The 54,028-nt window shown below is 39.0% G+C and overlaps 3 protein-coding genes and 1 pseudogene across 5 annotated transcripts; 2 read left to right on the top strand and 2 right to left on the bottom strand.

Moving 5' to 3' along the window:
* Positions 1–9,334: 9,334 nt before the first annotated feature.
* LOC114289048 (putative non-specific lipid-transfer protein 14) lies at positions 9,335–9,700 on the bottom strand. The gene has a single exon (XM_028232683.1). The coding sequence runs from the start codon at positions 9,698–9,700 to the stop codon at positions 9,335–9,337; it is 366 nt and encodes a 121-aa protein (XP_028088484.1).
* Positions 9,701–14,030: 4,330 nt separating this feature from the next.
* Positions 14,031–15,914, top strand: LOC114270581 (NADP-dependent malic enzyme-like; annotated as a pseudogene). The gene is made up of 7 exons (XR_014328357.1): positions 14,031–14,278; positions 14,382–14,487; positions 14,805–14,870; positions 15,109–15,204; positions 15,306–15,377; positions 15,471–15,554; positions 15,640–15,914. The product of XR_014328357.1 is annotated as an NADP-dependent malic enzyme-like (transcript).
* An 11,809-nt stretch (positions 15,915–27,723) lies between these two features.
* LOC114289039 (homeobox-leucine zipper protein HDG1) lies at positions 27,724–50,466 on the top strand. Of its 2 annotated transcripts, none has more exons than XM_028232672.2 (9): positions 27,724–28,299; positions 28,424–28,611; positions 28,717–28,834; positions 28,922–29,617; positions 29,929–30,030; positions 30,116–30,328; positions 48,476–48,650; positions 48,733–49,097; positions 49,628–50,466. In XM_028232672.2, exons 1-9 carry the CDS (start codon positions 28,120–28,122, stop codon positions 50,000–50,002), a joined length of 2,412 nt encoding a protein of 803 aa, XP_028088473.2. In that variant the 5' UTR covers positions 27,724–28,119; the 3' UTR covers positions 50,003–50,466. The 2 variants fall into 2 exon arrangements, with proteins under 2 accessions (XP_028088473.2, XP_028088472.2); XM_028232671.2 differs by having other exon boundaries at positions 27,899–28,299; positions 49,625–50,466.
* LOC145790811 (uncharacterized) lies at positions 39,918–44,199 on the bottom strand. Its single transcript, XM_082869619.1, has 3 exons — positions 41,671–44,199; positions 41,001–41,583; positions 39,918–40,891 (listed from the first exon to the last, which is right to left on the bottom strand). The coding sequence occupies exons 1-3, from the start codon at positions 43,204–43,206 to the stop codon at positions 39,918–39,920; spliced, it is 3,093 nt and encodes a 1,030-aa protein (XP_082725745.1). The 5' UTR covers positions 43,207–44,199.
* Positions 50,467–54,028: the final 3,562 nt, after the last annotated feature.

Genomic DNA, 54,028 nt, shown 5'->3' with positions numbered 1-54,028 from the left:
TTGCATTTCATCTGTATCCCTTTGTTTTTTCGTCCATCTCTGAAATACAGTTTTCACCACACCAGAGCCTTCGTCTCCTCCGGACGATTCCAACGCCACCAAATTCAGTGCAATCCGACGTTACACGCGCTCTCACGCGCCACTTTTGTGACGGCGCGTCGCCTGCCTCCGCCTTCCGCCTCACACGCGCTCCACGCGTCCTCCACACTGTCCCGTGCTAACGTGCACCGCGCACTACCTTGCTAACGTGCGCCGCGTGTTTCTGACGTCAGCACACGTCAGCCTCTCTGCTACCGTGCACTGCCTGGCCTATTTTGCTAACGTGCGCCGCGCACTACCTTGCTAACGTGCGCCGCGTGTTTCTGACGTCAGCACACGTCAGCCTCTCTGCTACCGTGCACTGCCTGGCCTGTTTGCTAACGTGCGCCACGCCCTTTCTTGCTAACGTGCGCCGCGCCCTTTGCCTTTCATTTCTGTGCCTCTGTGGTCATATTTTGGGTCATTTTACTCCTTTTCCCACTAATTTCGGCCTTCTGAATTCACTGGTAACCTCGGTTTTTTCAGATTCTATCTCCATTTTGCTATTTTTTCTCATGGATCGCCAGGATTCCTCTAATCACCCTATTTCCGTTATTCTTGACGGGACTAATTATGTCCTTTGGGCACAAGCCATGTCTGGCTTCCTCAAAGGCAAGAAACTTTGGCGTATCATTACTGGGGATGTGTGCAAACCAGTCCCAGCTACCACGGAATCCGCTGCCACAGACTCCGCTGCCAAATATATCGACCGACTAGAAGATTGGGATAGTAAAAACTATCAGATCATCACCTGGCTTCGCAATACTTCTATTACATCCATCAGCCTTCAGTTTGGTAGGTTCCAACTTGAGTCTGCTTCCTCTCCAGCGAAGGCCATCTGGGATTTTTTGCAAGAACGCTATCAGACTACCGGTCTTGCTCACCAATATCAACTTCTGAGTCATCTTCACCGTATGCGCCAAGAAAGCACTCAGACCATTAATGATTTCCTCTCCCAACTGTATTATGTTTGGGATCAACTCGCTCTTTCTGAGCCTCCATGGCCTCATACTGAGGATGCTGCCTTGTTTACTACCTACCGTGACCAACAACGCTTGGTTCAGTTTCTCATGGCTCTCACTCCTCGTTTTGAGCCCGTTCGCGCATCTCTCCTACATCGCACTCCTTTACCCACTCTTGAGCAAGCCGTTTCTGAACTCCTGTCTGAGGAAACCAGGTTTGGTACTCTCCATCCACACCCTGTGGACTCTGTTCTTGCTACTCCCCAGATTCGGAGTTCTCCTTCACCACAGCGGTCCACTACCTGCAACTATTGTCACAACCGCAATCTTCCATCGACTCATCTTCTGGTTCATTGTCCCGTTCGTCTTTGTCGATTTTGCAACAAGACTGGCCCCGGTCATCTCCAACAAGATTGCTTCCGCAATCCTACCCGTGCCTCTCGCCATGGTCCTTCCACCGGGAATTTTTCCCGCAGCAACTCTCACCGTTCTGGGACTCCATTTAAGAACATGCCTGTTCCACGCACTGCTGCTGCCGCCTCCGAAGATTCACCTTCTTCTGTTCCTGTAGATCCTTCCACTCCGGTCTTCTCTCATACCGATGTTGAAGCCATGTTTCAACATTTTTGGCAGCATTCCGGTACTCCTCCATCTACTGCTTTGTCTACCACCGCAGGTAACACTTCCTGGTACTTTGACTCCGCTTGTTGTAATCACATGACCTTTGATCCTACTATTTTTACTCCTCTCTCTTCAACTCCTCATGTTCCTTCTATCCATACTGCTGATGGGTCTCTTCTGTCTGTAAGTCATGTTGGGTCTGTTTCCACCTCTCACTTATCTTTATCCCATGTATATCTTATGCCTGCTCTCACTTTAAATCTTATCTCCATTAGTCAATTATGTGAGTATGGTCTAACTGTTACCTTTTCCCATACTGGTTGTTTGGTGCAGGACCCTCGGACCAGGCAAACTCTTGGGATAGGCCGTAAGCAAGGACGTCTCTACGAAGTTATCCATCTTCATGTTCCGGATTCCTCTCAAATCACTGCTCCTACCACTACTACCACTACTACCACTGCTCCTCCTTTATCTCATTTTCAGCTTTGGCACTATCGTTTGGGCCATCTTTCTGTTGGTCGTTTGAAGTCTTTAATTTCTAGTGGTCATTTGGGTACTGTAAGTTCTGATGCTTTCAATTGTGTGTCCTGTCAACTTGCAAAACAACCTGCTTTGTCGTTTAATAAAAGTAATTCTGTTTCTCTTGCGCCCTTTGATCTCATTCATTCTGATATTTGGGGACCCTCTCCTACTCCTACTATGGGAGGCGCACGTTATTTTGTTGTTTTTATAGATGATTTTTCTCGTTTTACATGGTTGTTTCTTATGAAAAATCGCTCTGAACTCAAACAAATTTATTACAATTTTGCTGCAATGGTTAAAACCCAATTTTCTAAAACTATCAAGATTTTTCGCTCCGACAATGCCATGGAATATAAAGATTTTGACTTTCTTTCCTTCCTTAGGAGTCATGGTACTCAACCTCATCGTTCCTGTCCAGGTACGTCCCAACAAAATGGCCGTGCTGAACGAAAACATCGGCATCTACTTGACACTACTCGAGCCCTCCTTCTCTCTTCCTCTTGTCCAGAAAATTTTTGGGGAGAAGCCGCTCTCACTGCTGCTTACACTATCAATTGTATCCCTACACCGGTCATTCATAATCACACTCCATATGAGCGTTTACATGGCACCAGTCCCCCTTACGACACCCTTCGGGTTTTTGGCTCTGCCTGTTTTGTTCTTCTCCAGCCTCATGAACGTACCAAACTTGAACCTCGTTCTCGCCTTTGTTGCTTCTTGGGGTATGGTATTGAACATAAAGGGTATCGCTGTTGGGATCCTCTCTCCCAGCGTCTCCGTATCTCTCGTCATGTGGTCTTTTGGGAACATACAATGTTTTCCTCCCTCTCTCAATTCCGTTTATCCGTTCCCTCACCCTCTCTGTGTTTTACTAACCCTTCTGCAGATCTGTTTTCTGATGAGCTTCCTCCACTGCCCATGCCTGACTCTCTTGAGACTGCCTTGCCTACTGGTCTTTCTCAAGCACCTGCCAGCTCTGATGGTCCTGCTCTTGCTCCCTCAGACTCCTCACCCCCTGATGAGTCTCTTCCTCTGGCTCCTCCTCCTCCTGCTCGACCACACCGGGTAATCCAACCTTCTACTCGTCTTCGTGACTTTATTGTTGGCTCTACTGCTTTTTCTACTTATGAACCCACCTCCTATCGGGAGGCTCGTTCTAATCCTCTTTGGCAGCAAGCTATGACTGATGAATTACAGGCTTTAGACAAAACTCACACTTGGGACATTGTTGATCTTCCTCCTGGCAAGACTGTCATTGGCTGTAAATGGGTATACAAAATTAAAACCTGTTCTGATGGCTCTATTGAGCGCTATAAAGCTCGCCTTGTTGCTAAAGGCTTCAATCAAGAATATGGTATTGACTATGAGGAGACCTTTGCTCCTGTTGCTCGTCTCACCTCTGTTCGCAGCCTTATTGCAGTTGCTACTACCCGACACTGGGATCTTTATCAAATGGATGTGAAAAATGCCTTTCTTAATGGTGTTCTTCTTGAGGAGGTCTACATGCAACCTCCCCCTGGGTCTACTTATCCACCTCATAAAGTCTGCAAACTTCAACGTGCTTTATATGGTCTCAAACAAGCTCCCCGCGCTTGGTTTGCCAAGTTCAGCTCTACTATTCATGACTGTGGTTTCACCTCCAGCTCTTATGATACTGCACTTTTTATCCGCAAAACTGCTCATGGGACCACCTTGCTTCTTCTTTATGTGGATGATATGATTATCACCGGTGATGATGTCAATGGTATTCTTCATCTTAAACAATTTCTTAGCCATCATTTCGAGATGAAAGACCTTGGTCCTCTCAGCTATTTCTTGGGTCTTGAAATCTTCCATGATTCCACGGGTTCTTTTCTCTCTCAGGCTAAGTACACATCTGATCTTCTCACCCGTGCTGGTCTTACCGATTGCAAGACTGCCTCAACTCCCCTGGAACCTCAGAGTCGTCTTACACCTCTTGATGGCACTCTTCTCTCTGATGCTACTCTATATCGTCAGCTGGTTGGCAGTCTTGTCTATCTCACTGTTACTCGTCCTGATATTGCCTATGCCGTCCATATTGTCAGCCAGTTTATGTCAGCTCCTCGTACCACACATTATGCTGCATTACTTCGTATCATTCGCTATCTCAAAGGCACCATGTTTCATGGTCTTCATTATTCCGCCCGCTCCTCTCTTCAGCTTCGTGCTTTCTCTGATGCTGATTGGGCTGGCGATCCTACTGACCGCCGCTCTACTACTGGGTTTTGCTTTTTTCTGGGTGATTCTCTTATTTCTTGGCGCAGTAAGAAACAATCTCTTACTGCTCGTTCTAGTACCGAAGCCGAATACCGTGCCCTTGCTGATACTACTCAGGAGCTTCTCTGGCTTCGTTGGCTTCTTGCTGACATGGGTGTTACTCCCTCTGGCGCTACTGCCCTCTTTTGTGACAATCACAGTGCTCTTCAAATTGCTCACAATGATGTTTTTCATGATCGCACCAAGCACATTGAGATTGACTGCCATTTTATTCGGCAACATGTTACTCATGGTACTGTCCATCTCCATCCGATCTCTTCTGTTGATCAACCTGCTGATATCTTCACCAAAGCTCATTCTCCTGGCCGCTTCGTTGACCTTGTCTCCAAACTCAAGTTGGTTGATGTTTGTCCTCCTTGAGTTTGAGGGGGGCTGTTAATAATGTTAATATGTTATACTATGCCTATAAACTATACCTATAATTTAATACTATTGATCTGTAATTGATACTTGTTGCTAGTTGTTGCTAGCCTAGCAGATAGTTCTTTACACCTTCACACCTTCTTTACACCTTCTTTTCCTTTTGCTTTCATTTGTATATTTCCTTTGTTCATCATTTTGTCTTGTAAATCATCTCCTATATAATGGAGGTTCCATTTGGTTGCAAATATATCAAACACACAGAGCTAATATTTGCTCTCTCAATCTCTCTCAATTTCTTATACACTTTTCTTCATTTTCTTGTTCTTGTTCTTGTGTGTGTGTGTGTGCCCCTTTTTTAATCTTGATTGCAAAACAGTGGATTGATTGCATGAAGCAATGCACGCATCACCATGTTTGCGGTGTACAACATTTCAATTTCTCTTCATTTCTTCCTTGTGGGTTTGGCATTTCGCTGTTTGATGTACAATTCGCTTTTGTACGAGTCTTGTTCCATCTTGGGCAAATGATATTCCAAAGCTCATAATGTTGCTTCCACAGTAAATTTTGTACTTTTGTTTCCACGAACAAACAGATAAAAAGTTATGCAAATTTTCTTTTTTATGTAATGATATGGTTAAATTGGTGCCATTCATTTTAAATGAAAACACGCTATCCAAACCCCAATCTCTGTTTAGTGAATCTTACCCTATACTTGACCTTACCTGATATATCCCGCCCCGCTCCGCCCCCAATTCTACCCACCGGATTAGCTTTACAACTTTATTAACTTTATTTTTGTAATTGAATTTTAATGCTATTTTGGAAAGATGGTTATAATCAGTTTTTTGGTGAAAAGCTGCTTATAAGCAGTTTTTTGTGAGAGAGGAAATGAGTTATAATCTGGGAAGTGGATTATAACCCACTTCTCAAAGTAGGCCTTAATAATGTGATTTTATAACTTAGAATGGGAAATGATTTATAACAGTCAGTGTTGTTTGATATTAATCTTAGGAGGTATTTGAGATTATCTAAATGAGTATATTTTTTGACTTTTTACAAAAAAAATGTAAAATATGGATTGATTTTGAAGTGTCTTGATAGAAAAATGATGTTATCCAAATAAAATGATTATGACCTAAATAAGATAATGTGCTAAAATAGTATGTGTTATTTTAGTACATACCAAACACAACATGCTATTTTAGCACATACCAAACACCTCCTAGTGGGATTGTTGAGGGAAAGGGAAGTTAGAAAGAACACCAGAAAACATAAAAATTGAACACAAGAAATCTTTAAAATCATTTTGTATGACGAAACATATGTTAAAAAGTGAGACATTTTTTTAATAGTACACATAACTGGGTCAGGCATATTCTCCCCAGCACTTGACCCGAACGGTGTGCTTGTTTGGTTATCTCAGTTTTTATGAAAATTGAATTTTTTTATTTTATGTACTTTTTTATCTTTTGTGAATTGTTTTTAATATTTTACACAAATTTTATATTTTTAGATACATTTAATTTAGATATACTTAAAAAGTATAATATTTGTAATTTTTTTTAAAAAAAAATTCATTAAAATTCAACAAATACAAAAAGTACACCCAAAAAAATGAAAATTCAGTACATATTTTGTTGTGTTATTTTTAAAAAAAAAATTCGACAAATTTATACTTTTTAAGTATATCAAGATTAAGTATATCTAAAAGTAAAAAAATAAATAAAATTGATGACTCTTAATTCATGACTAAAAAAATTGTTTTTGAAATTTCAAACTAAACGTGATAGGTTTTATTCTGGCACCCAAAATTTGATCTTACTGTATTGAGAAACCCTCAAACCTATTTTATTCGGGTTGGAGACCTATTGGATTGGGGATTTTTGCCATCCCAACCCATGAAGATGACTCTTAAAATACTATCCTCACATCATTCTAGATGTATTTTTTTATGTAACTTTTATATAAATTAAAAGTACCACCAAAAAAAAAAAAAAAATACACACATTTTTGTGGTGCTAATGTTACCCATAACTAACGACATACAAAGGGAGAAAAAAATACGTAGATTTTGTATACAAAATAATATTATGGGACTTATTATTTTGAAATAGAATACTTATTAAAATAATACATTTAATTATTAATATATATATATATATATATATTTGTAAAAAAGGTATTTCTTCAACCTTACTAATAGTATTTTTCTCACTCACGCCTCCCCGATTTTGATCCTCTTCATTTTAAGAAATGAGATTTCCATTTTGTTTTATAAATATGCAATACGTTATCATAATTTAAAATCAATGGTTTATAACTATAACTATCACATTATTACAAGTTTTAAAATTTCCTTTTAACCACTTTTGAATTTCAAATACAGATTTATACTGTGTTTGGTTAGGAGATTTAGAGAGCGATTTGGAAAGGGAAATGGAAAAAGAAAAGGTAGGTGAAATGTGAATAAAACATGCCTATATTTTGCTTAGTTTCGCACACCTTTTTTCTTTCCCTTTCCAAATCTCTACTCAAATCCCCCAACCAAACACAGTATTAATGAAGTAAATTTTTCATAATTATTGATGGCAAAATGAAGACCTTTGACGCATCCATGAAACATAGTTGGCAATAAATGAAAATCAAACAAAGAATTTCCCAAAAGGGATACGCTCCCTTCCAGACCTCCATACTTATTTTATAGGCTTGAGATGATCAAGTATTGATTATACACAATTAAACTTGTATTTAATTAAGACAACAACTTTTATTGATCCATCTAATCTGTTTCATTTGCTGGAAATCTAAAACACTTCTCTCCTTTCCACTGCAAACTGAGGAGAAGCCCCTCTGCCTCTCTTATTTATTTCATTTGCTTCCGCATACACATATATATTTTTTACTGGAAAGGTCCCCTTCTCTCTCACAACTCCCAACTCATGTGATACTGCACCAAATAATAATAATGTTAAACTACATGAGAAACTCTGCAATAGAGACTAATCTTTTTCGCTGCACACTTTAAGATTGTATTTGTATATCTTGAATTTGTGCAGGAAAAATAAAAAGAAATAGGAAAAAGTGACACAAATAAAAGCTTATTCTTTTACTTTTTCTCATCTTTTTCATTTTATTCAAATTTAAAATTCAAATATAAAGTAATTCTATGTTCGGATTTTCAATTTATTATGTTAAATGAATTGTAATTATATATATAATTTTATGGATATTTAAAAATAATAAATTTTTTACCAACATATTTATATGTGTTCTTATCATTTTCTTAGCCCAACCAAAATGACAATAAAAATAATTTGTTCTAATTCATTTTCTTTTTTATCTTTTCTATTAACAAATCCAAAATTCAAAATATATTTTATGTATGGTGAGATAAAGCGATATAAATTATGATAAGATAACAGGAAAACATAGAGAGATACAGTATAGCAATGTTTTCATTTTTATTTTTACATTCATATCTAGAACTTTCATAAAATTTAAAATTTATTTATTTATTTTTGTTGGTGCCTGTGGGGGAGTTATGTTCACCCACCTTTAAAAATAAAGTGGATTGTCTTGATAACTTTTTGGATATTTTTTTTGAGTTCTAGTTCAGTGTGGATAAACCTTGGTCCAGGTTAAGTTTGCACGATATAGTAAAAAAATATATGCATTATTTCAAGTCTAACCATATCCGATATTGGAGCCTAATTTAGCCATTTCATTTCAAGTACATCTCTAAAAAAATTAAACATCTTATGTCTGTCCACTTAACCCAATAAATTTGAGCTATTATTTTATTATTTTTTTTTATTTGTGTTTTGAATAGTTATTAAATTATTTAGATCTTTTTATTTATTATTTGGATTAAAAACATTAACAAAATTCAATGGTAAAATGAATATGATTTTTGACAAATATTTTAATTGAATCTCTAAAAAGAAGTATATATACTTTTTTTTGTCTTTTATATTTTATTTTGTTTTATTTATGAAGAAAATATTATAAAATTATAATTAATATTTTATAAATGGGGTGAATCGGGCTGGGATGAACTAGAACTCTTGATCCCAAACCCAATCTGAATATTAAATGCGTATAAACTTTCAGTGTAGTTCGGCCCTATAGGTAAAATATTTTTTTCAAACCCTAAAAATATCAAATTAGGCTAGAAGGGCCATCGAGCCAATGGCCACCCCTAATTCTTAGTATTGTTATTATAGTTTATATTTTGTGATTTTTTTTATTTTTTGGTATAGTACATTGAAGGCCAAAGCCTGAAAAGGGTGAGTACTGCATGTGGCAATCCTAGTAATGTGAAAGTGTTCTAGTAATGTGAAGTTAAAATGTAAAAATAAAATGATTAAAATATTTAAAAAATTTACTAAAAAATATATTGACTAAAAACTCAAAAACTGTTCAAAGGGCTTGATCAATATCATCATAGTAGTCTTTGCATAAGAGAGAGATAGAGAGAGATTTGCTACTTACTAGTTGCAATCAGTGTTAGGATCAATGGTGAAGCCGAGAGAGACACCACAAAAACCAGGCAAGGTAGCAATAGCAGTAGCATTAGGGTTGTAAGTATTAATGAGGTCCATTAAGCATCTGCAAACGGACTGCCTGTTATCAATAGAATCCGCGAGGCTATTGAGGCCCACTACTGCATCACAGCATGGCGATCCCGGAAATGGGTCCGGTGATCCATAAGTCACGAAGGTAGAGCAAGCTGAGATGAATGCTGTCACGGTGGTGCAATCTATCACCGCTATTACTGACACTGCCTCCCATAATAGCAACACCAACACTACTACACCCCTCGTCGCCGCCACTTCTTTCTTCTGCCTTGTACCCATACTTACATCAAATTCAAATCCCTCACTAGTCTTGCAATAACCCTAAAACAAAATGCAGCATTTCATCTGTTATAGTGTTGATGAAATTGAGTTGGTGTGGAATGAGGAACGTGTGTGTGTGTGTGTATTTGTGGCTTAGTCATGTTGCATGACTTTCTATTCTACCTATGCAGGTGAATAGAAATAGAAATAGAAATATCAAAATTGCAAATTTTAGCACGGTAATAGGTTCAATTTCTAGTGAAAATAACAAGTACAATTCATTAGAATTCATTGCCACCATATCTACTGAAATGTACATTTTAGACAAGACATAGGAGTATACACCTTCTTCGTACGGTAAACATTAAAATTTTAAAGTAAATTAATCACTATTCGATTGATCCACACAAAAAATGTGTCCATGATCAATCAAAGTTAAGATGATCAAAATTTTTAAAAGGAACTTACTGATAAGTCTCATGTACTAAGTTCAAAACCCAGCTAATCCCAAAACAAAATACTTGCACCAATTAGTCCAATACATTTTTAATTGTTACCAAAAAATCCTTTTTTTTTTTAATTTACAGACACTGTTCACATTTTACTACCGTCGGACTTCCGTCAAACGGTCGCCGGAGACTCGTCGGAATGTTTAAAACATGTTATGAAACTGTAAAATTTTACAGTTCTAAAAAATGTTATAAAACTGCAAAATTTTACAGTTTTAAACCATGATTCATTCCAGCACCAAAAAAAAAATTGAAACTGCAAAATTTTACAGTTTTCACCGCCTATAACTAAAACTCGAAAATTACTTGTTCAGAATTCGAAAATTTTCTCATTACAAATCTGTGTGATATCTGTACAAATCTGAGTCATTACAGATCTGTTTCAATGATATTATAGATCTATTTCATCATCAACAACAACAACCATAGATCAACAACTATCCCAAAAAAATTTGTAAATAGAGAGAGAAAGAGAGAGAAATTGATAAAGATATATACACAAATCTGTTCAATCTAAGCACAGATCTGAGGATGAGCGTCTTCTTGTTCTTGTTTTTCATCGCCTTCTTGTTTGACTTCAGGACTGAGATTAGGGTTAGAGGAGGAGACGTAAAGAGGGAAGCAAGGAAAGGACTTTTGGGTGTACTCAAAAAGTTATGGAATTAAATGGTGTCCACATGTTCCACATGGGACCTATGGATAATTTTCCCAATTTTTAAAGATATGTGAACCCGATTAAAATTACATGGATTAACTCATTTTAAAATATGGGCCACACAGTCCATTTTGACAATAGGTTAAACCAAATATTCAAGTCCCATAATGACATATGTCAAAATCTCCAATAATTGCAAAGTATTCAAAATTTAAATTCGAAATCAAATTATTTTTATATAATAAGAGAAAATTTTCTCTTATTTTGAAATTAAATTTAAATTAATAAGTATTAATTTATGGAGTTCTAAAAATTAATATCTCCCTAGAGCTGATAAAGATAGGCCCCTTTCATAAAAGAGGGGACCTTTTTAAACGTCTACCACAGGCTCTGAAACATTCTCAAAACTCTAGTAAAATTCCTTTTCAAGATTTGACGACTGTAGCACAAGCTTGTAAAGCTACAAGTCTAATCTCTTCTCTCTCCAAGATATCATTTTGAATACTATTTGGGATAAAGTCATCGAAACCCTCGATCAAGTCTCTCTCTTCAACTGTCTTTGTGCAGATACTTGAAAAAATTCGTTAACTTCTTTGATTCAGCAATAAGTTTTTATAGTCATTGGATTGCAACTCGTTTTGGAGATCAAATTAGAGCAATTGTTCTTTTGTTATAGAACATACCATATACGATTGTACCCACTTTATTTTATTTAAAAAAATCAAATATTTGTGCTACTTTTTCATGTGTTTATTACATGACGCGATATTGGTGTGTACAAATTTCTGCCACACGGTTGCGACCTCTTTGCCTCTCATGTATTTCTCTAAAGTCAAGTTCTCGAAATCCCATTTGATCAAACACAAAGTGGCTTCCGAGAAACACTACAGGAAAATGAGGATTTAACGGTGTTTAATTAACGACGTTTAGTTAAACGTCACTTTTTTTGATAATTAACGGCGTTTTTTAAACGTCGCCTTTTTTGTTAGGTAAAACGACACCGTTTCGTAAATAGAAGACGTTCAAAAAACGCCTCCAAACCCTGCCTCTTTTCACACCCTCTTCTATCTCTCTTTTATTTTGTAAACCCTATTTTGAGCACTGCTGTCTCCTTCTCACTCACTCAAATCTCTCACTCACTCTTTGCTCTCTCTCTCATTCAAATCTCTCTCGATTCTACTTCGATTCTTCTTCAGTTCGGTGATTCATCTCGGGATTGCGATTTTGAAGTTCGATTTTGAGCATAGATCGGTGATTCATCTCCGTGGATTTGGAGCTCTTAGTCTTCTTCGATCAGAGGTTAGTTGCTCTCTCTTTCTCTCACTGAAATCTCTCTCGATTCTTCTTCAGTTCAGTGATTGTTCTTCGATTCTTCTTCAGTTCAGTGATTGATATAGTGTGTTATCGTAGATTTGGGCACAATGAGATGGATGAGCCGTCTTTCACACAGCCACATATGTACAAGGTTAGCCTTATTATATATTTAGTTTTCTAAACCTTACCGCTCTTGTTAGAATTGGGGTTGCAAGCTTAATTTTTGTTAGTTTCGGATTTGTTTCTGGTTATGACACTACATCTATTATTAACATCTATTTGAATTTAGTGAGTAATTTTTTTTATATTTGTGATGTGGAATGGGTGCTGATAGGTCATCCGGAATCACCCCTCAACACTTGAGATTTATGAAAAAAAAACTTTTAGAATCTGGTGAGCTGATGAAGGAAGACATGTCACCCTTTGAATCTGTGTGATGTGTCTGTGCATCCTCTATAATTGTTTTTTGTCACTCGAAAGTTAAGTTATTTTATGATGTTCTGGCAGTCCTGAAGTCAAGACTAATTTTACATTCTGTGTCTCCTCGTATTATGTTAAATTGCCAAAGATGAGTTCTCTTTGATTGCTAAATCCACAACGCATTGTTTGAAAGAGATAGTCATGATGCATTGTTCATCAGCAGAAGCTTTGTGCACTAAACGCGACCTTTTTATCTTTTTTATTTTTATAAACATGATGTGTAAAGGGAATGTTCAAATCTTTGGGAGCATGTGATACTGTTTTTGCTGAGAACATGGTTGTGCCCCTGTTTTTTCTGAGAACTTGATGCTGCATGCATTTTGTTGGATTGAACTGCATACATATATTGTTACATTGGGGTGTGCGCTTTTTCTTTCTTTTGCTTTTTTAGTTGGGACAAGGCTGAGCTTAGTTTACATTTTTTTTTCTTTTCTTTTCTTTTTGTGGTTGACCTGAAGTTGTAGTTCAATTACAACACATCCCAATGACAATAAAAAAAAATGAACTGTCAAATCAACAAAAAAAGACTAATTGAAGTTGTAGTTCAATTACAACACATCCCAATGACTAAACACTCAGCTTAGTCTACAAGCCCATTACAACACATCCCAATGACAACAAGGTCCATGTTTTGTCAAACGGAATTGTCAACACTCAACTTTACCTTACCTAAATCCTATAACATAGGTGTTTGTGTAGAACATTATTTTAGCTATTATATCAATTTGTCCTATAACATATATTACAGATCAGATTCATTCGAGTTGAGAGTGATTAGGAAAATGATGCTCTGCTCCTTATTCACTTCTTGTTTGTCAAATGAGCTCCAAAAAGCTGAGCCTGTGGTTGGTTGAATAATGGCAAGGTGAGCCTGAAGGAGGTTGGCAACCTCACTTTAGTTCAAATCATTCTTGTTGAAATTTTCTCATTTGACTTATCAGGAGAAGAAACTGATGGACAATATTCGCCAATATCAAGTTCCACTGCAAAAGTACATGGCCATGATGGACCTTGAGGTGCCTCTTTAGTCTACATCAATCCCCAGTTGTGAATTTGAAGCTGATTGGTGCATATGTGTTGTGTGCTTAGATGCTGCTTGGATATGAATTGATTTTGTTTTAATTAGCATCTGGAGGAGCATTTACTCTCATACTTATGCTAATTTTGATATTTCATTTACCCTTCAATCTTCATTTCCCATATCATTGTAATCTCTCTTGTTCTGTTCTTTTACCAATAGCTTTTTTTAAACTTTTTTTATACCCCTTTTCAGTGTGTGTTACAAACCGCTTTTTTAAAATTTCTACTTGAAAGAAGGGATTCTTGCTTTAAGATACTAGAGAAAACAAAAGCATGTAATTGCATTTAATGTAGCCTTTGAAAGTAATAAAAATGGATGTGGGAGATGGGAAATTTCTGTCCTTGTTGTTTATTTTATTTTATTTATTTTAAATCTTTTGTTCTTTCTAATTGCTTTGGTTTACAGGAGAGGAATGAAAGGCTATTTTACAAGCTTCTTATTGATAATGTTGAGGAACTTCTTCCTGTTGTCTACACTCCAACTGTTGGCGAGGCTTGCCAGAAGTATGGGAGCATTTTTGAGTGCCCTCAGGGTCTTTATATTAGCTTGAAAGAGAAGTATGACTTTCTTTCAGCTGTACATGTTGCCTTTTTCACCCCTCACGTTAGCAGAATCCTCATGCACTAGGTCATTTTTGTAAGTAGTATGTTACTTTTGCAGAGGAAAGATTCTCGAGGTATTGAAAAACTGGCCTGAAAAGAACATTCAAGTTATTGTCGTGACTGATGGTGAGCGAATTTTGGGACTTGGGGATCTTGGCTGCCAGGTGAATGTTCATTTTCCATTTTGTTTTAGTACATAGATAATTACCTTCCAAATGAATAATTATTTTTTTTGTTCATCAGCCAAATGCATAATTAATTGTAAAAACCAAAAGGTAGAGTATTTACATGACAGTTTTTTCAGTGGTTCCTTGTTCGCATTAGTTATGGTACTAATCTAATACATATTTATCTTCTTCCTATGTATTAATTGGAATGTGTCTCTGTCTATTAATAGGCAGGCATTTAATTCAGATGGCCTGTTGTGGCAAACGCCTGTTAAAATGCATTTGTAGCTAATAACAAGCTTAATTTTTATCAGGGGACGGGGATACCTGTTAGAAAACTGGCTCTGTATACAACACTTGGCGGAGTTAGACCTTCTTCGGTACGTGTCACCAGCTAATCATATACAGTTGTAGATGCTCATTTTAGTATATCTTATTTGAAACCTATACTTCAGTACCGATGAAACTGTGTTAATATGTGTGTTTAATTTTCAGTACTGTGTCAAGAAGTAAATGCCATGCTTTAGTTGTCAGCTTGACCATATAATATTGATTGGTTTTAGCGCTATCCTCTCCTTTTTACCATTTTAGTAACGATCTGTTTACTTGCCTGTGCAGTGCTTGCCCGTAACCATTGATGTGGGAACAAACAATGAGCAGTTGTTGAAAGATGAATTCTACATTGGACTCAGACAAAGGAGGGCAACTGGGAAGGTCCAATAGTTTTAGCATTTTATTGTGTTTAGTTACAAGCATTAAGATACATTATGTAATTCTCTTTAATACTGAGGCAGTTTTGTCAAATTGTATTCCAGGAATATTATGACCTTCTTCATGAATTCATGACTGCTGTCAAGCAGAACTATGGTGAAAAAGTACTCATACAGGTGGATTTGCATCCTTAATCTGAAAAAATTTCAGGGCCTGATCTTGTTCTTGCAGTTCTAATGTTGGTTTGATTTGCTACCAATGCTTTACAGTTTGAAGATTTTGCAAACCACAATGCTTTTGAGCTGCTAGCGAAATATAGTACTACTCATCTTGTCTTCAATGATGATATACAGGTATGTGATAATATGGTCGTCGTTCAAATAACCTTGAGGAATCCCATGTTCTTGTCTTAACTTTTTTTTTTCCCCACTTTTGCAGGGGACAGCAGCTGTGGTTCTTGTAGGGCTTGTTGTGGCACTGAAGTTACTTGGTGGATCCTTGGCCGAGTAGACATTTTTATTCCTTGGTGCTGGGGAAGTGAGACTCTAATCTGTCTTCCTTCTTTTACACTATAAACCTATTTTCCTCTAGGGGCCACTGGACAGAATTCCATCTCTTTACTCAAAAATGTCTCTCACTTCTAGTTTCTTCCAGTTGTTTTCAGCACTCCTGATTCTGATATAGTTTTGCATTCACTAAAAAACATGAAAAATAAGGAGAGAAACCGAAAGAAAAAAAGAAGAGTATTCTAGGGAAATGTGTGTATGTGTTCATTTCTTGCCTTTCTATTTCGTTCTTTACCATGTTTGTGTAGCAAAGCTACTCATCAATTATGTTCTTGAATGATGCTCAGGTAACCTTGATGCTATTATATATTAATCTTTGTCTGGCCAGTAAAGGTGCCATGAGAATGATGCACTTCTTTAGTAGTGTTTAGGAGATTGCTAAATCCACAACCGTTATGGCTGCATCCAGATTCCACAGCCTCATTTCTTATGTGGGGTCCACCTATGTGAGAGGGAACAATGTGGGTAAAGCCCAAAAGTTATGATTTTAGCAGTGGCATTGTTTTGTATTTTATCTGTTTGCATCTTGTCTTATCATATGACCAGATCAAAGTCTGGAGGTTAGAAGTATAAATTCATTGCCAACAATACATATAAATGAACAAATAGCACCACAGGAGGTTAGAAGTATGAAGAATCAGCTACTGTTTTCGTCTGATTCTGGTGGAAGAATGCTTTTAAAATCATATCCCAAGACAATTGCTTGTGAGGAGTCAATGGGGTTATATGCAAGTAAGGATTTTCTTATGTCGCAACAAACCTGTCATCAGAGAAAATATTTTGCTCCTCACTGGTCCGTTGAATCTGTTAATGAGGCATTAGAGGTCAGTCTGCCAATGTATTTCAATCAGTATTTGTTTTGATGCTGTTTATTATTGCACCGAATTATTGATCTTTTTAGACCATGTAAATACATCATAGAGAAGAAGAAGGTTGTTATCTTATTTAGTGTTTAATTCTATAGAAAGGCAATGTCTTTAAAGCGTTGTTTCATGTGAATGCTCACAACAGACTTGGGGTGCGTTATAATTTTTTCCCTATATTTCTGTTGCATCTCCTTGTTCTATTATGATGCAAATATTATGAACTGTTCTGTGTTGTTAAGCCTATTGCAAAATCGATGGAGTTCAAACAGATGTTCTCATCAGTGGAATTGCTGCTCAGAATAGAGCTGTAAGTCTGGGGTTGCTTTTTCTAGTGATGTTCTAAATGAAGTGCTGTTGACTTCAATTGTCTGCGTACTTTTTGTACATTGTGCATTTAATGGATATAAAGTGATAGGAAGTTAACTCACTAATCTTGATTTGTTTGCTTTCTGTTCCTTCATCAGCTGTATACTGTTAATCATTGGCAGTCCCATTTTTTCTTTAATTCATTACTGGATTTCGGTATGCTTTTATATTCAAGTACATTTATGGTTATTTGCATGCTTAAATTTTGTAGTTCCATCAACTTGTTTTGCTTACTTCTATGTGACTCGCTAACCAATTCCTTGTGTATGTCTTTTTCTTTATATCCAATTTGATGATCAGAAAGTAGTTACCATATTCAGGGAAGCAAGAATAGAATTATGTTGATTGGATGCACTTTAAACTATGTCAAGGGTGATGGAAAAATAGTTGTCCATGTACATTAATGATTTTTAACAGGCAATTTTTTCCACCCTTTCAAGTTTCATCATTGCTAGAGCTGTAGGGATTATGAGTGTGGAGTCCCATGTTAGCCCTCCGAGTGGTTGAAGCTGCTATTAGGATTGTGAGTGTGGGAAGTGGTTCTTCTTGCATCATTTGACTATTTGGGACAATAATCCTTTTTATACTGGGTATGGCCAATTGTGATTTGTGCGAGGGAGGTTTAAGTGTCATGCTAGGCACTGTGAGAGGCAGGTTTAACTTTGAGTTTGCATAGTCAATGTGTACATATGGGCTTGCTCTTTTATTTCTTAGAGCAGATTTGTTTTACAAAGACTGGACAAGAAGAAGAATTGTAATTCGTAACAGCTTTGTTTTTGTTTTCAGAAATGTACTTGTCAAAGGAGGTGACCTCGCTTCTTCATTGGATGCTGTTGATATTTTCTTTGATGGTATGCTTAATGTATTCATTGGGGTTTTTGAGTTGTAACTGTGTGTATCTCTAGGCGGTGTCTTTTGCTAATTTGATTTCTTGATTTGATCTTCTAGGAGATAATTTCTATGAGTTGTGTTCACCACGCATAAGAACTCGGAATACTCATGGAACTGGCTGCACTTTGGCTTCATGTATAGCAGCTGAGCTTGCAAAAGGTTCTTTAATGCTATCAGATGTTAAGGTAATCTATTATATGTTTGTATTTCTGGAACTTCTAACAGTTATGTGTGCATTGCACCAAAAAAATAAATAAGGCTGCAATTTTTGTTTTTGAATGTAATAATGGTGGTTTTGAGTTCAGTTTCACTGTTGACATAGACCCAAGTTACATCCAAAGCTTAATTGATCACTTGATTAAGCTTATTGCCCTCACTCAGTCAAACCAAAAAGATAGAGTGGCATTTTCAGCAGATAACTGGCCTATAACTTAATATATGAAAAGACCTTTGGCAGGGTAAAAAAAATTGAATACAGATCCATATAGCGGGCTCCATATTCAGGATTGCTTTTGTTGCCATTTGCTTTGTGACATTTGTCACTATTTGACTGATGCACTATTTGACTGCTCATGTTTACGTGTTTTTTGAGTTAATGTTCTTGAATGTTGTTGCTTGTTCTTAAAATATTAAATATGTACCTTGGGAAACCGTTTTTGCCTTTCATTTGAAACAATAAGGGGTCAAAATTCAAGGAAATGAAATATGCAGTTTACTTAATCGGTCATGTGACTAATTTTGGACATTTTACCTGGCAATACTTTACATTTACATTGTTACCAGATGCTTAAAAGGAAGATTACTATTGTTATTCACCCCAAAAAAAGATTACTATTGTTATTATGGTGGTTCATATTGCTATTTATTGAAATAAATGAAAAAACCAATTTGAACCTAGACAGAGTAATCTGATTATCACATTGTCTGAGCTTGAGGGATCATTTATCAATTCACTTTTTGCAGGTGGTTCATGTTGTAAAATCAGATTCCAGACTTGCAAATAATGACCTACCTGTTGATATCCAAAGGTTGAGATGTCGTGCTCTGTGTTATTCAAAGCGGACCTTAACCTGCTACACTTGAGGGCAGCATTTCACGAGCATATCGGTGATGTTATGGGTGCCTTGCGAGACTATCGAGTTGCTGTCTCTGTTGACCCAAACCATGAGATGCTGGAACTTCACAGCAGTCAAGAGCCATGAACCCCCAAAACACAAAATAGAATAATAAAAAAAAAAATGGGGTTTTTTTTTTTATTTAAAATTTTAAATATTGTGTCACCATTGTATATTTTGTGAGCATGTGCAATGTAATGTCCATGTTTATCTTCTTTATAATTTTTTGGTAATCAATATCATGGACTGTCCTCACCACTGTTTCCTTCATACTTTTCCAAATGGCATGGATTCATCAAGAATCAACACTTAAAACTATGGTAGAGTGAGTGTTAATTTATTTAGGAATGGATCAGCTACTGCATGGATTTAACTTATTGGATTTTTTTCTTGAAGGATGTTGTATTGGGTACTATTATAGATGTGAGGGAATAATAATCTCACAGAAATATGTCTGTACAAAGTTTTATTCATTATTGCTATTTTACAGGTATATTTTTAAAGTTAAATCTTACAAAATTAGTAGTTTAAAAAAAAAAAGGAAAAAAATCTATTGCGGCGTTTTTCAAAACGTCACTATAGTTATATTTTTAAAATAATAAAAAAGCTATTACGACGTTTTTGAAGCGTCGCTGAATGCCTGTGTGACGTCATGTTACCGTTGACTGCGACATTTAGTGGCGTTTATAAAAACGCCGCCTATACTAAATTTTACGACGTTTTTAAAGCGTCATAAACTTATAGTGACGGCCGCGTCCTCGACGTTTGGTGGTAAGCGTCACTAAAGGAATTAGCGGCGTTTTTCATACATATAGCCTAAAAGTCATTTTTCCAGCAGTGAAAGGTCAAACCACTTAGATCAACAAGAACGTTATGGTTGCAACAAAAACGAGCAACACCTCTACGAGGCTCGTGACTCGTAGTGAAGTTAAAGCTACCTATAGACATCTCATTTTTTACTGTCCTTAAGATTTGGGCGCTCTGTGAAGAGCTTCCGATGATGAAAGCAAAGATCGCTTTGAGCACAAGTCAGGGATGAAGAAAAATAAACCTTTCTACACTCGTTTTGTCCAAAGAATTTTTCAGTCCTTCAAACCTATTTTCCAAAATGTTTTTAAGGCAAGTGGTGCCTGCTCGTTCATTTCGGCCATTCTTAGCTTTGTACTTTTCAAAAGTGTTGAACTATTTTCCAAAAAACAGAGCTTAGAAAGCCGAAATGAGTGAAAAGATAGGAAAACTTTTGAGAAAAGTTTGGTCAGACATCTCTTGGTTGGCTGAACTCTTTTTGAGAAACATGACAGACACCTTCGATATGAATAAGCACATCCTGACAGCTTATGTTCGGGCAAGCACAATTGGACCATTGTTGTTATGCCACACAGTTTTTTGAAAAAATATAATAGACGAGTCTTGGTCAATCGTACAACTTTTGTCTGATCAGAATCAATTGACGTTAGCCAAACATATTTCACATGAGGTGTTCCCTGATATCTTGGAATATGTTATCTGGATCCTTGAAGACTAAATGGCATATTCCAAGCATCCCAAGCCTATAGAAACCGCTCTTCTTGGAAAGTTTAGGGTTGGCCGGTTAATTAGTTAGTCAATTTGGTTAATTAAGTGAAGTGAACTAATTAAGATTAGATAATTGTTTAATAAATTAATCAACCTAAGTAAGAGTTAGTGAGTTTTGACATATTCTCTATACCTATACACTTGGACTACGTTCTTCATACCTATGCTTGGAGACTTGGAGCTAGGGATCTTCACTAGCTTGAGTGAGCTTGGATTGGAGCTTGTGACCAGTTTGGACCCTATCTCTACTAGCTTTGGAGGTAATTCCCACCGCCATTTTCAATATTCTTGCATCTTTTACCTCTTTTTCTTTATTTTTAGAATATTTTTGAGATATTGAGATCATTGTTATTTTGTTGTTGATAGTTTAGTTGGATTCTCTCTTCTTCTACCTCTTTTTGTAGTTAGTAGAGCTTGTATAATGACTTTATCCAAGTTTGAATTGTGTTTTCTTGATTTATTATGTGTTAGAAGCAGAGGCATGACTTCCTCTATGAGAATGGTTACATTTTTCCTACTCCTTACTCTATTTTCATAAATTTGGGTAGCTCATACTCTCATTCATGTGCTAAAGGGTGAGAATCTTTCCATTCTCATTAGAGTTTTCCCCTAATTTTGTTGTTTTGTTGATTTTTGTTGATATAGAAGCCTAGGTAGGGTTTCCTCCTCAAGAATAGACCGAATCTCCCCTCTTTTCATTATTTCATGAATTTGGGTAACTTATACCCCTTTTTCATGTGTTAGAGGATAAGAATCTCTCTATCCTCATTGGAGCCTTTTTTATTTTATTGCTTTGATTGATCATTACTGATGTAGAAACATAGAAACTAAGGCATGATTTCCCCCATGAGGATAAGTTAGGCCTACCTTCTCAAAACACTCTTTATTGGATTCGGGTAGTCTATACTCAATTCCATGCGTATGAAGGCTAGGACCTTCTTATCCTTGTTAGAATATTTGTTTTAGTTATGGTAGTTATTGCGCTGGTCGTGTGCGTTGGAATGTGTTTCTTTTCTCCGTACCCTTGCTCTCTCTCTCTCTCTCTCTCTCTCTCTCTATCTCTAAAGCTTATTTACTTTGCTTTAATTTTTGAGTTGTCATGGCATTCACATGATTAGATTAGGTTCATGTATCTGAGCCTAGATTATTATGTCTTAGTAGATATTGTTATCATTATGTTGTGTGCTTTCTTTGATAATCCATATGCCATCTTTTGTAGCAATCAGGCTCATAGGATTCATTTTGTGTGTGTATTTGAATTTTGTAGATTATTGCATCTAAGATCATGCATATTTTTAACTAGTTATCTTTTGTTGCACTTGGCTAGAGTACCCGGTGAGTCTCCTTCTCATTTTTCTTTACATATCATGTAGTCTTACATCTAAGATCATGTATTGATTTATGAACCTTTACGCTCATGACATGATGCAGAGGAGTACTCGGTGAGCCTTTCCCCTTTCTCTTGCATCCCGTGTGTGTTTGTTTCTTATTATGTCTAGCATGCGATGAGGCTATGTGTTTATGTGTTTTACCTCTATGATTCCTCATTGCATAGAGGCCTCATTGCCTAAGTTGGAATGATTCTGATCTCTCCGCGTGTTAGTTGTCCCATTTTTCTATGAGATTTCTACTTTTGAACCATTTTCAAATTGTGAGAGATTAGAGTATTCCAAAGTAGGTGATCTGATCTATACTTGTTTCCTTTACATAGTAAAGATAATATTAATAATCAGGTTATATGACCTTATTATGTTAATAATTCTCATATCAAGAACTAATAGAGGTCGATCTTTGATGGATAAGCAGGGTTGCTCAATTGATGACTTTCTCCCTCATACCTAAACTCTTGAATCAAATTCTTGGTTGTAACAGGTAGTGGCCTTTGACACAAGTCATGTTTTCTTAGTTATTATGTAGCGACTCCATATATCTTTTTTGATCTATATTTAGCACTTTTGTATGATTAGTGGATTTTCATTAGATATGCTAAGTCTAGACTATTCGCTTGTGTCTCACATTGCACACTTATGTCGACTCAATCATCCCATGGATCATGTTGATGAATCCTTGGGGGAGAGCATCTAGAATAACTAAGTCGTTAGGCTTGACCTGCCCTTGAGGTACTGCTCTAACGCCTCCATTAATGTACCGATCTAAATGCCCGGCTATAACTAACTCTTCTAAGTGTTGTTTCGAAGGCATGCAATCTTCTATGTGGTGTCCTCGTTCATCATGGTAAATGCAGTGGTACCTTGGATTGAACCCCCCTATGCATTCCACAACTTAGCCGGCCACCGAACATATGCCTCGTCACGAATTTCACTTAAGATAAGATAGATTGGTATCTTGAAAATCGTAGTGATGCAAGTTCGGGCATTCAACTTTCTCCTAATATCTTTCTCTTCATCACAAGGATTGTTAGTCTGGTCATTGTTACGACTCCTATTGCGGTTGTTGTGGTTTGCTCCACAGTTTTGCTCCCTTCCGCGATTGTTCAGACGATTATCCCCATGTTCGACCGCATAAAACTTTCCTGTAACCATTTTGTCCGCCATTACTGGATTTTTCTTTACGATGGTTGCGGCTACGTCGTCCTTAACTCTTATGTGCTTATTGATTCTCTACATCAGTAACTCTATCGTTAAGGGATGGTTCATTTTGAGCAAGTCGCTCAGCCTATGTTAGACTGGTAAACCTCGCTTGTATTGAGCTATTGCCAGGTTGGTTGGACATTCATGAATCTCATTGAACATTTCTCAATATCTGGCATTATACGACTTGAGCAAATCACTTTGTTTCATTTTTACTCCCAGAAGGTGGTCAACTTCCTTTGACGTTTTTGTGTTTGTTGTGAATCTGGTGAAAAACGCCTCTGCCAACTGCTGCTACATCATGATGCTTCCTCTGGAAACCTTTGTAACCATTTAGACCTAGCTCGCTCAAACTTAATGGGAAAATTAGACTCATTAAGGCGTCATTCCACCTATGCCCCGCTATGACTTACCGGTAGTGGCTCACGTGTATGTATGGATCGGTCTTTCCATTGTAGAGGGTGAACTTTGGCTGGTGGAAGCCCACTTAAAGAGGTGTGTCCTCATTTGTCAAGGGAAAAATGGATGGTGTTTAGTCTTGCAAAATCTCTATCCATCGGTATGCACACCATAATACGAGGTGTTAACATTATGACCTCTTCGTTGCCATGAGATAAAAGGGCTAATTTTTGCAACGCTAGCACCCTTTGGGCCTCCCTCTAGCGTGTCGTCTCCTCTAGGACGTCTCTCAAGTCCTTCGATCAAGCGAAAAAAGAATATGTGGACGTTGTTGACGGATATGAATGATGATAACTGTTGTCTTGAGTATAGGGCTTCTTTGTCCTTGACATGGAAGCGCCAATTCTGTAGCTCCTGCTTACGAAGAGGGTAGGTGTCGCATGCCTTCTCCAGTTGCTTGAACGATGGGACTGGGTGCGCTTACTGTGGTTTTCCACTCTAACTACATCATTTCCCTTTAACTGTCATTTCATGGCTTCTATCTTCGCCGCCAACCTTTGGATAATGGTGTCCTGGTTCTTCAATCTGCTCTCCAGGAGCTAAGTATGAGACCCTTTCTGCTGCTGGCGCCTTTTAAGTCTCCGCGAATGTTCTGGGCTTATTGCGTGCTTATCTCACGCATCTATAAGCAGCCTTTGCATGAAAGTCTCCAAGCTTGCCATCGGCAGAACGAAAGGTAAGTCCTTGCGCCTTTTGACAGATTGCGGTGCTACTCCATCAACTGTGAAAATCGGAAGGTCTTTGTTGTTCGCCATTAGAGTTGTTCACAAAAAGTTGGAGGATAAAGTTTTTTTTGTCAAGATTCCCACAGATGGCGCATCCGTACTCCTCGTGTCCAAGCTCGTGTTGCTCTGAACGACGTCTTGCTTTCTGAAACACAATGAAGGTGCGCTACCTGGCAAATGTTTTGCCAAAAAATCCTTTTAACGATCAAGTTAGCACTCTTGAGAGATAAATGAGAGTAAAGAGAGTGAGCAGTATAGGTTTGCTTACCCTTTTCTAAGTGAAGTCGTACACCTTATCTAGATTGCTACCTTACTTTCCAAGGTTGTGCGCACACTACTTCCATTATCCTTTGCCGAACGCATGGATGTACTATCCTCCTCTCATTTCCTTATACATGTACTCGTCAATACCACCAAACAACATTGGCCAAACTTCCAAATGGTATTGACGTGTACTTTGAGCGATCTCATCTCCTTGCATTGCATTGGGCCACTTGAAATGTTCAGATCGAGCTATCACTTGTAACCAAATCTCACTTCAGTTATCCGCAACTGTACTAACTCTGAGTGTTCTGACGTTGAGCTAAAACAAGTTGGCATCATCAGACGGCCTTACAGCTCAGCGAAGCCCTTCAGGGCTCTCTACATTTAGATCGATCCATGGATATTATCTTTCACAACTCGGTTAACTCATTTGCTCGTCACCCTAGTAGCCTTTCACATATTAGCTCGATCGATATCTTCAACTTAGTTCTAGATAGTGACCTCAATCTTGGCTTAGCCCAGCTCATTACTGAAGCACGGGTACAGCCCAGCCCATGGCTCAAACTCATAAGATATCTCAGTTCATCCTTTGACCTACATAACAGTCCGGTTGTTCGGTCAAGCACGAAGGCCTACACTAGATTTAGGTCAGCCCATTTGTTCGACACAAATACTCCTCTCAATTACAATAACATAATTTAAGGAAGTGATATAATAATGTTGTGGCAAATTAAAAGAGTTTTAAACTTTATTTAAGAAATACAAAATCATTTATAGACCAATCAAATTGTAACATATAATTAACAAAGAATAAATAAAATCAAAAAATTGAGAAAAAATGATTTAGTTTTTGAGTGGTAATAACCTCACAACGTATTTGCTGATATTATATAATATAATATACATTATATTATGTCTTGAGCCATCAATGGAAGTTGTTTGGTTGTTTGGTTTGGTTTTCTAAAATTTGTTTCAATTTTTTTTTTCTAAAAAATTAAAAATTAATTTGGTGAAAGAAATAAAAAAAAATTCTAAACACTTATCATTTTGATATAATTTTGTCTTTGGGAGCTCAGAAATAATTTTAAAAATTTTCAAAATAGTTTTTCAATATTTTTTTATAAAATACAAACCAAGCATATTTAATTGTATTTTATTTGATCACAAATATATTGTCATGGAATTATACTTTTATCTCAGGGTAAAATAATAATTGTACATTTTCTATTAAGGTTTGTCAATCAATAATTCTAACAAAGGAGGTTAGTACAATTTCAGAAGAAGTAGAAGAGGTCTTTATAATTCTCAGATACCTTGGGGAAGATTTGTGTAATTAGCTCTAATTAAAATAATGTCATAATCAATATTACAATATGTTATAACTAATAACAAAATAAATCATAACCAAAGACATAAATATCATAACCAAAGTTGCTTATGGTACCCACTAGAATTTCTCTATACGATAATAAACATATAATTAAAAACATATAATGAGTCATAATCAAACATTACATAAAAGTATAATTAATAAAATTTTCGTTAAGTATATTATCCCTATAAAAAATCATGTTAATCGGGATAACAGAAATTACGTGTTCGGATCAATTTTGTATGAACTGTTTATTTTCTGACGTCCATTTTTTTCATACAAAACTGATTTGAACATGTGATTGTCGTTATTCGATTGATTTGATTTTTTGTAAGAATGATATACTCGACGAACCTTAAAATGTGAATAGTTCCAATCATCGAAATAAGACTCAAAAGTAGACCCAATAGACTAGACAACACTTTTTCAGCCCAATTTGGGACTAGAGAGAAACCAATTCCTTTTTGTTTCCACTCTTTTTTTTGTCATCATTTGAAACCTTGACAGGAAAAGGGTCAAACCATATTGCAGATGAAGGTCTGGTTTGAAAACTTGACTATTTTAGTTAACACTAATGTTTGGAATCCCCACTGGGGAGACCTCCAGGACCCTAATGGGCGGTCATTGGTGAGAACTTTTTTTTTTTTTGTTCAATCACTAACCCCCACATGTGTGTGGGGGTGGGGGATATTAAGTGTTTTATCATGGTCCTTTAGTTAGTTTTTTGACTTTTTAATTATTTTATAAAATGAAAAAAAAATTGTTGTTAAGATGATTTATGAATTTTTTTATAATTGGATAGATGATTGTGAGAGATAAAATAATTGATTGATGTGTAAAATGTCATATTTTATTTTATTATTATTTTTATCTTTATTAGTTATTTTTTTTAAAAAAAATCCCTAACAGGACCTAAGGACTTGTTTGTTTACCAAATATAAAAGCCGAATATGAGTGTGGGATTGGATATAATATGATGTGGGTCCCATATATTTTTTTGTCTCCCTATATCCTATGTTTGGTTGCTCTGCATTTAGCGAGTTCAGATAGTATATGATACGAAAGAGAGATATGCAATACTGCCCCCTATATAGCTCATAAAATAATTAATTTCCTATTATCTCATCATATATCATATCTTAACCAAACGTTATATAAATGATCTCGCAGTATATATAATTCACTTTATATCTTATAACATATTATATTACATCCTTATAATTAGGTATTACATATCTTATTTAAACTCTTAAATCTAATTCAAACATGTTTGGATTGAGTGATTTGGAGAGAAAAAAAAAGAAAGAAATGGAGAGATATGCATTTCTCTTATTTGTTTAGATAATTTAAGTGGAGAGAAATGAAAATAAATTGGGAGAAATGAAGAGAAACTCATTTATCTTATAAGCCTCATTTTCAATCTTTCCAAAAGTGAAGAGATTGAGAGAGAAAAAAAATCACTATTTTCATAATACCAATTTTGTCCCTATAAAAATAAAAGAAATAAAATAATTAAAAATATAAAAGGTTATTTTGATAATATAAAATAAAATAATTTCTTTTCTCTTAATGAAATCTAACCAAACAAGAATTAGAAAAATCATAATCATAATCATTTCTTTCTTTCATTTCTTCCTTATCTAAATAAAAATAAGAAAAATCACAATTATTTTTTTTCCCTTATTACTTAAATAATTATTTCTTTTCTTTTCTGTCCTAACTTTCCAAACACATTGTAAAGGAATTTCTATTTTTTCTCCCTAAATCGAAATAGAGAAAGTATTAAGGGTTCTGGTTGTCTTGTACGAACCCCATTTGGTTGTTCTTTAATTTTGTGGGTTGTGGTTGGTGAGTTGAGAGGTCATCCTATGTCATATCTTTACCCTGTTGTGACTTTTCCACGGCTTGAGTAGCTGTTGGATGATGTGAAGGCAAAATCTTTTACTATTTTACTAGTCTCTATATCTCAATCTGAAAAGTGCTGGTGATGTCAAGAGGAAAAAAGAAAATCTGAAGATATACCTATTTTGAAAGTGATAGTGATCTGTCTCCATCCAGAAATTTTTGGAGAAAGGAAGAGACAGAACAAGAAAGGAAGGTTTTTTTTCTTTTTCCTACTTGATGAGTGATGAGTCTTGGGGGTTTCAATGGCGGTAGTGGCGGTGTCTGCGGTGGCGATGGTAGCGGGAAAGCAAGACTGGTGATTGATAGTCCCTATAACGCCATGTCCACCGCTGCAATGGGCCAGCCTCCACCACCCCTGTTCACTCGCCCAGTCTTCAACTCTCCAGCTCTCTCCCTTGCCCTCGTACGTGTCATCTCTCTCTCTCTCTCTCTCTCTCTCTCTCTCTGTCTCATACACACATCCAGTGATATATTTTTTAAAAGGTTTTTCATGTTTTATTTAAGTGGGTTTTTGGTTGTTTTTGCAGAAACCCAAGATGGAGGGACATGGTGAGATGGGTCTGATGGGAAGGAACAAAGAAGATGGGCATGAGAGTAGGGCTGAGAGTGATAACTTGGAAGGTGCATCAGGGGATGATCAGGATGCCTCAGGCGATAAACGGCTGAGGAAGAAATTCCATCGACACACTCCCTTTCAAATTCAAGAGCTTGAATCGTAATTTTTTTTTCTTCTACATTTTATTGTTTCTTTGTCTTCATTAATGAGATGTTTTAAAAATGAAAGTTGTTTTTTTTTTTATTTTTTCCTTGATTTGATTAGTCACTTCAAAATCAATAATCACCCTGATGAGAAAGAAAGGTTGGAGCTTGGTAAGCGGCTATCCTTGGAGAGCAAGCAAATCAAGTTTTGGTTTCAGAATCGACGAACCCAATTGAAGGTAATTTTGATTCTCATTCTGCGTTCTCTTTGTTTATCTTTCATGTGTAATGTGTTCTGGAACTTAAAATTAGTCAATTTTGATCAGACCCAAGCGGAACGCCATGAAAATAGTTATCTTAAACAACAGAATGAGGATCTTCTAATTGCGAATGTTAGAATGAAGGAGGCCATGAGGAGCCCAATTTGCAACAATTGTGGTGGCCCAGCAATTCTGGGTGATGTATCTATTGAGGAACACCATCTCAGGGTTGAGAATGCTCGATTAAAGGATGAATTACATCGGATCTCTGCCCTATCGAACAAATTCTTGGGCAGGCCAATATCGGCATTAGGTGATTCAATCCCTCCTCCAATGTCAATCTCCAGCTTGGAACTTGCTGTAGGAAGAAATGACTTTGGTGGTTTAAGCTCAGTAGACACCACATTTACAATGGGACTTGATTCTAAAGATGGGGTTTTGAATGCTTTGCCAATGATGCCAATGGTGACAACAACACTAACAGTTGGCACAGCACACGATGATATGCCATTTGAGAAATCTATTTTTCTAGAGCTTGCGGTGCGTGCAATGGATGAGTTGGTTAAGTTGGCTCGGATTGATGATCCTCTCTGGGTCCAAAGCTTAGTTGGAGGGTGGGAAGTATTGAACCATGAAGAGTACATGAGGATATGTCCTCCCTGTATTGGAATGAAACCCAGTGGTTTTGTAACCGAGGCTACGAGGGCAACTGGTATGGTGATCACTAATAGCTTGGCTCTTTTGGAGACATTGATGGATGCAGTAAGATATTCGATCCTTATGTATCTTTTTTTTCCCCCCATTCTTTTTTGTCCATCTTTCAAAATATGATTTGTGTTTTTAATTTGTCATCCGTGGTTAATTGTCTTATTGTACTTTTTTGTGATGTGGAAGAAGTTCCATTTACGCGGTGGCTCAATCGATTTGCCACTTTAGTAGAGAAGCTGCTATTTCCAGCTCAAATTGTTTCTCTTATTTTCTTTTTGTATCTTTCATATCATTGCACTCTGAATAGGTAAGAATGCCTGATATGTTGTGTTTGATAGTCTCTTTAAATGCATTCCTTTGTGTAGAATCAATGGTCAGAAATGTTCCCATGTATGATTGGAAGAACATCTACTATTGATGTGATTTTCAGTGGCATGGCTGGATCCAGAAATTGTTCTCTGCAACTGGTATTTTTCTTTCTTTTCAAACTACTACTTCCTTTTTCCGATATCTTTTTTTCGTAGCTGCAAAGCTTAAAAGATCTTACTGTAGATGCATGCAGAGTTCCAAGCTCTTTCACCTTTGGTTCCTGTTCGTCATATGAAGTTTCTCCGGTTCTGCAAGCAGCATGCAGAGAAGGTGTGGGCCGTGGTTGATGTGTCTGTTGATGGCATCCGAGAAGTTTCAGATGTGGCCACATTTGTCAATTGCAGGAGGCTTCCTTCTGGTTGTATTGTGCAAGATATGCCAAATGGATATTCCAAGGTAATTACTTATGTAGCCTATTATTCATTCCCTAGACCTTTACATGCAATCTTCACTAGTTTTCTTAATATTTTTTAATTGAAGTTTGCAAAGGATATTTCACATTTTAGGTCAATAATAAAGTGGTTGTTGCAACTCTGTGTTGATGTTGTTTGGGAATGCATCAAGGGGAAGTCATGGATGGTTGGACTTGCAACCCTCCTTTGACTTGGTACTTCGTAAAATTGTATTTTATTAATTAGTGATCAAACTATAATATCTTAATGATGTGGAGCAGAACTGTTGTAAGAATCCGAACCTTCTATGATTATTTTACTGATACAAATGCATACATAGATTAAAATATTGTATCACCTTCAAATTTCAAAGCTGAGGTTGCTTAGTTTTCATTTAATTAGTATATTGTTAGTATAGAGACGAGCAAAACCAAGGGAATCTACATTTTAATGTTATTGAATTCCTTAGTTGTATTTCTTCATATCAAACGTATTTATGGTTATGGTATTTTAAGGTGAATGCCTTGGGGGTTACATCTATTGCTGTATAGACTATGTTTTTCATGCTTATATTATGATCTCTCTCTCTCTCTCTCTCTCTCTCTCTCTTTCTTTGTTATCCACGAGGCTCTATTACCTGGATACAGTCTTAGATTGCACTCTTTTCTACTTTAAATAATTACACCTGCCTTGTTTTCTTCTTGAAAAAAGCATGAAATGGCTTTTGGCAAGTTTTCTGAATGCAGCTGTTTCATAATTGAATGGAAAGTACTTTGTCTCTATCCTATTCTAGGTAACATCACCTCTTTATGATTGACTTCACAATTTGTCTTTCCCAGAGCCTGATTGTGCAATTTGTGTGTACATTTAGCCTTGATTTTGTGGATTTATTTATTTATTTTTTAATATCCTGCATAGTTAAGTAGTTTGAAATCTCTCTCTCTCTCTCTCTTACACACACACGCACGCACGCACTCGCACATGCACATGCACATGCGTGCACACACATCGCAGAAATCCACCGATCATTGCTTCTCAACAAAATATGAGGTGATGTTTCCATTAAAGGGAAATGAAGCAAAGAGGCCGCTTGGCAAATTCTGGAAGTGGGTTTTGCCTAGCTAGAGTAGTAGAATAGACCCAAACATATTAATCAGTTACAGAGTCCCCTTAACTTTCTGGGTCCCTTTGATTAGCAAGAAACAATTGGTAAAAAGTGAGATTGTAGAAAGTGAGGTGAAAAAAAAAGGAGAAGAAAAGAAAATATAATGTTTTATATGAATTTAATTAAGATGAAAATTTTGCCAGGAAAGATGAAGAAATTAGGAATGCTACTTATAACTAACCGCTTTTCATAATCAAATTTGAACTTTCTTTTATCTTTCCATTAATTTTTGCAAGAAACTAACAACTTAGTTACCGTGTGTAAGAGGGGCTAATTTGAGCCCACTAAATTATTTAGGCCCAATAGCCCAAGATTAGTGGGCCCGAATTTATCGCAAGTCCAAGAATCGGTGGGCCCAGATTTATCGCCATCAAACGGATTGAATCGCTGTAAGCCTCGAAAGGGTTCGGGTCCACGAACCTAGAGACTTACTCAGGCCCGGACTCGAGAGGGTATTAAGCAAGCCTAGAGATCCGAGGCACTCGGACTCGAAAGGATTCGGACCCACGAATCTAGAGATCCGAAGTACTTGGCTTCGAACGGATTCAGACGCAATCTAGAAGTCGCTCCGTTAATGAGTCCTAGAACACTTGCGGGCTCGGAGCTTTCCGGGATCTACGCACCAGAACCATGGGCGTAATGGAGTTCGAACAAAGGACCCGATCCCGAGGACGGTGAGTGGAGATAAATTCACTCTTCGGTTAAACTAGCCTATACCCGGGTCGAGGTGGCACGACCCCGGGGGGTCCATGAGACTCGGCAATATTTTGCGGCAGGACGTCCTCTGGGACTACCCCTGACCCTTTGGGATGATTGGGGATCATTGGTTAGGTGTGGCTAAGAAGAAGGGTTCGCCGAGGGAGTGATCTCCTCTTCGGGGTTTTCTCATCCTCGGAGAAGTCACCTCCTCGGAGAGGTCACCTCCTCGGACAAGGTGGTTAGAGAAAATATCTCCCATGTGCCTTGCACATGGGCTCCATCCTACATCATGAGGTGCCTATAAATAGCACCCACCCATAGCTTTACAGGGGATGGATTTTGGAGATTTTTAACTCTTGGGAAAGAACTAATTTCCCTTCTCCATTATCAACCTTGAGAGTGAAAGTGGGAGATCAATGGGAGAGCCTTGTCATTATTCTATTCTCTAGCCATTTTGCCTTCTTCTTCACCCAATCTCTTATCTCCATCATCTCCTTTGTTGTTGTGTTCCTAAGTTGAGATTATTGAAGAATCTAAGCCTCTCATCATATTCTAGAGAATTCGAAGTTGTTCTTCAAGGATCTTCGAAGATCTTCGAATTTTCCAACTCCTTTCTTGAACCCTCTCCTACATTTTGGCGACTCCGCTGGGGAGGCGGATTGGTTAATGGTCTCAACGAGATCTGGAATCCACACAACTCCAACAAGGATGGCAGGAGAAGATGAAGTTCACCAACAAGGATCCTCTAATGGTGGTGATGACAGAACCACGGCTCCAGATCAACCACTTTTGCTTGAAGCCATTCAAGGACTTCAAAATACTCAGCAGGAGATTCTTACCACTCTTCAGAATCTCACTCACACCATGTTGGTGATGAGTTCTAACTTTGCACCGGCGCCAAACGGAAATCAAACTAGTGGTGGAGTTATTCCCGCCGGAGCGCAAAATCAAATCCAAGGAGAAGTAAGCCCCAATCAGCCTATGGCTCATGGCAACACGGCCACAGTAACACATGCTCAAACCATAGTAGGCGGCGGCAGTTTGCCCATGCCCGGGCTCCATGGCGTGCCAAGCCAAGATCCAATGGTGACTAGGGGAGTTTCTAGTGTAATGAATGGTGCTCCGGCGACTGTTGGTGTCCAGGAAAACATAAGGAGCGTGATGACGCAAAAGGGAGCTCTGCCCGTACCTAATCTTGTCACGCCACCAGTAAATGTTACCCAAGCACCAAGCGGGCCTCCTTTGGTGCCGACAACAAATCTGCAAGCACAACCCGGTATAGCGGCGCCGTACGGTGGACTTTACGGGCCTCAATTCAATATCCCATCACCAACTGGCTTGTCTATAGGCGCTGATGGCCAGTATCGTCAAATGTCCTCACCAATGATGAATTCGCAGCACCAGAATGGCCAAGACGCCCCTAGCTCAGTCTTCGGGTACATAAGCCAAGTTCCGGGAATACCACCATCAAACTCTCTCCCTCAACAGTTTCTCACTCTCGCCGATGTGCAGGCCATGTTCGATCTCGAACGGGGCAAGAGGACCTTACCCTCTTTGCCTGATCCGGACGTCAAGCCGCCTTACCCCATTGAGATGCTGAGCTATCCATACCCTGAGGGGTATACAGTGCCGAAGTTCATCAAGTTCGACGGCAAACAAGGAAATGCCCGAGAACATGTTGTGCGATTCATCGAGACTCTAGGTATTCATGGTTCAAACCACGTCCTCCGACTGAGAGAATTCTCTAAGTCCCTCACCGACCGAGCATATAGTTGGTATGTTAATTTGGCCCCAAACTCTGTCCGAAGTTGGGAGGAAATGGTTAACAAATTCCACTCCAAGTTCTTTCAAGTGGCAGAGAAGGTGACCACACTTACATTGTGTAAAGAAAAGCAACAAGAAAGTGAAGACATCCTTGACTACGTCAAAAGGTTTCAGGACAAGGCCGTGGATTGTCATGAAGCAGTTGAGGAGAGTTATCTGGTTCAAATTTGTCTAGAAGGGGCATTGAGCAGGTACAAAATGTTTCTAGTTAACCACAAGCTACCCACCTTCTCGGCATTAATAGAAGCAGCTCGGAACATTAGCATTCCTCAGGCTCAAGAGTCCGGATTTAAAGCCAGTTACAAGACTAGTTTCAAGTCATCTCGTGGACCTATCGTTGCTGCTGCCTCTACCCCGGATACCCGAAATTCACAAGGAGGAGGTCATAGAGGCCAGAAGAGGAAGCAATATAATGGTGAAAAGGGGAATGTTTCTTATCCATGTGGAATCGAGGAAGTAAAAGCTCTAGTTAAGGAATGGGTGGCTGACGGAGAGCTAAAATTGCCTTATGTCGAAGAAATGCCTTCAAAAAAGGACCGCGAGAGCCCTGAATTTTGTGTCTACCATCGTACATTGAAACATCCGACAGAGAAGTGTTGGACTCTCAGGAAAATCTTCAGAGATAAAGTCGAGGCAGACGAATTGAGGTTCAAAAAGCGAGGGACTCAAGACATCCGAGAACAACCATATCCTCAACACCGAGACAAGGGCAAGAATGTTGCTATGATAGCTTATGAAGGCCCGATGATCGAGGCTATCGCCAATCTCGATGACGATGACTGTTATCTGGACGACATCCTCGAGCCAGAGGGTGAGCAAGTTTACTATGGAAGTGCTATCGATCCAGAGGGCAGAACATTTATTACTCATGGCGAAGATCCCTTTGATCCAGAAGGAGGAGAAGAGTACTATGGAAGAGGAGGACACCATGTTTATGTGGCATCTTATTTTGAGGAGACCGAGGAGTTGGTTAACTACGAGCCTCCAAGAGTGGAAAAAGATCCGGATCACTATGCCAAAACCTTGCAAGACTGTGTAAAGTTCAAGCAGTTCTTTGACCAACTTGGACTTTCCAAGGAGGCAAGAACGGAAATCACCAAGTCTATCATTAATATAGCCGAGGCACACCATGAGGAATGCATGTCGACTGAGGGGTCTATCCCGAGGAAGGCAAAAGAACAATCCAGTGCCATTACTTTCTCCGAGGCTGATCGAAAGTATCCTTTTTCTCACAATCGCCCACTTTATGTGACTGTTTTTATTAACGGGGTTGAGTTCAAAAGGGCCTTTCTAGATAGTGGAGCCTCTATCAACATTATGACTCGCGCTACTCTAGAAAAAGTCGGAATCTCTGAAGAACGCATTGTGAAGCAGCCGATAGTCATCACTGGCTTCGGTGGAGAAAGGAGAGTTACTATCGGATGCGTAACAGTTGATTTAGCCGTTGGAGAGATTCGCTCGGCCACCAAGTTCCATATTATCGATTCTGAGGCAAATTATCACATCATTCTAGGGAGGACCTGGATGCATAGATATGGGGCTGTACCATCAAGTTATCATCAGTGTGTTAAGGCTAAATGGGGAAAGAAGACGGTGACAATTCAGGCTACAGAAAGGCCGTTCGAGATCCATGAAGCTCATTATTCTGATGCCATCTACTTCACCGAACTGGCTGTCGAAGAAGTTCCCACCACCTCTAAGCCTTGAGGGGTCAAAATTCCTCGTTGGGAGGATATCAAAGATGACAAGGAGCCAATGACAGAATCAAGTAAGCGGGCGATGTCTAGACCAGAAAGTCTGCCTATTCCTCGGAAGGTGATGAAAGTTCGAGAAGGAGGTAAGATGGTGTATTATTTATGAAGGTGCGGGGAGTCGGTTTCTTCAGTCACCGACTCCGAGTCAAAAGAAGAGCCTCCTGACAATGATATAGTAATAAAGCCTGAAGTGGCTCCAGAATGTATGCAAGATGGGCCGAAGCCTCAGCCTGAACAACTTATCGAAATAGATCTGAGTGATGGACAAGATGCACCGAGGCCGGTATTCGTAAGTTCGAGCCTTAGCCCAGAGAAGCGGGAACAGTTGTTAAAGTTGATAAGCCGATACTCAGATGTGTTTGCTTGGTCATATAAGGAAATGCCCGGACTAGATCCTGACCTAGTCTCCCACTATCTTGATGTGTTCCCAAACTCCAAGCCAATTAAGCAAGCTGCTCGAAAATATCATCCAGATCTCGAAGAGAAGATTAAGGAGGAGATTGAAAAACTTCAACAGGCTGGTTTCATCCGGCCAATACAGTACCCCACGTGGTTAGCAAACATCGTGCCAGTAAAGAAGAAGAATGGCCAAATCAGAGTATGTGTAGACTTTCGAGATTTGAACAAATCTTGCCCGAAGGATGAATTCCCTCTTCCTTACATCGACACCCTCGTGGATACTACCTCGGGACACCAGATGTTCTCATTCATGGATGGATTCAGTGGATACAATCAGATTAAGATGGCTGAAGAGGACGCAGAAAAGACTGCTTTTAGAACACCTCTCGGAAACTTCTTCTATACAGTCATGCCTTTCGGACTCAAGAATGCCGGTGCAACTTACCAAAGGGCTATGACTGCAATCTTTCATGACATGATCCATCATGAGGTGGAAGATTATGTTGATGATCTAGTGGTGAAATCCAAGAAAGAAGAAGACCATCTCCGAGACCTTGAGAAGGTATTCAAGAGGTGCCAGAAATTCAAAATGAGGATGAATCCTCTCAAATGTGCTTTCGGGGTGACGGCCGGGAAGTTCCTCGGGTTTCTTGTACATAGGCATGGTATCGAGGCAGATGAAGACAAGGTCAAATCTATCAGAGCAATGCCTCCCCCGCATTCTCAGAAGGAGTTAAAGAAGTTCCTCGGGAAAGTGTCTTATATTCGGAGGTTTATCCCAGCACTTGCAGAGATCTCGGCCCCTTTCGGTTCATTGTTAAAAGGAGATGCCAAGTTCGAGTGGAACCAGGAGCACCAAAAGGCCTTCGAGAGAATCAAGGCAGCCTTGACCTCGCCTCAGACCATGATAGCCCCGCAGCCCGGGGTGCCGCTAATGTTGTACTTAACTTCAACCCCCAAATCCATAGGGGCATTATTGGTCCAAGATGTAGATGGAGCAGAACGCCCGGTGTATTACATCAGCCGGAAGATTCGAGGAGCAGAAGTCCGATATACCCCGGTAGAGAGACATTGTTTAGCTTTGGTATTCACTGTCCAAAAGCTCAGACATTACTTCTTAGCACACCAGATTCGGATTGTCACTAAAAGTGATCCAATCCGATACCTCCTCAGCAAGCCTGCTCTAACCGGGAAGGTGGCAAGATGGTTGTTAGCACTAGGTGAATTCGAGATCACATGTGTAGCCCCCAAGGCGATCAAAAGCCAAGCCTTAGCTGATCTCCTTGCCCAATTTCCAAGTGGTGACTATGAACCAGTGAATGAAGAATTGAGAGGAGAGGTGCATGCAGCTATGGCTTCCGAGGAAAACTTCTGGACATTGAGCTTTGACGGAGCAGCAGCCGGAGCGAAGGGAGGAACCGGGATAGTCCTTACAAGCAAAAGTGGGGAAAAGTTATATTTGTCTTATAAACTGGATTTCCATTGTTCGAATAACGAAGCCGAGTATGAGGCTCTTATTTTAGGCTTGATAGCAGCTGAGAAGCACAGTATCAAGAAGATTCGGATCCGGGGGGACTCAAAGCTGATAGTGAAGCAAGTTTCAGGACAGTTCGTCTTAAAGGAGCCTGCCTTGGCCACATATCGAACAACAGTCCAAAGGCTTCTTGACAAATTTCAGAAGGTCGAAATAGAGCATGTGCCTCGCTCCGACAACAAGTTTTCAGATGCCCTCGCAACATTAGGGGCAAGAGTTGACATTCCAGAGGAAGAGGCAACAATCGTTATCAAGAAGAGAACAGAACCTTCAATAATACCCGAAGACAAAGGCCTTCCGGAGGACTGGAGAGGAGAAGTCCTCGAGCAGCTCAGAAGCAAAGTTGGAAAACTGACTATGGCCAAGCTTGCCCAATTCACAATTATTCAAGGTGAACTTTACTTCCGAGGAGGTACCGGATTCCTAGCCCGGTGTATTGGCCAACAAGAAGCAAGCTTCCGACTACAACAGATCCATGAAAAGTCTTGCGGGGATGGGGATATCAGTCTGTATAGAAGAATCCAAAGACAAGGTTATTATTGGCCCGAGATGGAGAAGGACTCAAATCAATTACAGAGGGAATGCCCCAAGTGTCAGTCATACATCCGGGAGGATGAGAGTTGCTTTGAAATTGATACCCCTGACTGGAGGCAAGTCTACATTGACTATCTCAAAGAGGGAACACTACCTGAGAGCCCGAGGGACATTGCACACCTCAAGAGGAGAGCGAGGCGGTACTTTCTTGATCAGGACAAGCTGTATAGAAGAAGTATTGAGGGCACTCCCCTGAGATGTCTCTCCAAGGAGGAGTCAGATCTAGTCCTCGGAAGAGCCCACGAGATTGAACATCAAGGAGGGGCTCGGCTGTTCGAGCAACTTATACACCTTGGGTATTACTGGCCGACCATGGAGTCAGATGCATCCCATCACGTGAAGAGGTGCCAGACTTGTCAGAAACACGGAAATTTGATCCATGCTCCAGCTGTAGACCTGCATAGTATCCGAACGCCATGGCCGTTCCATACCTGGGCTTTTGATCTGATAGGGCCCATCTCTACATCTTCTAAGGGGTACAAGTGGATTCTCGCAGCCACAGAATTGAGTACAAAGTGGGTCGAAGCAATTCCTCTGAAGAACGCTACGGGGCCTGCAGTTGCGAACTTCATCAAGGAGAATATCATTTGCCGATTTGGAGTACCAAACACCATCCTCTCGGATAACGGCACTCCCTTCATAAACAAAGATGTGAAGAGCCTCCTAGAGACTTACCAAGTGAAGCATCACAAATCCACACCCTACTATCCAAAAGGGAACGGGCAGGCGGAAGCCACAAACAAGACACTGATAAGGATTCTGAGCAAGATGATGGATGAGTTTGGGGGGACTTGGTCCGAACAGTTGATAGTAGCCCTATGGGCGTATCGCACTTCGAAGAGAAAGCCAACTCAAGCAACTCCTTACTCCCTTGTGTATGGGTCCGAGGCAGTGTTACCTATAGAGTTGGAAACGCCATCTGCTCGAATGGCTCTCGCCTCGGGAATGGTATTGGAGCCTCGAACCACCAGATTGGAAGCATTAGAGGAAAAGCATGACAGAGCTGCAAAAGTCATGGAAAGGTATCATGAGTCCATCGCCCGAGCCTATAACCAGACTGTGGTACCAAGGAAGTTTGAAGAAGGTGATCTAGTATGGAAGATTGTAGACCCAATCATGCGAGGACAGCCTTTACCCAAGTTTTCTCCAAAATGGGAAGGGCCCTACAAGGTGGTTCAGGCAAGCTCAAGCGGGTACTACAAACTTGTAAGGGTTGAAGACGGCTTCCGAACTGGCCCGCTCAATGCAAAGTTTATCAAGCATTACTACCCATAGTTGGACTCATCTATGTTGAAATTCATTTTCACTTTCTTACTTTGTCTAAAGGTTGTATTTCCCTTGCGTTATGAAGAAGCTGGTTTTCTCTATGGTGTATGTTTTATCCCATCACTTACAGTGAACCTATTATGCTTTTGTCAAGAAAGTTGAAGAACTAATGAGAATATTTTAGCTTTTATAAACATGTGCATATGATTGTTCTATCATTCGAAATAAATATTTTATCAAGTAGAATGAGAAAACAATGCGAAAATATCCAAACAACAAAAATTTTGTCATTTCATTGCATTGTCCTAGATAAAACATTTTTATCGAAAGGGGCAAGAAACTAATGATAAAAAAAAACTCAATCTTTCCTAAAGACACCTTCGAAGAAGCTGCCCGTCACATCTACATCTGGAGGACAAACAGCAGAGTGTGCCTCTAAAGTCTCCAAGGCCCGAGCATAACCCGACTCAAGTTCACGAAGAGTTGCCTTTGTCTCATCTATAGAGGTGCGATAAGAGGCAAGCACAGACATAAGTTCCAGCCGATGACTGGCGTTCGAAGCTATATCCAGGCGCTTCCGAAGCCATGATAAGTCCACTTGGTGACGCTCCATGTCAGAGATCCCCTGATACGCCGTCTCGACTACTTTTCCATTAAGGTCACACAACCGTTGCGTGTCCAAGCTATATAAGATAGTGGCAAAAGACTCGAGAAGAGCAGTCTGAATGAGTGGACACTGGCAAGCAAATGAAGCAAAGGTCTCCGGGTAACTTGAATGCACAAGCTGTAGAACTGAAGCAAACTCAGGAGCTACCCAATAATGGAGAAATGATACTTTGCCAGAAGTCGAAGGAGGAATTGGGGCCGGAAAGTTGCTAGTCTCAGGAATCTCCCCAATGTCTATCGGGTTAGATGAACCACCCGGAGGGGTAACTCCCGGCAGAGGTCCCGAGCCTGAGAATGCCGAACGATAAGGGGACAGACCAAAAGCATCACTATCAATGTGGAAATCACTGAGATTCAAATCCAAAATATTTGAAGGCACTGGCGATGAAGAACCTCTGGCAGTCGTCTCAAAGGCAGGTGTTCCCCCTTGAGAAGGAGAACCGTGAGGAGTTACAAAGAGAGTCGGAGTAGAGTCCGGGGCAGGTGAAGACGGGACCCCGGTAGCAGCTAACACTGGAGCAGAGTCCGAGGCAGGTGAAGGCAGGACCCCGGTAGCAGCTAACACTGGAGCAGAGTCCGAGGCAGGTGAAGGCAGGACCCCGGTAGCAGCTAACACTGGAGCAGAGTCTGAGGTAGGTGAAGGCAAGACCCCGTTAGCAGCTAACACTGAAGAAAAGATAAGAAGGCCTTATTGGAGGTAGGGAACAGGAAAGTCATTTAAGTAAAGATTTCTCACAGATATAAGTAAATGACAAACTTCAGAAAGAAAGATTACCAGAGGGAGAATCAATATGCAAAGCAGGGGCAACTGAAGGACTCCTAGCATCAACAAAGTCACTTGGTCGTGTAGAGACCACCTGATCGATCTCAATGTCTGATGAAGCCTGAACAGTAATAGTCATCCCTGAAGAAGGAAGGAGGGCCGGAGGATGAGAATCACCATAAGTGCCAGAGCGAGTCTCAGAGATCTCTAGCACATCCACCTCCACACCATTCCCAGAGGCGCACCTCATCTCTACATCGCTTCTAGAAGCATGGCCCGCGACATCAATTTCTGTGGCATCAGTCCCTCCAGCAATCTCAACATCAGAATGGTGAGCCCCAATAAACTCGTCACCAAGGCAGTGCTCCTCCTCAGCTACGGTAGGGCGATGACGACGCGTGCGTCGAATAAGGTCACAAAAATGATCGGAGGACTCAGCCTCATCATCATCGTCATCTATAACTGCTATACGAGGGGTGCACATCTTCACAAGTCTTGCAGACAAAGGGAGGGTGTCGTCCAAGTCTGAGTCCGGCCTGGGGGAGGCAGCATGGCCAGGAGCCACGGTACCGAGAACGTCAACAACCGCAGGATCCTACATAACATGGGCAAATAAAAGTTTTCATTTTAGAAGGTATAGTCGCAAGAAGGAAAGTAGCTTCAAATCAAGAATTTCGGGTACCTCACGAAGCCTTTTGGAAAGGCGAGGAGCGGAAGGACTGGCATCAGAAGTCCTCTTGTGAGCCATCTTCTTAAGGCGGGTCATCCGAGGACCAGAGGCCTTATTCAAAGGGACTGGCTCTGGAGAAGTAATTGCCAAGCTAGAAGCAGATGCCCGAGCAGAAGGGTCAGTTGGAGCAGATGAAGTGAAGAAACCCTCGTACATGTGGTCAGATTTTCGGCTCTCGGGTAGCCGAAGAGAAGAATCCTTCTTATAAATCGGCGGAGGCAAACATACGGTCGGTCTGCTCTGGACAAATGCAATAAACGCATCGATATTCTTCTGCCAATACCGCCTGAAAGAGGGGGTGAAACCCCCTACTCGGCTCAAGCCTGGCATCGTCAAAGAGCCGGATATGGGAAGCACGGTGTGTATAAGCCGGCGACTGAAGCGCCCGTAGCTCTCTGAAAATGATAATAAATGAGGTGCTGGCCCCGGGGCACATTGATCAAACCCGAATTGACATGCTACACGGTCAGGCCTATAAACGGCACTATCAACGCCTTCCTCATGCCACACCGGTAATGAACTCGGACGGATCATAATCAGCATATCAACAAAGGGTGCAGGGATGTTCTTCGGCAAAGGAAAGGACACCGAGCGGGAGGAACCATGATAGATAAGCGGTGTGGCCACACCCACAGGTGGGCATACATACGGCTGTGCCACAAAGCGTCGGGGATCATCCACCAGAGTATTCAAGGATAAGGTGGAAATGGTACGTGACCACCGTGTAATCAGCGGCTGGCAAGACTTCGCTTTCTCAAATGTCCGAGACCCATCAGTATCGAGCACAGGGATGCCATCTTTATCCACTTTCTCCCGAAGAACTTCCGCCTCAAATACAGTCGGAGCAGGGGCAAATTTTGGGAACCTCTCGAAGAAGAAACATAGCAAGAACTGGCTGTGAATAAAGGAGACAGGCTCATATCGACCCACGGAGCGAACCATATCTCGATGTAGTAAATCCAGCCGATAGTAGAGATTCCCAAGAAATAGTGGAGCCAAAGGGATCCGATCTCCTCTGAAGAGCCTGACTGCCAAGGGGAAGACGAAAGGATTGAGGGAATCCGGAGGTGTGCTCGGAAGAATGAAGAATGAAAGGAAGCAAGCCAGAAATCCCAAGAAATAGAGCCTGGAGCCATACATCGGACCGGCCTCATACTCCCGAGAGTCAGGGTCAGCATCTCTGGCCAAGGGCTGAAGATCCTTGAAGAAGTGACGGATCCATGCAGTATAGGAGGCACGGTCCGTCCTTACTCGACTAGTCCTCCTCGCTGAACCATCAAAAACAGAACTCCACCGACCACAAGTTTGAAGATTTAGCTTCAGAGATTGGATCAAAGAATCATCTTCGGGGGGTGTCTGCTCAGGGTCGAAGGCATCAGGGCCGGTCACTTCCAGACGCAGCAACATGAACACATCCTCAAGGGTGGGCCCCATCTCGTGCTGGCCAAGTATAAAGGTGTGTGTCTCGGTGCTCCACCGAAGAGCCATGGCTTCCAGGCTAGCATTGTTGCGACGGATGGATAGAGATCTAGATATTTTCACCGGGATCAATAGCCGGGCCTCCTAAAGCCGTTGACAGAGGCTCTTGTCCGAGAGGACATCATCGACCCACTCTTGCCAACCGAAAGGAGGGTTTGAGAAGGCCTTGAACTGAGGATAACAGTACGGAAAGTCCCCCCGCTCAATCCGAAAGCGTAGCACCGAGGAAGGAGAAATGAGGGCCTCATGTCCAGAGCCAGTGTCCTCAGTGAGACATAATGGAGCCGCCTTCGGAGATAGAAGAGAAGTGGTGGAGGTAGCCGCCCGCCAGAAGGGGTCCTTCCGACCAAAATAAGGAGATTTTCTCCACTCAGATGCTGGAGGTACATCCCTCTCTTTCATGAGAGCTGGTTCTGATGACCCCGGGACTACGGGTTTCTTTCGAGAAGACATATGGCTGAAATAACAGGTATAAATAGTAAGGAATTGACCGTATTAAAATTCAGAATATTGGAATTAAAGCAACACATTCGAATGAAATTTCGGCATCAACTATTCGTTTCTCTGAGAGTCCATGAATTCAACAAATTCTACGAGGAATTTTTTTTTTTTACACCAAGAGTCCAGGTTCAACCCAGGAAATCATCAACAATTCTTTTTCTCGGGTGTTCCTCAAGCTCAAAAAATTACAGTACCGATATGTGCATTATCAACATATAGATTTTCGTCTTCTATCATCAATAAGAGGTGCAATGTCATAGGTCGCTTCATGATGAAGTTCAATTGGGTCAATTTCTTAAAGTCACTATGTTCTATATTAAAGGTCCAATTTATACGGGGTTCAAAATTTGGACAAAGTGAAGTTCAATAGTAAATTTCAGGCCCGAGATCCGAAGTATATTACATTGCTTATTAGTAGCAAGATTCAATGGATCATTATGCAAATTACAAGAATGTCCTTTCCAAAGTCCATATTCATAAGTCCAGGGTTTTCTCTCTCCATGTCAAAAATGGAGCTCAAATACTAGTCAACAAGTTATATTCGGCCTTTCCTCGGTGATAAAAGTTCAACAAATTATGTTCAAGCCAAGCACCTCAATAAGGTTTCGAGTGCTAGTGCATGTTTCCATATGGCCAAAATCACGGTGTTTGAGCTAAAAAAAAAAAAAAATATCATTGGGATTGCCACAAAAATTGAGCCCATATTCAGATTCAGTTTTTATTTATTTTATTTTATTTTTTTTATTTTCATCAGACTGCTTGAGCCCTCTACATTGCCACAAAAAATATATTTATATATATTTAAATATAATTATATTCGGAAGAGGGGGTCGAATGTCATACTTACAAATTTGGGCAGTTAGAGAGGTGAAGTCCGAAGCAGATACTGGAAATTTAAGCTGAAATCAGAGAGGCTTTACAGACTGTAATCAACAAGACTGGGCCAGGCTTGGGCAAGACCACACACGTTGCGTTGAGAGGGCAAACGTGCGTGGTCAACATCGGATAAGCTGAAGCCGGAAGCAGCGATGTGGAGCTAGGTTGGGCAAGACCACACACGTTGCGTTGAAAGGGCGAACGTGCGTGACGTCGGATAAGCTGAAGACGGAAGCAGCGATGGTGCCACAGAAGAGTCGGCAACCACACACGTCACGTTGAGTGGGGCGATATGTGTGGTCAGCGTTGGATCGTCGAAGCCAGAAGCAAACCAGCAGAGAGAGGCCAGCGGTGGGTATTGTCTTCACTAGTTCAAGATTGTTTGCAAGCCTCAAGACTGAAATAAATCATCACCAGAATTCCTAAATTAGAAAATGTATCAGTACATATTTATTTTGAGCACAAAAGTCCATCAAAACAATAAGATGGAATACCCACAGATCCAAAAATATAAGAAGAAAAAGGAAGAGGGCTTTGAACAAAGATTCAACTAGATCCTGAAATCCAAAGATCAATAAATCTGAAACAGTGAAGAGAATGAAATTAGTTGAGTAAAAATCAAAACCCATTTATATATATATATATATATATATAAAGAGCTCACTCCCAGATCTGGGACAATTCAAGAAGATGGGGTATTAAACACTTACTCACAGATCTAGAGAAGCAAGAGAGAGGAAGAGTTGAGGTGCGTTTGTCTGTAATTGTGTAAAAGCAATGTCACAAGATGCTCTAGATATAAAGAAGATGAACATCTGATACTTTCTGATGTTGATAGTTTCATTTCTAGTGGAAATGGAGATATGAATGCAGGTCCTGAAAATGGAGAGATCAGTCAAATTTGTTGCAGAGAAGATGAATCATTTATTCTCATGAATCTGTCTCCGCGGATTAATACTTACGATGATGAAGATATTGATCGATTACTACCTATTGCATTGATCGATTCTTCGACTATTGAAAGCCAAATATCAAGTGTGGGGGAGGAAGATCCACTGGCAAAGCATGACCATCTAAATGGAACTTCGGATTCTGAACCTGAGATCAATAAACAAGTCAAATCAGTGAGTGAGGTTGAAGAGAAGACTAGCTATGGAGTGACGGAAAAAATTGGAGATTGGTGAGCTTGTGAACTCTTCAATTCCAATGGACGAACAAGGCATACAAGATTTAGTTGCCGGGACATGTCATCAACTTGCAGTTAGTGAAGCAGCTCAAACCCCGTGCTCTGATGACAACAATGTCGAAGCACCAGCCATTAAAGAAACAGGCAAAAAAAAGAAAGAAGAAGGAAGCTGGGTTCCTCAATATAGAAAGAGAGAGAGTAGGCTAAAAGAAGGAATTTGGGTGATTTCGGCGGCTGAGCAAAGAAACAAATTTTGTGAGTTTAGGGTTTTGAGACTGTTCTGAATGTTTATATGCATTAAAAAAAAAAAAAAAAAAAAAAAAAAAAAAAAAAAAAAAAAATACAAAAAATACAAAAAATTAAATTTTTTGCTTGTCAATTTTTTCTGTAAATTGAAGTGCGTCATCAACTTTATCCATACGCTCTGTCGTGACAAAACATTTTTTTTTTTTTTTTTTTTTTTTTTGGGAAACGTGATGCGAAACAGGGTCGAAGAAATGACAGTATGCATGTCTGAGAAATTTAAAATTTCTCATACACGCAAGGGGCAAATGTAAGAGGGGCTAATTTGAGCCCACTAAATTATTTAGGCCCAATAGCCCAAGATTAGTGGGCCCGAATTTATCGCAAGTCCAAGAATCGGTGGGCCCAGATTTATCGCCATCAAACGGATTGAATCGCTGTAAGCCTCGAAAGGGTTCGGGTCCACGAACCTAGAGACTTACTCAGGCCCGGACTCGAGAGGGTATTAAGCAAGCCTAGAGATCCGAGGCACTCGGACTCGAAAGGATTCGGACCCACGAATCTAGAGATCCGAAGTACTTGGCTTCGAACGGATTCAGACGCAATCTAGAAGTCGCTCCGTTAATGAGTCCCAGAACACTTGCGGGCTCGGAGCTTTCCGGGATCTACGCACCAGAACCATGGGCGTAATGGAGTTCGAACAAAGGACCCGATCCCGAGGACGGTGAGTGGAGATAAATTCACTCTTCGGTTAAACTAGCCTATACCCGGGTCGAGGTGGCACGACCCCGGGGGGTCCATGAGACTCGGCAATATTTTGCGGCAGGACGTCCTCTGGGACTACCCCTGACCCTTTGGGATGATTGGGGATCATTGGTTAGGTGTGGCTAAGAAGAAGGGTTCGCCGAGGGAGTGATCTCCTCTTCGGGGTTTTCTCATCCTCGGAGAAGTCACCTCCTCGGAGAGGTCACCTCCTCGGACAAGGTGGTTAGAGAAAATATCTCCCATGTGCCTTGCACATGGGCTCCATCCTACATCATGAGGTGCCTATAAATAGCACCCACCCATAGCTTTACAGGGGATGGATTTTGGAGATTTTTAACTCTTGGGAAAGAACTAATTTCCCTTCTCCATTATCAACCTTGAGAGTGAAAGTGGGAGATCAATGGGAGAGCCTTGCCATTATTCTATTCTCTAGCCATTTTGCCTTCTTCTTCACCCAATCTCTTATCTCCATCATCTCCTTTGTTGTTGTGTTCCTAAGTTGAGATTATTGAAGAATCTAAGCCTCTCATCATATTCTAGAGAATTCGAAGTTGTTCTTCAAGGATCTTCGAAGATCTTCGAATTTTCCAACTCCTTTCTTGAACCCTCTCCTACACCGTGCTACTATGATTGTACAGGAAAATTAACTTTTTTTGTAACTTGTACCACTTTCAAGCTAAACAAACTCTTGAAATTTTTGTTTTATTTTCTATTTCCTTCACTTTCCACCACTTTCATCCTAACCAAACTTACAGATATCTTTAGGAAATAAACTCAAATGGATTCATTCTTTCTTTAGCTAAAGCAGCTCCAACCACACTCTCTACTTTTCACTAGCTAAAGTACAAAAAAAGTACACTCTTTATTTTACCTAATTACGTTAACTATTGTGTTCTCCAACCACCCTCTTTATTTTAGCTAACCATTTAAATTAATTTAATTAATTTTTAAAATAAAAAAATACTAATTGTTGATATTTTATTAATATAAATTTGCAATAATAATAAATTTGCTCATACAAACATACAAAACCTGTAGAATGAGGAGAAAAAAAAAATACAAAATACAAAATAAGTTATTCCGTAATTCATCAAACAGAATTGAAAGAACATATAAAATTGCTACATACACACACACACATATATATATATATATATATAATATAAAATCCCAAATCCAAGACATAAATATACAAAAATCTAAAATATATACATACATAATTGTTTGGAGAGCTTCTAGGGCTCTTCAATTGTAGCCACCAAAAAAATAGGATGGTAAAGTAGCTAGTCCAATAGTTAGCCCATTAGAGCTCAAAATTAGACTTACACTGGCTAAAATGCCTAACAAGTCTTGTTTAACTATCCCCTTGGAGATACTAAGTGATATTTTAGCGCCTCTCTCTCTCTCTTCAAGTAACTAACAATGGATGCACGTGCATGCTAGCATGTTAAAGATTAGAGTAATGATATACAATCAACAAATTCATTCATACAGAATTTTTATATATATCATTTATATGGCTCATTGTAAACTTTTCACTTCAAAACAAAACACAATTGAAGATGAATTTATTTACAATAATGGCATTGTCACATCATTCTTTTTGTAAACATTTTTGTATGAATAGAGTTTTCTTAAAGATTATAATTATTACAAATGGTATTCAGTACAGTACAGACAGTAAGTAATTCCAAAAGTAAATTGCAGGTTACCTGGGTTGAACATACAGAATATGATGAGAGTGTTGTTCACCATCTCTACCGGGCATTACTCAGCTCTGGCATGGGATTTGGTGCACAAAGATGGCTTGCCACCCTACGAAGGCAATACGAGTGCTTGGCGGTCCTCATGTCCTCTACCATCTCTACTGAAGATCATTCAGGTTCACCTCCACTAGAAATCACTCTTCTTTACTTTTGTCAAAAAGGTAATTGGATTCTAATAGTCAATTCTATGTTCAACAGGAGTTACAGCGACCGGTAGGAGAAGCATGGTTCAGTTGGCACAACGCATGACTAGCAACTTCTGTGCCGGGGTTTGTGGGAGCATGCACATGTGGCAGCTGGTTCAAGTTGGCAATGTGGGTGAGGACTTTAGGTTGCTGATACGGAATAGCATGGATAACACTGGTGAACCACCTGGGCTTGTGTTGAGTGCCACGACATCTGTTTGGATGCCTGTATCACAGCAACATCTGTTTGATTTCTTGCGAGATGAGCAACTGAGGAGTGAGTGGGATGAGTTATCTCATGGTGGGCCAATGCAAGAGATGGTCCACATTTCCAAAGGTCAGGATCGTCGCAACTGTGTGTCTCTTCTTCGTGCTACTGTGAGTACTACTCATCTTCTTTTGGGACTTTGGCTTTTTTAGATTGACTAATTTTCAGCTTTGGTGAACTTTTTTCAGAATTGATTTGAACTTCTTTATGTTGTAGATTTGTCTTGACTAGACGATCCTTGAAATTAAAAATTTTAACTTCTTTTTATAAATATATATATATATATATATATATATAAAAAGGTTCAGAAAAGACAATAAAGCCAATTTTTGTAAGTTTTTTTTTTTAAATAAAATAAATTTTCACTTAGTTTTGTCTTTTTTTAATATTTTTCATAATTGACTCAAATTTTTAAAATTTTGAGAATCCTCTAGTCAAGACCGACATAAATAGTTGAAAAAAAAAGAAATTTTGACTCCAAATTGAAAAAAATGTTCAGAAAAGAAAAAATATATCAGACAAAAGCTAGCTTTTATAAGTTTTTGCCAAATGGAGAAGCCCAAGTCCTGTGTTCATAATGGGTTGAAAATACTAAAACCATTTCCCTTCTTTTTAACTTTTTGTTCGCACAACATAGCAGGCTGGTAATACAAATCGGAACATCACGTTGATATTGCAAGAGACGCAGACAGATGCATTGGGCTCCCTCATAGCGTATGCAGCAGTTGACATACAAGCGATGCAAGTGGTAATGAGTGGAGGAGATTCTACCTCGGTGGCTCTCCTGCCATCAGGATTTGCAATAGTTCCAGACGGTTTTTGTGATTCTGCTGGGCCTGAAAACTGTAACGGCACTTTGGTCAAAGGAGGAGGTGGGTCACTGCTCACTGTGGGGTTTCAGCTATGGGTTAATAGCCCTCCTACAGCCAAACTCACAATGGAGTCTGTTGACACTGTAAACAGTCTCATCTCTCGCACAATTCAGAGGATCAAAGCTGCTCTTCACTGCAATTAACACACACCGCTTGACTGAACATGGTAACGCTGTGCCTGCATTAGTTAACCAAAATTTTTGTTTTTGGGAAAAATGGAGAACCGTATATAGGACAGATATAGTGATGATGGCAAACAGAGGGGGAGGGAGAGGGAGAGGGAGAGGGAGAGGGAGAGAGAGAGAGAGAGAGAGAGAGAGAGAGAGAGAGAGAGAGATGAATATTTGTGTGTGAAATGAATGGGTTGAGTCAAGAACGAACCCTGGTGAACCCTTATTGCTCTGGGTGTAAAAAAGTAAAGGTATTTTGGTTTGCTACTGTTGACACTGAGTGGTGATCAATGGTGTGTATTCTTCTCTGAACTTGAAACCAGGGGTGGTGGGTTCGGGTATTGACTCAGTAGACCCATGAGATGAACTCAGCTCTTTAGAGTCTTAACTGTTTTGTTTTTGTTATTCATCTTATCTTCAAGGACTGGTTATCTTTATTTCTTCTTCTTCGTTTTCTTTTTTAATTTTTTTTTTTTGGGGGGGTTATTGTATGGTATATATGTTTCTTTTGTCCTAAACTGGTTTATTTTGCTATGCTGTTTTGTTTTGTTTTCAGTATTGGTTTGCTATTTTTTATTTTTATTTTTATTTTTTAAAAAAAGAAAGAAAACTACAATTTTATCCTTGTGACAAATTAAACTCTATTTAAATTTTTTAATTTTTAATTTTTAATTTTTTTTTTTGAAATTAAACTCTTTAATTATTAACCAAATACAATCTATAATGCAAACCTTACGGTCTCTCTGCTAACTTCTCTAGCAGAGATAAAATCACAGTTTACATGGCACTTTCTTATTGGTTTTTATTCTATTCACTCGCTGTTTTCATTTTCAAAAAATAATGTTTAGAGAACTTGCTAAATGTCTCGCATAATGTGGATCTTATATGGATTTCATAACTATGTAAGACATGAGTGGATGCGAGTCTTATGTGAGTTTTACACCATGTAAGACATTTGATAAAATTTTTGGTCTTTAGCATTTTTGATTTCCAAATAGTCACTTCCAGCGTAGCAACTCTCAGCAGTGACCAAAAATTTCCAAGTAGTCACTTCCAGCGCAGTAACTCTCAGCAGTGACCACCACCAGCTGCATGCGGTCATTGCATCCTCAACATCAACCGATTGTTGCAACCAATTACTCATAATTAATATTACTCTTTCTCACAATGCCTAAGCAATGAAGCTCTCATTCCTTGAGCGAACAAGTCGTATACGACCATCTACTATTATTGTTTTCATTTTTTCACCATATATGTAGATATGATCTAAGTTGCTGCAAAAGGAACCTTCAATATAAGGTCTAGGCAATGGGCCTAAGGGAGCCAGATGAGATCAAACCCATAATTGACTGGTTGGTGTCAATCAACTGAAACCACAACTTCCATCTTCACTTCACCGCTCTCCCACAAATTGAAACAGATTCATTAGCATTCAAATTCGAAGTTTGAACTTAGAGATACCTTTCGTGTACAGGTTTATTTTTTTAAAATGAGTTACTATCATTTTAGTTTGGGTTCTTTTCTCTTGTTATTTTGGTTCTTATGATTTTAATTAGTTCAATTTGGATCATATATGACTTTATCTCAACTTGATCTGATTAATTACAATTATTTTTTGGAAAATTCTATTTAAATACCATAAATTGTCTCCGTACACACTATTATTTAGTTCAAACCTTTGATATTTTCAATTTTGTTTTTTTCAGCTCAAAACACACTATAATCTTCCTTTTTAACCCCAAGCCTAAGACACAAAGAATAAATTTGAGTACACATCACCGTACACATCACACTATATACAGTTCAACCTCACTTTCATCATCATCGTGACTATTCACTTTTACGTTCACCCTTGAAGGATTGCCGTTGCCTCACCGATACTGAAGAAAGGATTGTCATAGATGTATTGAAGAAACAACTACACAAAAGAAACGATCGCAGGTGTATTGCCAGCATTGAACATTTTGGATTATGACCTCTAAAGATATGGTGATTGTCACATTTGAATCTCACCTAAGTTAATTTTTTGCATCTGCTTTGGCTAGCAATTCACCTTCCATAATAGTTTCTATTTCGAATTTAGCTCGACATTAGTTGTTTGAACATATTATTCTTGTACAACAAAATAAAATTGAACAAATTAAATATGTTTAAATGATTTCTGTCGAACAAAATTGATAAGACTTTTTATGATAAATAACTTTAACCTGTTTGGACTTATTATGTTCAGTTTCTTATGTATGAACATTTAATATTTGGTCAATCTTAATAATTTGAACAAAAGTAGTTTTGTTCAAATATAAATATGTGAACATTGTGTAAATGTTCAAGTTATTCAAATGTTTGGCCAACAAAATCATTCTCCCAGCAACTTTATGAACGACAAAAACCAAAAAACAAAGTTGCCTTTGTAAATTTTCATTGTGTTGTATTGTTCCAAAACAATATTATGAGTTTCATCCATGGTGTACAAATTTTCAAAGTTGATTGATTTCAATGTTCTTTAAAACCCTAAATCTTTTAGGGCAATAGTGTTTTAAGTTGGAGATAAAAGTATAATGGAGAAGAGACTGAGGTGAACTAATTGATAATGAATGATATTATGAGTATAGTGTGTTAGATTATAATGGAGAAGATGATAAACAAATACACGACATGAGATGGTGTACAAAGTGTATTTTGTGTTTGATGTGTGAATTCTTTGAATTGGTAGAATACACACCATTGTTGTCCTTAATAGTCATTTTATTTAAGGATACTACTGTAATATAAATTTATTGTTTTAATGGTGTGTACTCAAATAATTTATGGTGTGTAAATAGAATTACCCTTATTTTTATGAGAATGGCTTCCCTCCAGTCCTTCATCGAACTGGAGGGTACTGTTGGGCTTGTGGGGGCCCACCACAGGTCCCGTTTTGATAATCCAAACTGTTCAATGTGTAGAACTTGTCCAGTACTGCATGCCTATAAAAATCACGTTGATCAGATATCGAGAGCTATATGATAAAATCAGATTTTTGTCAGCCATTTATTTTTCATCGTCAATTTATTTTCATACAAAGCTGATTTGATCACATAGTTATCGATATCCGATCAATTTCATTTTTACAGGCATATAGTATTCAATGAGTTGTACACATCGATGGCTCGGATTATCGAAAAGGGATCCATGGTGGGCTCCCATAGGCCCAACAGTAGCCATTCCCTTTTTTTATATGAAAAATGTGATCATAAGTAGCATGTTTCATGTTTTTAAGAACAAAATTATAAACTTTATTAGCTCGGTGAGTTAATCTCAACAATCTCAACATTATCAATTGGATCAAATTAACAAAACTTAAAAATTAAGTGTTAAAATTAAACCAACTAAAAACATAAGGATAAAAAATATAGGAACTATCAACGTAATTCACCCTTTTTGTTTTAATATAAATTTTCAAAAATTTTTGAAAGGAAATTGATGTCAGAAAAATTTGAAGGACATTTGTGTGTCATACAAAGTTCTACATTTACATGTCTTTTTCTTGACAATGACATGCATAATGGAAAATTGACTATTTTAGATAGTTATTTGACTTTTTAGTTATTTTAACCTAGCTAAAATAGTTGTGTATGAGAAGTTGGTTGTCTTTTTTTTGTAGATGATTTGATGGTTGTGAAAGAAAAAATGAAATAATTATGAGAGATGTGACATTTTGTTTTATTAACTATTTTAACTCAACCCTCTTCCCAAACACTCCCAAAGCATCGAGATGGCTTGTTTTTCCCTTACAAAAATAAAAGAAAAGGATAAACAAAGACATAAACTTTAAGGACACTTACGAGCCAGTTCTATTAACTAAAGTTATTTATTTCTAAATTCTGACTAATAAATTTATCATTATAAATTTATTTATTAATATCTATCATCCTTACTCATATTCATTCACTCACTTACAAGAATCCCCAATCCTCTTCCCCATACACGTAAAATAAGAAAGATTGATAAATTTATAAC

This window comes from Camellia sinensis, chromosome 1, assembly GCF_055761805.1.
Source record: "Camellia sinensis isolate YWXY chromosome 1, ASM5576180v1, whole genome shotgun sequence".
Classification (NCBI taxonomy): domain Eukaryota; kingdom Viridiplantae; phylum Streptophyta; class Magnoliopsida; order Ericales; family Theaceae; genus Camellia; species Camellia sinensis.
The sequence above is the reverse complement of the archived record's forward strand: the minus strand, read 5'-3'. Positions and strand labels throughout refer to the sequence as shown.

Excerpts from the sequence above, each read along its gene's own strand:
- LOC114289039 (XM_028232671.2), top strand. The coding sequence starts at position 28,120 with ATGAGTCTTGGGGGTTTCAATGGCGGTAGTGGCGGTGTCTGCGGTGGC. Across the intron at positions 48,651-48,732 it reads CTCTACTGAAGATCATTCAG|GAGTTACAGCGACCGGTAGG; the intron begins GTTCACCTCCAC and ends TATGTTCAACAG. Across the intron at positions 49,098-49,624 it reads TGTCTCTTCTTCGTGCTACT|CAGGCTGGTAATACAAATCG; the intron begins GTGAGTACTACT and ends CGCACAACATAG.
- LOC114289048 (XM_028232683.1), bottom strand. The coding sequence starts at position 9,700 with ATGGGTACAAGGCAGAAGAAAGAAGTGGCGGCGACGAGGGGTGTAGTA.
- LOC145790811 (XM_082869619.1), bottom strand. The coding sequence starts at position 43,206 with ATGGCTCTTCGGTGGAGCACCGAGACACACACCTTTATACTTGGCCAG. Across the intron at positions 41,584-41,670 it reads TTTCCAAAAGGCTTCGTGAG|GATCCTGCGGTTGTTGACGT; the intron begins GTACCCGAAATT and ends CATGTTATGTAG. Across the intron at positions 40,892-41,000 it reads GCATATTGATTCTCCCTCTG|TGTTAGCTGCTAACGGGGTC; the intron begins GTAATCTTTCTT and ends TCTTTTCTTCAG.